The sequence below is a fragment of the Triticum aestivum genome, chromosome 3A (genome assembly GCF_018294505.1).
Source record: "Triticum aestivum cultivar Chinese Spring chromosome 3A, IWGSC CS RefSeq v2.1, whole genome shotgun sequence".
Lineage (NCBI taxonomy): Eukaryota > Viridiplantae > Streptophyta > Magnoliopsida > Poales > Poaceae > Triticum > Triticum aestivum.
The window spans coordinates 161393968-161466056 of record NC_057800.1 but is presented as its reverse complement, the minus strand read 5'-3'; the positions used below and the strand labels follow the sequence as shown (position 1 = coordinate 161466056).

General features: G+C 45.4%; 1 pseudogene; it reads right to left on the bottom strand.

Moving 5' to 3' along the window:
* Positions 1-45070: 45070 nt before the first annotated feature.
* Positions 45071-66489, bottom strand: LOC123056859 (protein PHOSPHATE STARVATION RESPONSE 3-like; annotated as a pseudogene).
* Between the last annotated feature and the right edge of the window lie 5600 nt (positions 66490-72089).

The window sequence follows — 72089 nt, the reverse complement described above, 5'->3', positions numbered from 1 at the left end:
ACGGAAGTAGTCGTAAACGTTCCGTAAATGTTCATGTCATCGGTGTCGTGGTACTTGGGGTCTTCGGACTCTCCGGTCCCGTTCTTGCGACGAAAGTCATTCACATTTGTTCAGAGAGGTACTAGACGCACCCCGGATCTGTAGTCGTACACGCACATAGATGAACTTGGCGGGTCCTCGACGTCCTGGTACTTGGCGTTCGGTGCGGTACTTGATGAATCCCGAAACGGTCTTAGGCGTCTTCGCGCGTAGGGGTACTTGGCGTTTCCGCGTCGTTGGTCTTGCCGGTCCCGGACTCGGCAACGTAGTTGTGCAAGAGCGTCATCGGACTTGTCGAGTTCGAAGTCTTCGAGGGTCTTCGTGTAGCCGTTCATGTCATAGTCGGACTTGGCAAAATGCACACCGATGGTAGTGGAACTTGCGTCGGTCATCGTGGTACTAGGGCCCTGATCTTAGCGTGATCCAAAAATAAGACACGACATTGGGGGAAGACTCGAAAGCACTCCCGGAGGCAAACGCAGGGTCGTGCGCAGCGATCGGGGAATTGCTGCTCGATGTAGGGGGCTGGTGAGAAGGGACCTGCAGGTCATCGGGGCTTGGCGCGCCGGCGACAGAGGACGACGAGGTGGCGAAGGAGCAGCTCTGCTTCGAGGAGCTGGTTCCGGTGGCGCGACGAATGGCAGGGTAGAGCAGGAGCAGGGGCTCGCCGGCAGGATAGGAACGAGGTGAAGTGGGGCCGGCGACGATGTTCAGAGGGACGGCGAGGTTCGACGACGGCGCACGGGGTCGCGCTGGCATGGGGAGGCGCTGGACTTGGGCTCCGGCGGAAGGGAGGATGAGGCACAAGAGGTCGAGGCCATGGCAACTCGACGGTGGCGCACGGCGAACGAGCGGGAGGTTCGCAGGTCTCGGGCGCGGCGTGCAGAGGAGGCAGAGGCGCAGAGGATGCAGGAGGCAACACGCTCGAGGAGAGGGAGAGTGGGGATGGGGAACGAGGTGGTGGTTCTTGCTCCTCTCTGACTGTGGGTGGATATGAGGGAGAGGGAGAGATTGATCGAAAGGAAACGGGCAGGAGGCGGTGGCAGGGAAGAGATGAGTCGGGAGAGAGAGAGGATTGAGCGAGGCGCTGCCGTTCTCTCTCTCTGGCGGCGCTGGAGGGAGAGATCGAACGAGGGGAGATGGAGCGAGGGTTAGGGTTAGAGCCGGTGCGGGCTGGCATGGGTCGGCGCTGGTGTTTGGCCTAGGAAGGCCGGCGGCTGGATGGGCCTATAGGCAACTGGTGGGAGGTGGCTGCTGGAGGCCCTAGTGGCCGGCTAGGCTGGGCCTCTCTCTTCCCTCTCCAACTCTTTTTTTTTCTTTTAACTAAATAAAAGAAAAGAAACTTGGAAGAAAAGCTGAGAGGGATTACAGTGGAGTTTGGACATGAAGTAAATTTTCTCAGAGTCACAAAAATGAACCTGATCCACGAAAAATGGAAATGATCACGTGGGTGAAGTTTGAAACGAAATCATTTGAATTTAATTCAAATGGTTTTGCATAGGAAGTACTCCCTCCGTTCCTAAATAGATGACTCAACTTTGTACTAACTTTAGTATAAAGTTGGATCATCTATTTTAGAACGGAGGGAGTAGGTGATAGGGAGGTCCAAAAATGTTGAGGTTTTTGATGGAGCTCCGGAATATGATGAAAGAAATATATGGCCATGTTGGAGACCAAGAATTAAGATAACAAAGGCATTAGGATATTTTGCAAGTGTGTTTGCGGTAAATCCAAATAATTGGAATATTTACATAGCTCTCTAAATATCGAGAGAATATGTTGTAAAGAGAATCACCATGTGAATTCCCTCGGTTTAAATGGATCGAAGATCCATATGGTTTATCTAGTTGAGATGCAAAAGACTTATGACATGATGACATGATGACATGATGCAACGAACCAAAACGAATCACCCGACAACACTCGGAAACATGGAAGGCATCTGAAGCTCCGGTCTTGGGGCGTCACAACACTCCACCACTACGTACAAGAGGATCTCGTCCCGAGATCTAGGATGGCACCGGAGGGAAAAATGGAAGAGAAAGAGAAGAGGTAAAACTAAGTTGCTTCTTTGACAAACGAGTGAACCAAAAGGACCTTGAGAGGTTGAACAAATTGGAAGAAAGAATGCAACAAAGAAGAACAAAGTTGAAAACCTCTGTTAGAAAAGAGGAACAAGGAAGAACAAATTCAAGCAGCACTCCGGTTGAAAAAGATAGAAACTTGATAAGATGAGAGAACTTGAGCAGAGGGCACAACACTCCGGTTAAATGGATAAGCAAAGAAAAGAACATGATCTTCACAACTTGAGATGGAGAGAGTAGAGCGAAACATCATAATACCTTCGGAACAATTGTAGGAATGGAATCAAAAGAACGGAGGAGAAAACAACATCCTCTACCCCAAATGAGCTTGAAAAGCATATTTAGGAGAAGGGTCAAACGTAGTTGTTGGAAACCCAACAAAGAAAAGGAAAAGCTTGATGTGGGCTTATGGAATACATCTCAAATTATGAGGTGACAACAAGCCACTTACGAGAAAAAGAATTGGATTGATATGAACAAGGAGACGAGAAACTTATTGTTGGGGAACGTTGCAGAAAACAAAGATTTTCCTACGGCTTCACCAAGATCCATCTATGAGTTCATCTAGCAACGAGTAATCGGATGCATCTACATACCTTTGTAGATCGCGAGCGAAAGCGTTCAAAGAACGGGGACGAAGTAGTCGTACACGACGTGATCCAAATCACCGGAGATCCTAGCACCGAACGGACGGCACCTCCGCGTTCAACACACGTATGGTCAGCGTGACGTCTCCTCCTACTTGATCCAGCAAGGGGAGAGGAGAAGTTGATGAAGACCCAGCAGCACGACGGCGTGGTGGTGGATGCAGGCGTCACAGTAGCAGGGCTTCGCCTATACTACGAGAGAGAGATGTAACAGGGGAGAGGGAGGCGCCAAAGGCTGATGTATGATGTCCTCCATCTCCCCCACTATATATAGGGGTGTCTAAGGGGGGGAGCCGGCCCTAGGAGATCCAATCTCCTAGGGGGGCGGCGGCCAAGGGGTGGGGGGCTTGCCCCCCAAGCAAGGGGGCGCCCCCCTTTAGGGTTTCCCCCAAACCCTAGGCGCATGGGCCCTTTTGGGGCTGGTGCCCTTGGCCCATATAGGCCAAGGCGCACCCCCTACAGCCCATGTTGCCCCGGGGCAGGTGGCCCCACCCGGTGGACCCCCGGGACCCTTCCGGTGGTCCCGGTATAATACTGGTGACCCCGAAACTTGTCCCGATGGCCGAAATAGCACTTCCTATATATAATTCTTTACCTCCGGACCATTCCGGAACTCCTCGTGACGTCCGGGATCTCATCCGGGACTCCAAACAACATTCGGGTTACTGCATATACATATCTTAACAACCCTAGCGTCACCGAACCTTAAGTGTGTAGACCCTACGGGTTCGGGAGACAGGCAGACATGACCGAGACGACTCTCCGGTCAATAACCAACAACGGGATCTGGATATCCATGTTGGCTCCCACATGCTCCACGATGATCTCATCATATGAACCACAATGTCGAGGATTCAAGCAATCCCGTATGCAATTCCCTTTGTCAATCGATATGTTACTTGCCCGAGATTCGATCGTCGGTATCCCAATACCTCGTTCAATCTCGTTACCGGCAAGTCACTTTACTCGTACCGTAATGCATGATCCCGTGACCAGACACTTGGTTACTTTGAGCTCATTATGATGATGCATTACTGAGTGGGCCCAGTGATACCTCTCCGTCATACGGAGTGACAAATCCCAGTCTTGATCCATGTCAACCCAACAGACACTTTCGGAGATACCCGTAGTATACCTTTATAGTCACCCAGTTACGTTGTGACGTTTGGCACACCCAAAGCACTCCTACGGTATCCGGGAGTTACACGATCTCATGGTCTAAGGAAAGGATACTTGACATTGGAAAAACTCTAGCAAACGAACTATACGATCTTTAAGCTATGTTTAGGATTGGGTCTTGTCCATCACATCATTCTCCTAATGATGTGATCTCGTTATCAATGACATCCAATGTCCATAGTCAGGAAACCATGACTATCTGTTGATCAACGAGCTAGTCAACTAGAGGCTCACTAGGGACATGTTGGTGTCTATTATTCACACATGTATTACGATTTCCGGATAATACAATTATAGCATGAATAAAGACAATTATCATGAACAAGGAAATATAATAATATTGCTTTTATTATTGCCTCTAGGGCATATTTCCAACACTTATTTCATCGGGAGGGTAGATGAAGAACTTGGACCATATATGAGCATCACAATTAGCGACAATCCTTAGGGAAGGCTTTAGGTGAAATATAACCCAAATATCTCCACTGACGAGATTGATGGATTTAAAATATTTCATTCTTGTGAATGAAGAATGATATATTACCACCTCAAAGATAAGGGAGAACAATTGCGCTCCGGATTGCAAGATGAAGAATGCTTGAGCTCCTCTGAAAAGAATCTCAATGAACACTTCGAGAAGTAATTAAATCCTTGATGAACCATCATGTAGAACATCCATGAAGAACTCTGGTAACACAATGATAACGAGAAGAAAGGGAAGTTGAAAACACAAGGTGAAACCTTGTAATGACTTAGATGGATCTTCGTGATGATATAATTGAGAGATCTTGGAATTCCGGAAAAGAAAGATGAAACAAATGAAACCGAGAATTTGATGAGCCTCCGGAATAGGGAATTGAGTTCACTCGATGAAACAAGAATAAGAATTATGCTATGTGTATCCTTCACCAATTAAATTGATGACAAACAATGGATTTGGCATACTACTTATTCCATTGAAAAGGATTAAGAAGGGATATGGCATAAACTTGAGGAAGTCTTCAACGATCCACCGGAAGGATTGAAAATGAATGAAGGAAAGATAAAGAAACACCGGGTAAAATTAGCAAATGAACGAAGATGCTTGCTAGGATTTAGATACATGAGAGCGAAGAGATCATGAATTGATTACAGGATATTTTATCGATGAACCAGTAAGATTTCGAGAATGAAAGCTGAAAGCTGAGAATGAATAAATCTGAGATAATAGCCTTTGGAGAATCAAACTGAAAAGAATCTTGAATAGCTCCTGATGGGTGAAAAGGATTCTCACAATCGAAAACAAATATGAGAGGATGGCAACAGGCTAGCACCATGAATCTTGAAGAGAATGGAGCAAGATATGGATGAAAAACTCTTCTTCGGTCTTCAAAATCCTAGAAAGAAGACGAGAAACACCACCATGAATCGTTTAGACACTCTGGAAGAATCAAAAGCGAAGAGGTAGAGCCAACAATGAAAAGAATTTGAAAGATCTTGGAGAAATACATGTGACTGATGACAATTCATTCTTACGTCAAGCTTTAGAAGATTTGAGAATATCTCCGGGAGAATAAGAAGAGTCAGGTAAGATCCTGGAAAAAGACCTGTGGGTTAGGGCCCACTCAAGAGAAAACACCGTTGAAATGACTTAAAAGAGAGGTTGCACCGGTTGAATTAAATGACCTGAATGAGATAACATCCTCGAAAGAGCTTGAATGAATGTAGAGTGGAAACACGAATCTTCGAGATATCTTGAGCACTCCGGAACAAATGAATAGCGAGAAATGAATGAATAAGAGGAGCACCGGCAAGAGAAGGCATTTGAAGGAAAGAATATGATCAACACTGAAAGCTTGGATTGGATCCACCGGAGAAGAAAAGAATGCAGAATATTGATCTTGTAGCTTCCTTAGCACCTTCATGAGAATCACCGGATAAGAACATTGGTAGAAAGAATGGATTGGGTTCCCATCAATAAAAGGATACTTGAATAAGAAAACCGAGTCCTTGAAGAAAAAGGGTTGGGAGGGTGGGAAAAACAAAAGCAACTTGGAACAGATGAAGCAAACACCGTTGAGAAGAACTAATACTTGATCTTGCGGATGTTGAAATGATCGGATCCACTTGAAGAGAAGCACACCGGTTGAAAAGGATTGACATGACAATCTCGATTATCAAGAAGGATTAGTATTCGCATAGGAGTATGAGAACACCGCTTAGGAAAGGTATGGAATCAACTCTTGACTTCGAAGCAACTCGAATACCACAACTCAAAACAAAGCAAAGGATTGGCTTGCAGAATAAGCCGGAACAAACATATGATAGAGATTTCGTCCGAAGTTTTCGTGGTGGGGCCTACACGGGCTCGATCGTACAACACCATCATGTACAAGGCAGTGCACATGACATACGAAGCGTCCCCGAGTCAGCATAGCCAAGGACTCTTTAAGACACAATGAAACCACTGTAAAACCAACCGTGGATAGGCGGACCACTAGACGTCGAACCCCAATCTCATATCACACATCTGTCGGAAGGATATCCTAAGAGCTACTAGAATTCCCACTTATAAACTCCCGAAACTTTGCGGTTATGCAATCAAGTGTTGGGGATATAGGGGAAGCATAATATCTCACTCAAAACTAGCAAATCCTACATCCAACTATATCCATCCTTCAACACATAACCAAGAAACCTTCGGAAATCATTTACCTCAACCTTCGAAAAGCATCCGTTATACGAGTTAAGGCAATACTCCCGAACTCCCGCCCCAGTACTGGGTGGCGTCGAGGTTATCTCACCAACAACTGCATAAAAGAGATTTTCGATGTCGGCGAACTCAGGTATTCCAGAACTGCAACGATAAAATTGTGACGACAACACCTCGGAGCTCAACTCCTCGGGACACTGCCACAACCCCTAAATGTCAGGAGGCACCAAGAACAATGTTCTCATCACAAAACCATCGGAACGATTCCAAGATACCCGTGTGATACTAATTTTTTTAGTGAAATTTGAGAAGAGAAGAGTCAAAACTCTACGTCAGGATGCCTCACCAGAGCGACGAAGGGACTAAGGAGTAAAAAGAATCCTACTCTCTGATATATATAATCCTCAATGACTCAAAATATTTTTCTAGACTCAACAACGCCAGCGATTCGATCAAGCAGGGGGCTCCTAAGGTCGGGGAAGGCTCTCATTACCAACTTGTGACGCCCTCGATGCGGCTATATCTCCCACGTGTCGAAGCACGACTTAGAGGCATAACCGCATTGAAAGCAATGTCGCAAGTGAGGTAATCTTCACACAATCCATGTAATGCATAAGAGAAAGAGATACATAGTTGGCTTACAATCGCCACTTCACACAATACATGAATAAAGCATTACATCATCCATATACAATCAAGGTCCGACTACGGAACCAAAATAAAACAAGACTACCCCAAATGCTACACAGATCCCCGATCGTCCCAACTGGGCTCCACTACTGATCAACTGAAACGAAACAACACAATGAACGAGATCTTCATCGAGCTCCTCCTTGCGCTCGGTTGCGTCACCTACACGGTATCATTGTTACCTGCAAACTGGTTTTGGAAGTATCTATGAGTCACGTGGACTCAGCAATATCACACCCTCGCGATCAAGACTATTTAAGCTTATAGGAAGGGTAAAGGTATAAGGTGGAGCTGTAGCAAGCGACTAGAATATTTGGTGGCTAACATACGCAAATGAGAGCGAGAAGAGAAGGCAAAGCATAGTCGAGAATCTATGATCAAGAAGTGATCCTAGAACAACCTACGTCAAGCATAACTCCAACACCATGTTCACTTCCCGGACCCCGCCGAGAAGAGACCATCACGGTTACACATGCGGTTGATGCATTTTATTTATGATAAGTTTCAGGTTTTCTACAACCGGACATTAACAAATTCCCATCTGCCCATAGCCGCGGGCACGATTTTCGAAATTTCAAAACCCTGCAGGGGTGTCCCAACTTAGCCCATCACAAGCTCTCACGGTAAACGAAGGATATTCCTTCTCCCAGGAAGACCCGATCAGGCTCGGAATCCAGGTTACAAGACATCCTCAACAAAGGTAAAACAAGTCCAGCAAGACCGCCCGATGCGCCGACATCCCGATAGGAGCTGCACATATCTCGTTCTCAGGGCACACTAGGTAAGCAATCCGTACAACTAAAACCAACCCTCGAGTTTCCCCGAGGTGGCGCTGCAAGGGGCTTTAGTTTGGACCAACACTTAGACAAGCACTTGCCCGGGGGGTTAAAATAAGATGACCCTCGGGATGCGCGACTCCCAAGGGAAAAGGCTAGGTGGCGAATGGTAAAACCAAGGTTGGCCTTGCTGGAGGAGTTTTATTCAAAGCGAACTGTCAAGGGGTTCCCATTATAACCCAACCGTGTAAGGAACGCAAAATTCGGGAACATAACACTGATATGACGGAAACTAGGGCGGCAAGAGTGGAACAAAACACCAGGCATAAGGCCGAGCCTTCCACCCTTTACCAAGTACATAGGTGCATTAATTAAATAAGAGATATTGTGATATCCCAACAAAATATCCATGTTCCAAACATGGAACAAGCTCCAATCTTCACCTGCAACTAACAACACTATAAGAGGGGCTGAGCAAAGCGGTAACATAGTCAAACAATGGTTTGCTAGGACAAGGTGGGTTAGAGGTTTGGCTTAACAATATGGGAGGCATGATAATCAAGTGGTAGGTATCGCAGCATAGGCATAACAAAAGAGCGAGCAACTAGCAAGCAAAGATAGAAGTGATTTCGAGGGTATGGTCATCTTGCCTGAGATCCCGCAAGGAAGAAGAACGAGTCCATGAAGAAGACAAACGGACGAAGTCGAACGGATCCTCACAAACGCGACGTTATCGGAACTAACCCGAAGAAGCAACACCGGAAAGAAGCAAACAACATAATAAACAACCATCACATAAGCATGGCACGATGCGCAAACAAGTATGATGCATGTCCGGTTTAATGAGGCATGGCATGGCAAAGTGCACAAACAACCCTACAAATTAAGTGGAGCTCAATATGCAACTCCGTTGCATATTGACGAAACACCACATTCAAATTATTTAGTTCGATCTCGTTTATGTACCCAACAATATTAAATATTGTTAAGCATGTCAAGAGGTGAAACATAAAGGGATTATCTATCTAAACAATTTAAATGGGGCCGGATATAGCAAACAACAAATCCGGTAAATCCCCATATGCATTAGTAAATTAATGCAAACAACAATTTAAACCATCTTAATGTTGTTAACATGATGCGGATGACATGTTCAAGTTTTATGCAATTTTAAGAAAATGTTGACAAGAGCATTATGAAGCATTTGTCATCGTGGCGGAAACGAAAAAGGGGTGCCACGGCAACGATAACGAAAACGGTGTCATGGCAGTGTTCCGGTTCCGGTAACTCGATTGAGATACCGATGCAAAGAAGAAGTGTGCGGATGCGTGCAAAAGATGGTGGGGCGCTCTCGGATTCCGGGTGTCCCACGAGTTGGCGACAAGGAAACGAGTGACAATTTGGACACGGTGCAAACACGAGCATCCCAAACATCGCAAGCATTCGTTGACGGACGTCGTCTCGGGGTTATACCTTCGAAGTGTGCAAACGGGACGGCTCTCGTTCGGTGCCAAGTAGAGGAAGTAGATGTTCTCGGGAGAGGGAGCGAGGGTTAGGGTTAGAGCCGGCGCTGGTGTTTGGCCTAGGAAGGCCGGTGGCTGGATGGGCCTATAGGCCACTGGTGGGAGGTGGCTGCTGGAGGCCCTAGTGGCCGGCTAGGCTGGGCCTCTCTCTTCCCTCTCCAACTCTTTTTTTCTTTTAACTAAATAAAAGAAAACAAACTTGGAAGAAAAGCCGAGAGGGATTGCAGTGGAGTTTGGACATGAAGTAAATTTTCTCAGAGTCAAAAAATGAACCTGATCCACGAAAAATGGAAATGATCACGTGGGTGAAGTTTGAAACGAAATCATTTGAATTTAATTCAAATGGTTTTGCATAGGAAGTAGGTGATAGGGAGGTCCAAAAATGTTGAGGTTTTTGGTGGAGCTCCGGAATATGATGAAAGAAATATATGGCCATGTTGGAGACCAAGAATTAAGATAACAAAGGCATTGGGATATTTTGCAAGTGTGTTTGCGGTAAATCCAAATAATTGGAATATTTACTATAGCTCTCTAAATATCGAGAGGATATGTTGTAAAGAGAATCACCATGTGAATTCCCTCGGTTTAAATGGATCGAAGATCCATACGGTTTATCTAGTTGAGATACAAAAGACTTATGACATGATGACATGATGCAACGAACCAAAACGAATCATCCGACAACACTCGGAAACATGAAAGGCATCTGAAGCTCCGGTCTTGGGGCGTCACAGTATGTTGTCAGTTTCATCTTGCTATCGGTCTTTTGTGGTTTAGTCATTTTAAGATCAGACGGGTAACCTCAGCGCCTATCTTTTGTCTTGGCAGTTCACATTTCAGTCTCTGTATTTCACGATCGTAATTTTAAGTTTCATTTCAGCACAGTTGCATTTTTTCTGAGTTAGCCATATCTTAACATGAGTGTTTTTTTTTAACTTTGCTATCCTGTTTTTCAGGCTTTTTTTGGAGTGGGGCAACAATGTCCTGGTGCTACATGCAGAGATTGCATTGTTCCTTTGGTTTATATATATAGTTCTCTACATAATATAATTTTATATAAATTCATGTTGAAGTAATAAAAGATTGGCCTGCAGAGGCATAGATTCTCTGATTATTGCATCATCCATCAAGGCAGACAGTTCTTGCCAGTGAGAGAAAAGGTTTGTTGTGAGTGTGGCTGTGCTTGACTTTGTAGTTTGTACTGATAATATCTTAGCCTAGATGTCTTTGTACGTTGAAAACTTAGAAAGGGGCCACGCCCCTGACAGAAGCACACCAAAACTGCAGACATCAAACTCAAGCAGAAGCACACCAAAACAACGGTTCCAAGTTGACGTGCTTCTGCTTGTTTCACCCAAAGCTCAAGCTCAAGCAGAAGCACACCAAAACTGTAGACATCGAACTTCTCACTTATTTTACCCAAGCCAAATTCTGCAAATTAGAAGACACAATTTGATTTTAGTTCAAATTATAAATTCCTCACAAATTGCAACTAAAAAAAACTGTGCAGAAAGTAACAGGCAGACCTTCTCACCTGGGGGCAGGTACCCGAACTTCCCACCGACAGCTGACACGGACACGGACACACCAGAGTTTGAAAGTATATGCGTGAGCCCGAAGTCTGGCGATCTTGGCCTGTAAGTTGGAGTCAATCTAGACGTTGGTGGACTTGGATGTCCAGGTGCACCTGGTCCTTGTGCATGTAGCTGAGCTCAGTGGCCAGACTTGTCGGCCAGTCCAATGGCACCAAGGCGCCGGCCTCTGAACTTGTTGAAAGCAGGATAAGTAGGAAAGAGAAGAACCAGAACAGTCTGACGTTGGAGGAACAAATGCCTGCACCGGCGTAGAAAGAGAGCGATGCAATCATCAGTTGCCCTAGGTAACTAGTACCACGACTCGACTTTGTAAAGTTTTTTATGCTGCAAAATATCTTCTCATGCAATGCCTTATCAGTTTGCTACATTTTCCTGTCTTTTTGACAGGAAGGCACATGAGGTGATGGTTCTGCTCCCAGAACCAAATTCCTTGCTTAAACTTGAAGCATCATGAATGGTCTGATAGAAAGTTCGGTTATGCCATTCAGTGGATTTGATTCGGGCTGAGATAAGATGCTCGATCAGAACAAGAATGACATTTTCTTTAAAACTTCAGAGCATTATCCTGTAACTCCTGCATGTAAAAGCATGTCAACTTGGAACCGTTGTTCTTCAGATTAACCATGTACTGTTATGGACGAACGTGTCGATCTAGTGGCAATAATTTCAGCATCTTTTTTCTCTGTGATCATTAGCCCTGATACCTGCCTGCCTGAACAATTTTTCGTGCTTTTGGAGACATTCCAATCGCATTCTCTTCGATAAATCAGGGAATTTGTGCGCGCTTATCCTCACCATCAAGGGAAGAACCAGAATAATCTGATGTTGATGGAACAAGTGCCTGCACCCAGCGCACAAAGGAGAGATACCATGTGTTTTGCAGTCACACAAACTGTATATATATGACCCTCCTATCAACTGCAGTCACCATTCCCAACTCACACCGCAGTCACCATTCCGAACTCGTACCACAGTCACCATACCCAACTCGTTTGCCTGTGTCACTCGGAGCTCTCATCCGAGGGTTTCGCTTTGTTCACAGCAACGAAAATGTCCAAAACAATCTTCTTGTTCCTCTGGATCGAGCTCACCGGCGGGACACCTCTGGGCTTCAACAACCTGAACTCCGGTGTGCTGAACCTGTCCTGCAACGACCTCATGGGCGAGGTGCCACTGTCGCTGCAAATTGCATCGTACGAGCACTGCTTCCTCGCCAACAGTGGCCTTTGTGTCAAACAGGGCACGAAGATAAATCTTCTGAGATGTGGGCATGGAACAAGGTCACGGAGGCGGAGCTTGACAAACAGTTCGAGTCGGCGGCCACCGTGCTGGGCGGCATACGGCACAGAAACATCTTCAAGCTGCTCGGCTACATCTCTGAAGTGGACACCAAGCTTCTGGTATACGAATATATGGTGAGGATAAGCCCGCACAAATTCCCCTTCATGCTTTGAAATATCATCAAGAATTCGAGATTGAGAGGCTTGCATCGGCTAGAAGTATCATCGTGCAAGCGGATAATGTAAAGCATCAGAACAGCGGTGATTGATACTTTGATGTCAATCTCGAATTTGTGATGTTCTGATGCTTTACATTATCCGCTTGCACGATGATACTTCTAGCCGATCTCAATCTCGAATTTGTGATGATACTTCAGAGCATGAAGGGGAATTTGTGCCATTGTGCGCGCTTATCCTCACCATATACTCGTATACCAGCAGCTTGGTGTCCACTCCAGAGATGTAGCCGAGCAGCTTGACGATGTTTGTGTGCCGTATGCCGCCCAGCACTGTGGCCTCCGACTCGAATTGTTTGTCAAGCTCCGCCTCCGTGACCTTGTTCCATGCCCACATGTGAGAAGATTTATCTTCGTGCCTTGTTTTGCACTAAGGCCACTGTTGGCAAGGAAAGCTGCGCTCCTACACTGCAATTTTGTTCAGGAGGTGAAGGACGATATGAAAGATCTATCTGCTTATGGGCATCTTGTTCAGGAGGTGAAGGACTTGCTAAAATCTTTCCAGGATTATAGGGTAGTCTGGGTGCGACGATCTGTGAATAAAGCTGCACATGTCCTAACTAGAGAGGGTTGCAATAATAAATTATGTAAAACTATTCGTCCACCCGTGCATCAGCACAGGCAAGTCTATGATTTAATTTCTTATTTTAGAATTACTAAATAATGTATTTTTAATAGAATTTAAATGTCCATGCTTTTTAGCATCAATAAATGTCCATGTCAACATTTTCTTTGTAGTACTTTGCGGTTACTCCAATTCATCCAGGGCATTCATCGAGCCTGAGCATGCACCTTAAGAACAACAATCCAGTTAGAGTGTCTTGTCGAGAAAAACCAAGGAATTGGATGTGGGTTTAAGATCGAGCAGCCCTATTGAGATGTCTTAGATCAGGGAGGAGAAGATGCACAAACGCGTCTTACGAAAAATAGATTGGAAAGATCAAGAACGTTGTCGTCTTTCTATTGACGAAGGGGAAAATAGAGCATCTGGATGATGATAAATAGAAGAGGAGCAAATTGTCTTGCAGGCCATAGGAACCATCTGGAACTTAACACTTGGATGCTGCGAGATGGACATCAATTTTTTTCTCTGGTTAAATTTGGAATTTGTAGGGAGTCTTCAATAATAATAATAATAATAATAATAATAATAATAATAATAGATGTGGTATATAAGAACACAAATGTTTTTCATTAAGTTAAGAAATGAGATGTTACAACATGCCTGCATTGTTTTAGTTTAGTCAAAAGACAATAATGTTGATTCCTGCCTAAGAAGAATGGTGGTGTGGCGATTCGAGACAGGGCGGCGCATAAATGATGCCATGCTCTGCAAATTTATTAGTAAAATTCTTCAAGCATCAGAGGTACCATGTTATCAATGGTTTCAGTTCCGATATCTGAGCAGTGATCTCTCTTGTCATCCTAGGAGACTTGACACACCTTTCTGGCGCCCTCTGGTCAGCTTCATTCCGCTGGTTCAGCAGGCTTCCGAATGCTCTCTTGGCAATGGCAAGCTGGATTCTTTTTTGGTTTGACAAGTGGTGCCCAGAGGGTCGCTTTGTTCTGCTTTTTCCCAACCTGAAAACCTTTGGTTCACTCTCAGTGGGGGGACACATGGAATATTCAGGTGGTGTTTGGTTCTCTAGTCCTAGGACTTTTTTTAGTCCCAACTAAAAAGTCCCTAGTCCCTAAAAAGTCCATCCCTGTTTGTTTCCAGAAACTAAAAAGTCTTTAGTCCCTTCTTAGAGGTTATTAAATGACCATGTTGCCCCTAGTATATAGAAAAATAACAATCAAACAACATCATGGGGTGGCGGGCCAATGGGTGCATGGAGAGGCATTGTTGGAAAAGTCCCAAAAGTCTCAAAAAGACTCTCCTTGTGAGTCTTCTTCATTTAGTCCCAAATGCCTAGTTTAGTCCCTAAAAAGTCCCCCCCCCCCCGTTTGGTAAAAAAGTCTCTAAGAGGGACCTTTTCTAGTCCCTACACAAAAAGTCCCCGGAAACAAACACCCCCTCAGTTGCATCCTAACATATCACGCCCAGCTGAAACTGAGTTACTACATCGGTTGCAGCTTCTTCTGGATGGCATTCAGACACCACTTGGCACTGGTGTGGACTGTCGGACCAATATTTTCTCAGGCAAGCAGGCTACTGTGAGTAGTTCCTATGGGTTACTTGAAGGAAGATATGGAAACGTCTCAACTCTCCAACAGGGAGAGCCCGCAGGTTATATTAATCGAGCGAGGGGTGTCTCGCGAGGGGTACAAAGGGATTCGGTTGGGATTCAACCAACCAGAGATATTACAGAGAGAGATAGGGATAGAAGAGTTAAACAGAAAAAGGACTCTATCTATGGCGCAAGACAAGTCCTTGCCGCCATCTATATCCCTACAATATCTCATGTTTAACACCCTCTCTTAATCTGAGCTTCTCAAGTTTAGATTACGCTTGAACTCTTCAAACGGTCATGTAGCCAGGGCCTTTCTGAAGCCATCTGCAACTTGATCTTTTGAAGTAACAAACCGGATCTCCAACTCCTTGCTTGCAACCTTTTCGCGAACAAAGTGATAATGAATATCAATATGCTTGGTTCTTGCATGGAAGACCGGATTAGCTGAAAGATATGTGGCACCAAGATTGTCACACCAAAGACATGGAGTTTGTATATGATATATTCCAAGCTCCTTAAGCATAGATCTGACCCATATAATTTCGGCTGTTGCATTGGCCAACGCCTTATATTCCGCCTCAATACTTGACCTAGAGACAGTTGCCTGTTTCTTGGCACACCATGAGATGAGATTAGGTCCAAAGAAAACTGCAAACCCACCTGTGGACCTTCTGTCATCCAGACATCCTGCCCAGTCAGAATCAGAAAATGCACTAACAAGTGTTGAGGGTGACTTGCTGAAAGTGAGGCCAACACCCAAGGTGTGCTTTACATATCTCAAGATGCGTTTGGCAGCAGTCCAATGGGCTGAAGTAGGTGCATGAAGAAATTGACACACTTTATTGACTGCAAAAGAAATATCAGGCCTGGTGAGTGTCAAGTACTGGAGTGCACCTACCAAACTCCTGTATTTGGTGCCATCCTCTGGTCTCAGAGGAACCCCTTCGGCAAGAGACAGTCGTTCTGAACTGGAGAGTGGTGTTGGAGCTGGTTTGCAGCCCTGCAACCCAGCCTTGTTCAAAAGATCAGATGCATATTTTTCCTGAGAGAGATGAAGACCACCTTTTGCATTCCTTTTTACCTCAATACCAAGGAAATAATGAAGATCTCCAAGATCCTTAAGAGCAAACTCTGAGTTCAAATCCTTCAAAAGAGCTGTGATTGCCTCATTGGACGAACTAGTGACAATGATATCATCCACATAAATGAGTACAAAGATAGCTATCTGTGACTTATCGTAAATAAACAGGGATGTATCAGACTTAGAGGGAGTAAAGCCAAGGGTGTGCAACTTAGAACTCAATCGAGAATACTAGGCACGTGGAGCTTGCTTGAGTTCATAAAGAGATTTGTCAAGTCTGCAAATGTGAGATGGTTTATGTTTGTCCTCAAACCCAGGAGGTTGCTTCATATACACTTCCTCTTCCAGAACACCATGAAGGAACGCGTTCTGCACATCTAGCTATCGAAGGCTCCATCGTCTGGACACAGCAATAGACAAAAGAAGGCGGATGGTGGCAGCTTTAACAACAGGACTAAATGTGTCCTCGTAGTCTAGTCCATACCTCTGCGTGAACCCCTTGGCAACGAGTCTGGCTTTATACTGATCAATTGTACCATCAGACCTGCGTTTGATTCTGTACACCCATTTGCAATGAATGATATTACGACCTGGACGGGGAGGAACAAGATGCCATGTATGATTTTTCTGAAGAGCATGAAACTCCTCTTCCATTGCCATCCGCCACTTAGGATTAGCTAAAGCCTCATTAACGGTGCGAGGTTCGCCTGTGGGAACAGAAGAAACTAGGCCATACTTAGTTTTGTAGTTGACCTGTTGTATTGTGCCGTCACGAAGACGTGTACAAGGAGGCGTGGAGGCGAGTGGTGGTGTAGCCGCAGAAGATCCAGCAGCATCAACAGCACCAGACCCCGTCGGATCTGCTATGGCAGGACGAGCCGACAGAGGGATAGGCGAGGCCGCAGAAGATCCGGGTGGAGGGACTGGATCATCATCAGATTCAGAAGCGGGCCCGTATGGCTCGCCTGGCGCAGAGGACAAGGTGGCCCGCAGGAGGCGCCGAGAGTACGTTTGTGGGACCGGCGCGTACCGCGCGGTCGGCTGGCTCCCCGTTGCTAATTGGAGAGCGGCGCCCACGGAGCCCAGGGCGGAGGCAGGGCGACACGCGTCGCTTGAGGAGAGGCGCGGGGCGGGAGATGGTGGAGGGCCCTGGGCCGCCTGACTCGACAGCAATCCCGAGGAGGATGCGGTTGGATCGGACGCGTCCAGCCGGGTCGATCCTGAGGCTGATTGCACCGGATCGCCTGCATGCACGCTCGAGCTCCCTGATGCACCATTTTGTACGTCATTTTCTTCACTGATTCTTCCTGGAACAGTAAACTCAGGGATAAACAGGAGATATATTAGTCATATTTTGGTCAGCACAACTATCATTGCCCACACACGAAACACCGGAAAGATGAGATGGGAGAAGAAGGATTTCTTTCCTAAGGAGGGCGCCGGCGTTGGGGTGGAGACGTGCAAAGGGAGACTGACTCTCATAAAAAACGATGTCACGTGAGATGTACACACGGCCTGTAGAAACATCAAGGCACTTAACACCTTTGTGTTGCGCACTATAGCCAAGAAAAACACACTGTTTGGAACGATACATGAGTTTTCGAGTATTGTATGGACGAAGATTTGGCCAGCATGCGCAACCAAAAACACGAAGGGTGGTGTAATCTGGTGTGATATGGAGAAGACGTTCAGTGGGAGTTTCATGAGAAATAGTGCGACTGGGCCACATGTTAATAAGATGAACATCGGTGAGAAAAGCCTCATCCCAAAATTTGAGAGGCATGGAGGCAGAGGCTAATAGGGTCAAGCCTACTTCGACAATATGTCGATGCTTTCGTTCAGCAGAGCCATTCTGTTGATGTGCATGTGGGCATGAAACATGGCGAGACATACCTATCTTTTGAAAAGAAGAGTTGAGTTTCTCATACTCACCACCCCAGTCGGACCGTACAACGATGATTTTGTTGGGGAACGTAGTAATTTCAAAAAAAATAATCCTACGCACACGCAAGATCATGGTGATGATATAGCAACGAGGGGAGAGTGTTGTCTACGTACCCTTGTAGACCGAAGCGGAAGCGTTGACGCAACATAGAGGAAGTAGTCGTACGTCCTCCGGTTCAACCGATCCAAGTACCGTTACTCCGGCACCTCCGAGTTCTTGACACGCGTACAACTCGATGACGCACCCTCGATCTCCGATCCAGCAGAGGCGCCGAGGGGAGTTCCGTCAGCACGACGGCGTGGTGACGATCTTGATGTTCTCCTGTTGCAGGGCTTCGCCTAAGCACCGCTACAATATGACCGAGGTGTAATATCGTGGAGGGGGGCACCGCACACGGCTAAGGAACGATCAATGATCAACTTGTGTGTCTAGGGTGCCCCCCTACCCCCGTATATAAAGGAGGGAGGGAGGAGGTGGCCGGCCCTAGGGGGGCGCGCCATGAGGAGGGGGAAACCTACTCCAAGTAGGTTTCCCTCTCTTTTCCTTATCTTATTTGGAGGGGGAAGGAAAGAGTACTAGTATTAGGAAGTAGTACTAGTAGTAGTAATAGGAAGAGGGGGAAGGAGAAAGGAAAGGGGGGGCCGGCCCCCCTCCCCAATTCGGATTGGGCTTGGGGGGGCGCGCCCCCTTCCCTTGCTCCTTCTCTCTTCCTCCTACATGGGCCCAATAAGGCCCATATACCTCCCGGGGGGTTCCGGTAACCTCCCGGGGCTCCAAACTTCTCCGGAACCTTTCCGGTGTCCAAATATATCCGTCCAATATATCAATCTTTATGTCTCGACCATTTCGAGACTCCTCGTCATGTCCGTAATCATATCCGGGACTCCGAACAACCTTCGGTACATCAAAATACATAAACTCATAATATAACTGTCATCGAAACCTTAAGCGTGCGGACCCTACGGTTCGAGAACGATGTAGACATGACTGAGACACATCTCTGGTCAATAACCAATAGCGGGACCTGGATGCCCATATTGGTTCCTACATATTCTACGAAGATCTTTATCGGTCAAACCGCATAACAACATACGTTGTTCCCTTTGTCATCGGTATGTTACTTGTCCGAGATTCGATCGTCGGTATCCAATACCTAGTTCAATCTCGTTACCGACAAGTCTCTTTACTCGTTCTGTAATACTTCATCTCATAACTAACTCATTAGTTACATGCTTGCAAGGCTTAGGTGATGAGCATTACCGAGAGGGCCCAGAGATACCTCTCCGACAATCGGAGTGACAAAACCTAATCTTAAATTATGCTAACTCAACATGTACCTTTGGAGACACCTGTAGTACTCCTTTATAATCACCCAGTTACGTTGTGACGTTTGGTAGTACCCAAAGTGTTCCTCCGGTAAACGGGAGTTACACAATTCTCATAGTTACAGGAACATGTATAAGTCATGAAGGAAGCAATAGCAGAATACTAAACGATCAAGTGCTAGGCTAACGGAATGGGTCAAGTCAATCACATCATTCTCCTAATGATGTGACCCCGTTAATCAAATGACAACTCTTTTGTCTATGGCTAGGAAACATAACCATCTCTGATAAACGAGCTAGTCAAGTAGAGGCATACTAGTGACACTATGTTTGTCTATGTATTCACACATGTATTATGTTTCCGGTTAATACAATTCTAGCATGAATAATAAACATTTATCATGAAATAAGGAAATAAATAATAACTTTATTATTGCCTCTAGGGCATATTTCCTTCAGTCTCCCACTTGCACTAGAGTCAATAATCTAGTTCACATCACCATGTGATTTAACACCAATATTCATATCTGTATATGATTAACACCCATAGTTCACATCATCATGTGACCAACACCCAAAGGGTTTACTAGAGTCAATAATCTAGTTCACATCGCTATGTGATTATCACCCAAAGAGTACTAAGGTGTGATCATGTTTTGCTCGTGAGAGAAGCTTAGTCAACGGGTCTGTCACATTCAGAGCCGTATGTATTTTGCAAATATTTTATGTCCACAATGCTCTGCACGGAGCTACTCTAGCTAATTGCTCCCACTTTTAATATGTATTCAGGTTGAGACTTAGAGTCATCTGGATCAGTGTAAAAGTTTGCACTGATGTAACTTTTACAATAAACTCTTTTATCACCTCCATAATCGAGAAACATCTCCTTAGTCCTTACTAAGGATATTCTTGACCAATGTCCAGTGATCTACTCCTAGATCACTATTGTACTCCCTTGCCAAATTCAGAGCAAGGTATACAATAGGTCTGGTACATAGCATACTTTATAGAACCTATGACTGAGGCATAGGGAATGACTTTTCATTCTCTTTCTATTTTCTGCTGTGGTCGGGATTTGAGTCTTACTCAATACCTTTGCAACACAGGCAAGAACTCTTTCTTTGACTGTTCCATTTTGAACTATTTCAAAATCTTGCCAAGGTATGTACTCATTGAAAATCTTATCAAGCGTCTTGATCTATCTCAATAGATCTTGATGCTCAATATGTAAGTAGCTTTTACTGAGGTCTTTTCTTTTTAAAGAACTCCTTTAAAATACTCCTTTATGCTTTGCAGAAAAATTCTACATCATTTCTGATCAACAATATGTCACTCACATATACTAATCAGAAAGGCTGTAGTGCTCCCACTCACTTTATTGTAAATACAGGCTTCATCGTAAGTCCATATAAAACTATATGCTTTGATCAATTTATCAAAGCGTATATTCCAACTCCGAGATGCTTGCACCAGTCCATAGATGGATCGCTGGAGCTTGCACATTTTGTTAGCACCTTTAGGATTGACAAAACCTTTTGGTTGTATCATATACAACTCTTCTTTAGTAAATCCATTAAGGAATGCAGTTTTGACATCCATTTGCCAGATTTCATAAAATGTGGCAATTGCTAACATGATTCAGACAGACTTAAGCATCGATACGAGTGAGAAAATCTCATCGTATTCAACCCCTTGAACTTGTTGAAAAACCTTTTGCAACAAGTCGAGCTTAGTGGATAGTAACACTACTATCAGTGTCCGTCTTCCTCTTGAAGATCCATTTATTTAACATGGCTTGCTGATCATCGAGCAAGTCAATCAAAGTCCATACTTTGTTTTCATACATGGATCATATCTCAGATTTTATGGCCTTAAGCCATTTCGCGGAATCTGGGCTCATCATCGCTTCCTCATAGTTCGTAGGTTTATCATGGTCTAGTAACATGACTTTCAGAACAGGATTACCGTACCACACTGGTGCGGACCGTACTTTGGAAGACCTACGAGGTTCTGTAGTAACTTGATCTGAAGTTTCATGATCATCATCATTAGCTTCCTCACTAATTGGTGTAGGAATCACTGGAACTGATTTCAGTGATGAACTATTTTCAATTCGGGAGAAGGTACAAATTACCTTATCAAGCTCTACTTTCCTCCCACTCACTTCTTTCGAGAAAAACTCCTTCTCTAGAAAGGATCTATTATCAGCAACAAATTTGCCTTCGGATCTGTGATAGAAGGTGTACCCAACAATTTCCTTTGGGTATTCTATGAAGACGCACTTCTCCGATTTGGGTTCGAGCTTATCAAGTTGAAAAACCCTTTTTCATATAAGCATCGCAACTCCAAACTTTAAGAAACAACAGCTTAGGTTTACTGCTAAACCATAGTTCATGCGGTGTCGTCTCAACGGATTTAGATGATGCCCTATTTTAAACGTGAATGCAGCTGTCTCTAATGCATAACCCCAAAACGACAATGGTAAATCAGCAAGAAACATCATAGATCGCACCATATCCAATAAAGTACGATTACGACGTTCGGACACACCATAACATTGTGGTGTTCTAGGTGGCATGAGTAGTGAAACTATTTCACATTGTTTTTAACTGAAGGCCAAACTCGTAACTCAAATACTCTTCTCTACGATCAGATCGTAGAAACTTTATTTTCTTGTTACGATGATTTTTCACTTCACTCTGAAATTCGTTGAACTTTTCAAATGTTTCAGACTTATGTTTCATCAAGTAGATATACTCATATCTGCTCAAATCATCTGTGAAGATCAGAAAATAATGATACCTGTCGCGAGCCTTAATATTCATCGGACCACATACATCAGTATGTATGATTTCCAACAAATCTATTGCTCGCTTCATTGTTCTGAAGAACAGAGTCTTAGTCATCTTGCCCATGAGGCATGGTTCGCAAGCATCAACTGATTCATAATCAAGTGATTCCAAAAGCCCATCAGTATGGAGTTTCTTCATGCGCTTTACACCAATATGACCTAAACGGCAGTGCTACAAACAAGTTGCACTTATCATTATTAACTTTGCATCTTTTGGTTTCAATATTATGATTATGTGTATCACTACGATCGAGATCCAACGAACTATTTTCATTGGGTGTGCAACCATATAAGGTTTCATTCATGTAAACAGAACAACAATTTATTCTCTTACTTAAATGAATAACTGTATTACAATAAACATGATCAAATCATATTCATGCTCAACGCAAACACCAAATAACACTTATTCAGGTTCAACACTAATCCCGAAAGTATAGGGAGTGTGCGACGATGATCATATCAATCTTGGAACCACTTCCAACACACATCGTCACTTCACCCTTAACTAGTCTCTGTTTATTCTGCAACTCCCGTTTCGAGTTACTAATCTTAGCAACTGAACTAGTATCAAATACTGAGGGGTTGCTATAAACACTAGTAAAGTACACATCAATAACATGTATATCAAATATACTTATGTTCACTTTGCCATCCTTCTTATCCGCCAATCACTTGGGGTAGTTCCGCTTCCAGTGACCAGTCCCTTTGCAGTAAAAGCATTTAGTCTCAGGCTTAGGATCAGACTTGGGCTTCTTCACTTGAGCAGCAACTTGCTTGCCGTTCTTCTTGAAGTTCCCCTTCTTCCCTTTGCCCTTTTCTTGAAACTAGTGATCTTGTCAACCATCAACACTTGATGTTTTCCTTGATTTCTACCTTCGTCAATTTCCGCATTACGAAGAGCTTGGGAATCGTTTTTGTTATCCCTTGCATATCATAGTTCATCACGAAGTTCTACTAACTTGGTGATGGTGACTAGAGAATTCTGTCAATCACTATCTTATCTGGAAGATTAACTCCCACTTGATTCAAGCGATTGTAGTACCCAGACAATCTGAGCACATGCTCACTAGTTGAGCGATTCTCCTCCATCTTTTAGCTATAGAACTTGTTGGAGATTTCATATCTCTCAACTCGGGTATTTGCTTGAAATATTAACTTCAACTCCTGGAACATCTCATATGGTCCATGACGTTCAAAACGTCTTTGAAGTCCCGATTCTAAGCCGTTAAGCATGGTGCACTTAAACTATCAAGTAGTCATCATATTGAGCTAGCCAAACGTTCATAACGTCTGCATCTGCTCCTGCAATAGGTCCGTCACCTAGCGGTGCATCAAGGACATAATTCTTCTGTGCAGCAATGAGGATAAACCTCAGATTACGGATCCAATCCGCATCTTTGCTACTAACATCTTTCAACATAATTTTCTCTAGGAACATATCAAAATAAAACACAGGGAAGCAACAACGCGAGCTATTGATCTACAACATGATTTGCAAAATACTACCAGGACTAAGTTCATGATAAATTTAGGTTCAGTTTAATCATATTACTTAAGAACTCCCACTTAGATAGACATCCCTCTAATCCTCTAAGTGATCACGTGATCCAAATCAACTAAACCATGTCCGATCATCACGTGAGATGGAGTAGTTTCATCGGTGAACATCATTATGTTGATCATATCTACTATATGATTCACGCTCGACCTTTCGGTCTCCGTGTTCCGAGGCCATATCTGTATATGCTAGGCTCGTCAAGTATAACCTGAGTATTCCGCGTGTGCAACTGTTTTGCACCCGTTGTATTTGAACGTAGAGCCTATCACACCCGATCATCACGTGGTGTCTCAGCACGAAGAACTTTCGCAACGGTGCATACTCAGGGAGAACACTTCTTGATAATTAGTGAGAGATCATCTTAAAATGCTACCGTCAATCAAAGCAAGATAAGATGCATAAAGGATAAACATCACATGCAATCAATATAAGTGATATGATATGGCCATCATCATCTTGTGCCTGTGATCTCCATCTCCGAAGCACCGTCATGATCACTATCGTCACCGGCGCGACACCTTGATCTCCATCGTAGCATCGTTGTCGTCTCGCCAATCTTATGCTTCCACGACTATCGCTACCGTTTAGTGATAAAGTAAAGCATTACATCGCGATTGCATTGCATACAATAAAGCGACAACCATATGGCTCCTGCCAGTTGCCGATAACTTCGGTTACAAAACATGATCATCTCATACAATAAAATATAGCATCATGTCTTGGCCATATCACATCACAACATGCCCTGCAAAAACAAGTTAGACGTCCTCTACTTTGTTGTTGCAAATTTTACGTGGCTGCTACGGGCTTAAGCAAGAACCAATCTCACCTACGCATCAAAACCACAACGATAGTTTGTCAAATAGACTCCGTTTTAACCTTCACAAGGACCGGGCGTAGCCACACTCGGTTCAACTAAAGTGAGAGAGACAGACACCCGCCAGCCACCTTTAAGCACGAGTGCTCGTAACGGTGAAACCAGTCTCGCGTAAGCGTACGCGTAATGTCGGTCCGGGCCGCTTCATCTCACAATACCGCTGAACCAAAGTATGACATGCTGGTAGGCAGTATGACTTATATCGTCCACAACTCACTTGTGTTCTACTCGTGCATATAACATCAACGCATAAAACCTAGGCTCGGATGCCACTGTTGGGGAACGTAGTAATTTCAAAAAATTTCCTACGCACACGCAAGATCATGGTGATGATATAGCAACGAGGGGAGAGTGTTGTCTACGTACCCTCGTAGACCGAAGCGGAAGCGTTGACGCAACGTAGAGGAAGTAGTCGTACGTCCTCCGGTTCAACCGATCCAAGTACCGTTACTCCGGCACCTCCGAGTTCTTGACACGCGTACAGCTCGATGACGCACCCTCGATCTCCGATCCAGCAGAGGCGCCGAGGGGGAGTTCCGTCAGCACGACGGCGTGGTGACGATCTTGATGTTCTCCTGTTGCAGGGCTTCGCCTAAGCACCGCTACAATATGACCGAGGTGTAATATCGTGGAGGGGGGCACCGCACACGGCTAAGGAACGATCAATGATCAACTTGTGTGTCTAGGGTGCCCCCCTACCCCCGTATATAAAGGAGGGAGGGAGGAGGTGGCCGGCCCTAGGGGGGGCGCGCCATGAGGAGGGGGAAACCTACTCCAAGTAGGTTTCCCTCTCTTTTCCTTATCTTATTTGGAGGGGGAAGGAAAGAGTACTAGTATTAGGAAGTAGTACTAGTAGTAGTAATAGGAAGAGGGGGAAGGAGAAAGGAAAGGGGGGGCCGGCCCCCCTCCCCAATTCGGATTGGGCTTGGGGGGGCGCGCCCCCTTCCCTTGCTCCTTCTCTCTTCCTCCTACATGGGCCCAATAAGGCCCATATACCTCCCGGGGGGTTCCGGTAACCTCCCGGGGCTCCAAACTTCTCCGGAACCTTTCCGGTGTCCAAATATATCCGTCCAATATATCAATCTTTATGTCTCGACCATTTCGAGACTCCTCGTCATGTCCGTAATCATATCCGGGACTCCGAACAACCTTCGGTACATCAAAATACATAAACTCATAATATAACTGTCATCGAAACCTTAAGCGTGCGGACCCTACGGTTCGAGAACGATGTAGACATGACTGAGACACATCTCTGGTCAATAACCAATAGCGGGACCTGGATGCCCATATTGGTTCCTACATATTCTACGAAGATCTTTATCGGTCAAACCGCATAACAACATACGTTGTTCCCTTTGTCATCGGTATGTTACTTGTCCGAGATTCGATCGTCGGTATCCAATACCTAGTTCAATCTCGTTACCGACAAGTCTCTTTACTCGTTCTGTAATACTTCATCTCATAACTAACTCATTAGTTACATGCTTGCAAGGCTTAGGTGATGAGCATTACCGAGAGGGCCCAGAGATACCTCTCCGACAATCGGAGTGACAAAACCTAATCTTAAATTATGCTAACTCAACATGTACCTTTGGAGACACCTGTAGTACTCCTTTATAATCACCCAGTTACGTTGTGACGTTTGGTAGTACCCAAAGTGTTCCTCCGGTAAACGGGAGTTACACAATTCTCATAGTTACAGGAACATGTATAAGTCATGAAGGAAGCAATAGCAGAATACTAAACGATCAAGTGCTAGGCTAACGGAATGGGTCAAGTCAATCACATCATTCTCCTAATGATGTGACCCCGTTAATCAAATGACAACTCTTTTGTCTATGGCTAGGAAACATAACCATCTCTGATAAACGAGCTAGTCAAGTAGAGGCATACTAGTGACACTATGTTTGTCTATGTATTCACACATGTATTATGTTTCCGGTTAATACAATTCTAGCATGAATAATAAACATTTATCATGAAATAAGGAAATAAATAATAACTTTATTATTGCCTCTAGGGCATATTTCCTTCAGATTTTACTATCGAATTTTCGCTCTACAAGAGCTTGAAAGTTGTGGAACACTTGAAACACGTCAGAATGTTTCTTAAGAAGATAAATCCACGTATATTTGCTAAAGTCATCAATAAAGCTTACATAGTGTTGGTGTCTACCAACAGAGGTGGGTGCTGGACCCCATACATCAGAAAATATTAGTTGCAAAGGTTTTGTAGAGACACTAATAGACACGGGATATGGTAATTGATGACTTTTAGCACGTTTACAGGAATCACAAATTGTTTCTGAGTTTCTCTCACCAACAACTGGGAGATTATTATTACTAAGAATACAATGAACAGTAGCAAACGAAGGATGTCCTAAGCGATTGTGCCACCGTTCAGCAGAAAGCTTGATGGAATCATAGGCTTGTTTATTGTATCGGCAATACCGCGGAAGAAAAGAGTAGAGGCCTTGCACACAAACACCTCTATGAAGTACTTTCTTCATGACCTGATCCTTGATCAAAAAAAAGAATGGGTGAAACTCTAGAAACACATTGTTGTCAAGAGCAATACGATGAACAGATAACAAGGTTTTGGAAGCATTGGGAACGTGCAAGATTTCAGTGAGCTCAAGATTTTTGTGTGGGGTTTTGATAAATGAGTGACCAATATGACTTATCTCCATACCTGCACCATTTGCGGCGGTGTAGACTTGATCATGGCCACGGTATTTTTCATGCATTGTCAGCTTCTCCAATTCACCAGTGATATGATTTGTGGCACCTGTGTCCATATACCAATTGGTATCGACACCATAGGACACATCAGCTGCAGCTGCAATTTTCTTGCTTTGGGAGTTAGGATCATCGGCATAGCGTCAATCACAGTCCTTTGCAAGATGATCTATTTTCTTACAAATTTGGCAACGTCCCTCATAACCATCATACCCTTGGAAGTGACGCCCTCTGGTGTTGTTGTTGGAAGGGCGCCGAGTGTTGTTGCCGCCACCAGAGGGGTTCTGATGATAGTGGCCGCCACCACCACCACCATAGTGGCCTCCTCCTCCATTGTTCTGATGGTAGCCACCACCAAAGCCGCCGCCCGAGTGGTAGCCGCCAGCGATGCCGTTGTAGCCACCTCCGCCGGCGCTGTAGTTGCCGCCACCGGAAGCACCATAGCCACCGCCGTTTCCGTGGGAGCGACCGCCACCGCTGCCCTTCTGGTTGCGGTAGCCGCCCTTGCCGGCGTTCGGACGGCCCCGAGAAGCAGTGGTTGCCGATGACTTGAAGCCACCAGCACCACCGCCATGGAACATCTCGATCCGCTGATCAAAGTTCGCCACCATGGAGAAGAGCGCGTCGATGGTGACAGGTTCAGTGCGCACGTCGAGGGCGGAGATGATTGGTTGGTAGTCCATGTCCAGGCCCGCGACAATGAAGGAGATGAGCTCCCCCTCCCCGAGTGGTTTGCCCGCCGCCGCGAGCTCATCGGAGGGGGAGCGCATGTGCCCGAAGTATGCCGAGGCCGACTGAGTACCTTTCTGCGCGTTGGTTAGCGTAGATCGGATGTTGTTGACACGGGACAACGAGACGGCAGAGAACATAGTCGCCAGTGCAGCCCATATCGCATGGGAGGATTCAAGCGAGGCAACATGGACAAGAACTTCTTTGGACAGGTTGCGGAGGAGATAAGCAACGATTTGTTGATCCTGGATCAGCCAGGTGGCATAGGCAGGGTTTGGAATCACTTGGTCCTTGCCGTCTTTGTCTTTGGCGGAGATGGTTTTGGGAGGCTCCTCTAGGGTTTGATCTAAATAGCCAAACAAGCCGGCGCCCATTATCTGGGATCGCGCTTGAGCTCTCAAGAGGACATAGTTCGTCCGAGAGAGGGGCTCGGAGGTGTTGTAGTTGAGGCTGGAGGTGACGGGGGTGGTGGAGGACGACATGATGGGAGGAAGGTGATGGGAGATTGATGGAAGCTAGCTAGATGTGATGGAAGGGCCTGCTCTGTATACCATGAAGGAAGATATGGAAGCGTCTCAACTCTCCAACAGGGAGAGCCTGCAGGTTATATTGATCGAGCGAGGGGTGTCTCGAGAGGGGTACAAAGGGATTCGGTTGGGATTCAACCAACCAGAGATATTACAGAGGGAGATAGGGATAGAAGAGTTAAACAGAAAAAGGACTCTATTTATGGCGCAAGACAAGTCCTTGCCGCCATCTATATCCCTACAATATCTCATGTTTAACATTACTCACATAATCCAGGGGTATTATTTCAGTCTGTGCAGAGTTTATTTGGCACCCGATCATTCCAAAGCGGTGGAGAGTGTTCCTATGGCTGGCTTGCCGAGGACGTCTTAATGTGAAAGATTTCATGCTAAGGAAACAGTGGCGAAACATTGACCTCTGTTTTTGTGACCTGTCCTGCAGCCGAAACGGTGGATCATCTAGTCCTACGTTGCGCCCTGGCTCATATGTTTTGGGACAGGCTAGATGTACTGCATAGTGCCACGGAGGCTTTATAGCTGCTGCAGTTCATTGAGAATTTGCTGTCTGAGGATCGTCGGTGGATTACTGTCATCGCCGCTTGTGCTGCCCAGTTCTGGAAGGTCAGGAATGCAAGAGTCTTTGATGGAGTATCTGTCTCTCTCATGCCAGCTCCTGTTATAACATTTGTGAGATGCTAAACCTTTGGATCTCTCGGATGAAGGATCAGAATGTTAAGCTCTTCATTAGGGCTAAAATGGAGCACTTACAGGCCACTGCATAGTCTCACACGAGATGTGGTTTTTCTTGCTTTTGTACTCCTTTTCGTTCTTGTTATGGTTCTGTTGTTTTGGGCTGCCCCTCTGTAACTGAACTATTCTCAGACTTCGGTCTGGTTTGGAATGCAGAAGGTAGACTGCGGCCTACCTTTTTATCCAAAAAATTCAGCAGCATAAACAAAATTTCAGACCAAAGTTCAGGTGGCTTAAACATCTTATGGGACATGTACCCACTCAATGCACGTGCTATGCATCGTCATCAATGCAGTGATCAGGTGCTAGATTAAGATTAAACTTTCCAGGAAAGTGAACTGAATCACGTATCAAAGTCAGGGGAATTTCGAATTAGAAGTCTATATAGTTATCCAAGCAATAGTAAGAAAATAATGGAAAATCAGCCTAAAAATACAGATAAGAGCATGTTCATTTGTGAGTCAAACGATGTTTTTTCGTTTATTGCTCGGAAGAACGTGTTGTTTTGCAGAAACATGAGAGAAGTTTGGAGAGGTTGAAAGCAATGAGGAAGTGAATCAATTCGCTACCTAGAGAAGTGAAGAGTCACGTCTAACCTTCAATAGCAGAAGCAGTTTCAGTGCAATCAACACTAAGACCATACTGGACTTGGTGGTGCTAAAACAATTTATTTATTTAAAATGAAGATTATATGCCCTATTTACTATCTTCATAAACAATTTAGGTTATTTTGTAAGTTTGCTGATAGAGATTTTGTGAGAGATTTTGCAAAGTACTGTTCGATGAAGTATTTTTTTTTCCGAGAATGTCGACGAAGTAGCTTTAGTGGCATGGTATGCATATACGGTTATACACTATTCTTCTTCATACAGTGGAACGCATAAAGCTAGTAATTTGCTGAAATCAGATTTAGCTAGTAGTATTTGGACCATTATCAAAGTACAATACTCATAGCTGTACATATTATAATAACTAAATGGGCTCTCTGATATCCTAATTGAACGCCTAGCTTATCATATTTTCTATAAGTAGCAGCTATACTCAAAATTGGAACTGCAAGTTAAAAATCGTACGTATTATTTAAACAGACCAATGAAATATGAATTCCACAGCTACAGTTGCTGACAAAACATCATATGAATAGGTAATTCAGTAGTTGATAGTCAGTCTGGGCAAGTGGATTCCTTTGAGGAGAGAAATTCTTTGGTTTAGTTTGATGTCCAAGAATCATACATCGCCTTAATTCTGGAAGACAAAATTGTTAGTTGTACCCTGCAGACACGTTCGTCCACCAAGGACAATGGTTCCAAGTTGACATGCTTTTACATGCAGGTGTTCCAGGATAATGCTCTGAACTTTTGAAGAAAATGTCATTCTTGTTCTGATCGATGTGAACTCCGAGCATTTTATCTCAGCTCGAATCATATTTACTGAATGGCACAACCAAACTTTCTATCAGACCATTCATTTTTTTTAGAAAAGGAGGATGACCCCCGGCCTCTACATCTGAGAGATGCATACGGCCACTTTATTGATTGTTCTCGAGGACCTTACAAAGTATTACAAACAATATATCTGAATCCACCATCTTGGCAACATATGCCGCTACTCCTATCCATATGATGAAAGGATGCTAGCTGGGCCACTACCCAAACCACTCACCTAAACCTAACATCAATAGTCGAAAGCCCCAGCCGAGCCACATACCGGGTCTGGGGCACAATCCGGTCAGATGCACTCGTGTGTCGTCGCAACCATCTTCCACAGGTCCGTCTTCAGATTATATTGAGGGTTCTACCTTGTCTGGCCACTCTGCCATCGACGTCACCATGACGCCAGACAGCTACCTCCTCCTGCTCGAGTCCATCTCCGCGCATCGGACGCCGAGCCTCCACAGCGCCATGCCGCCGATCTCCGCCGCCATCAATTTGTGAGATGAAGTACGGCTCCACCACGGCAGGTACAAGGTAAGGAAGGGTGAGGTCCCCATTGGAGACACGGCCGGACGGGCCGCCACCAGGAACCAGACAAGCTCGCCATACACGCCCAGCATCCCCATGCCCAAGTCGGCGCCTTCAAGAAGGTGACGACGCTGTGGCGCCGCCGCCGCTTAGCCATCGGGGCTAGGGTTTTCACCAGGGCGCAGGGGAAGCAGGGAGGCAGGGGAAGTTGAGCCTCGGCGCCGCCACCAAGGAGGGAATGGCGTCCGGTACGCCATCGACGCCATGACCACCACCGGCGGCCAAGGGTTTCCCCCGGCCAAGCACCCTGCCGCCACCTCCGTGTTAAACACAATTACACAGCGTGTTGTAGCGTGACAGGATTGCATTACTTGTGCATATATGTTAGGTAGTTAGGAAGGACATTTATCTTAACTAGAGTCCTTATCTCTACCTCTTTATTTCTTCTCAAGTTTGTAATCTCAACTGCTGTATGCGCTATCCAGGGAGGTGCGCCCCTGGCCTTTATAACACGCAACAGCGCCCCCACGATGGGTAAGATGCTTTCGCCTATTCGCACATGGTATCAGAGCCTCCTCTTCCAAACCCTAGCTGCTCCATAGTCCCAAGCCATGTCTTCCTCCAGCGCCGCCCCAAGCAATCTCGGTCAGGTCACGGAGAAGCTCTCCCGGACGAACTACGTCCTATGGCGAACTCAGGTTACGCCGCAGCTGAGGGAAGCTGGGCTCTTCGGCTACGTCGATGGAACGGTGTCGGAACCCACCCGCCTCCTCGTCACCAAGGACAAGGACGGCAAGGAGTCGTCTGAGCTCAACCCTCTCCATCCCATCTGGGTGAAGGAGGATCAACAAGTGCTCGGCTACCTCCTCAACAACCTCTCCAAGGAAGTGCTGATCGCGGTGACCACGGTCACCACCGCGCATGCCCTCTGGGTGGCGCTTGCATGCATGTTTTCTTCTCAATCTTTGAGCCGTGTAAACAATATTCGCACTGCCTTAATCAATGCACAGAAGGGCACCCAATCGGTTGCTGCATATTACGCTCATATGCGTGGCCTTGCCGATGACCTCGCCGCGGCCGGCAAGCCCATCCAGGACGATGAGCTCATCTCCTACCTGCTGCATGGGCTGGATATGGACTGCCAGCCTCTCGTCTCCGCCCTCGACGCCCGTGTCACGCCGGTCTCCATCGACGAGCTGTACTTCATGCTGAGCAACTTTGATCAGCGTGTGGCATAGTTTCACAACACCGGTGGCGGCTTCAAGTCTTCAGCCAACGCCGCCACTCGCGGGTGCGGCGGGTACTCCTCGCGCTCTCGCGGTCCTCCTCGACACAAGGGCAAGCAAGGTGGTGGCGGCTCCAGCAACTCCTCTCACGGCGGACGTCCCAACTTCACCAACAACAGGGGCCGTCGCGGCGGGGGTGGCAGCGGTGGCGGCTCGGGCAGATCACGCCCTGATGTCGTACGTTGCCAGATCTATGGCAAGCCTGGCCACACGGCCAAGGACTGCTGGTATCGCTTCGATGAAGACGATGCCTCCTCTGATGAAGATGACAAGGTAGTTGCCGCCGCTGATGGGTCATATGGCGTTGATACTAATTGGTATCTTGACAGCAGTGCTACCAACCACCTCACGGGAGAACTTGAGAAGGTATCCCTTCTCGCAAGCTCCTTCATGAGAAATATCATGGCAAAGACCAAATTCACACGGCAAGTGGTGAAGGTATGAGGATAAGTCACATAGGTCATTCGGTTATACGTACCCCTTCTCGCAAGATTCATCTTAGAATTTTTTTTGCATGTTCCTAGTGCCAACAAAAATCTTCTCTCCGTTCATCGCATCATCATTGATAATCATGTATTCATTGAATTCCATCCTTTCTTCTTTTTGATCAAGGATCAGGCCACGAGGAAAATTCTCTATCGAGGTAGATGTGTTCGAGGGCTTTACCCGTTGATTCCGGAGTTTAGAAGATCAAATAAACAAGCTTGTGGTGCTATCAAGCTTTCGTCCACGCGATGGCACGATCGTTTAGGACATGCATATTTTTCTTTGGTTGAACGTTTGCTTAGGAAAAATAAGCTCCCGTTTGTTGGTGAGCGAAATATTGAAACTATTTGTGATTCTTGCCAAAGAGCAAAATGTCATCAATTACCTTACCCTATATCTACTAGTGTTTCCACTCAACCTTTGCAATTGATATTCTCTGATGTTTAGGGTCCTGCCCCACCTCGGTTGGTCGACACACATACTATGTTAGCTTTATTGATGACTATAGCAAAATTTCTTTGTTTTACCTTGTCAAGAAAAGATTCGATGTTTTTCAAGTGTTCAAAATTTTTCAAGCACTTGTAGAACGCAAGTTTGACAACAAAATTATTGTTGTCTAATCCGACTGGGGGGGGGGGGAGTATCAGAAGCTCAACTCCTTTCAAACCCTTCGCATATCCCATCATGTTTCATGTCCTCACGCTCACCAACAAAACGGATCGGCCGAACGCAAACATAGGCACATATTTGAGGTTGGTCTAGATCTTCTTGCCGACGCTTCTATGCCCCTTAAATTTTGGGACGAAGCGTTTCTCACAGCCGTTCACATTATCAACATGCTTCCGAGTCGAGTTATCAACAACGACACACCCACCGAACGACTTCTTCATGTCAAACCCGACTACACATCACTTCGTGTTTTTGGGTGTGCCTGTTGGCCTAATCTTTGACCCTACAACTCTCGCAAGCTTATGTTTCGCTCAAAACAATGTGTTTTTCTCGGGTATAGCTCTCAACACAAGGGGGTCAAATGTCTAGATGTCTCTACTGGTCGAGTTTACATATCCCGTGATGTTGTATTCGATGAAACCAAGTTTCCCTTCGCTGAGTTACACCCAAACGCCGACGCTTTACTTCAGAAAGAAATTCTTCTTTTGCCTCCAAATCTAACCGGCTTTGCTAATGGGGAGTATAACTCTGATGATACTACTATCACTAACCCTCTTACCATGTTGCCTGAGTTATGTGATGACACAGGAAGCTACGCTGAAGAAAACGGAGTCGGAAATAATGAAGAAAATCGCCCAATAGGGCCATATTTCATGTGCCAAGACTTGGGGAGAAAATCTCCCTCGGGATCGACGCCTGCAGGCGTGGCAGACCTGCCAGCGGGATCCGCTCCGGGATCACCGCCCGCAGCTTGGTCAGGCGGATCCCCCTCAGATTCCGTGTCCGAGCCCTCCGCTTCTCCCCCCGTGCCCGACCGCACGTCAGCAGGCGGCCCCGCCTGCGCCACGCGGCAGCCAGCGGCTGGAGGCGCCAGCCCGCACTCGCCAGGGCCCATGGGCGGTCGCTTTCCGGCTGAGCCTGTCTGCTACAAGCGGCGGGATCTGCGTCGGCCAACTGGCCCGGGCCCAACGGGCCTCACACCTAGCGCACGCGGGGGACCAACGTCATCATTGCTGCGGGACGAGCCCTGTCTGGCGGGATCTTCTGTGGCGCGTGTGACTCCACCCATGTCGCCGCCTCGCCTCCGCGCACAGAGGATCCGGCCTCTGTTTCTGGTGCGGCTATTGTGGATCCTACTGAATCCACCCCGGGATCAGCAGCTTCAGCTCCCACGGGATCTTCTGCGCCGGAGCCAACCACGCCACGACGTACTCGTCTCCAACAGGGGGTAATACAACTAGTAAATTACAAACGTATGATAAAATTTGGCATGATCTTCTCTACAGGTGAACCAGGCGAGCCGTATTCACTTGAGGAAGCCCTTGGTGATGAAAATTGGAAACAAGCAATGAAAGAAGAGTACATGGCCTTAAAAAGGAACAACACATGGCACTTGGTTCCTCCACGGCAAGGTAAAAACCTTATTACTGCAAGTGGGTTTTTAGGATTAAGAGAAAATCTGATGGCACTATTGATCGTTATAAAGCAAGACTTGTAGCAAAAGGTTTTAAACAACGGTATGGCATAGACTATGAGGATACCTTTAGCCTAGTTGTAAAAGCTACCACTATCCATCTTGTGTTATCTATTGCTGTTTCCAGGGGATGGAGTCTTAGACAGCTAGACGTTCAGAACGCGTTTTTGCATGGTGTTCTGGAAGAGGAAGTGTACATGAAACAACCTCCTGAGTTTGAAAACAAGAATGCACCTTCTCATGTATGTAAACTTGACAAAGCCTTATATGGATTAAAGCAGGCTCCTCGGGCATGGTACTCACGATTGAGTCACAAAATGCAAGCACTTGGTTTCATCCCTTCAAAGTCTGATACCTCTTTGTTCATTTACAACAAATGCAACACTCATATATTTGTTCTCATCTATGTTGATGATATTATCGTCACAAGTTCGTCTAATGAGGCTATCACAGGCTTATTGAAGGATCTAAGTGCAGAATTTGCTCTCAAAGACCTTGGAGACTTGCATTATTTCTTAGGGATAGAAGTGAAGAAGCATGATAATGGTCTTCACCTCTCTCAGGAAAAGCATGCAACAGATCTGATAAAAAAGGCTGGTTTGCAAGGGTGTAAACCCTCACCTACTCCACTATCAAGTTCAGAAAAATTGTCTCATACAGAAGGGCAGCCTTTGGGTCAAGATGACAGCACAAGATACAGGAGTCTGGTAGGTGCGCTTCAATATTTGACACTTACATGGCCTGATATCTCCTTTGTTGTTAATAAGGTCTGTCAGTTTCTTCATGCACCCACCACAGTTCACTGGACTACTGCAAAGCGTATAGTTCGATATGTCAAGAATACTCTCAATATTGGTCTGAATTTTAGTAAGTCATCATCTACACTTTTGAGTGCTTTCTCAGATTCTGACTGGGCAGGCTGCCTGGATGACAGGCGGTCCACTGGTGGCTTTGCAGTATTTTTTGGTCTCAATTTAATTTCATGGAGTGCAAGAAAACAGACAATTGTCTCTCAATCCAGTACAGAGGCAGAATACAAAGCATTGGCAAATGCAACAGCTGAGATCATATGGGTGCAATCACTGCTGAAGGAACTCGGTGTAAAAAGTACTCAAGCTCCATATTTATGGTGTGATAATCTGGGTGCCACATACCTATCTGCCAATCCAGTCTTTCATGCCAGGACTAAACACATTAAAATTGATTTTCACTTTGTCAGAGAACGAGTGGCTCAAAAGAAACTTGACATACGTTTTGTGCATTCCAAGGACCAGATAGCAGATGGATTCACAAAGCCTCTTCCCACACGAAGCTTTGAAGATTTCAAACATAATCTCAACTTGATGAAGTTGTGATTAAGAGAGGGTGTTAAACACAATTACACAGCGTGTTGTAGCGTGGCAGGATTGCATTACTTGCGCATATATGTTAGGTAGTTAGGAAGGACATTTATCTTAACTAGAGTCCTTATCTCTACCTCTTTCTTACTTCTCAAGTTTGTAATCTCAACTGCTGTATGCGCTATCCAGGGAGGTGCGCCCCTGGCCTTTATAACACGCAACAACGCCCCCACGATGGGTAAGACGCTTTCGCCTATTCGCACACTCCGAACCAGCCACAGCATCAGCAGGCGCGTGCACGCCGGAGATCCAGGCCGGCCGGAGGTCATGCGTCACGAGCAGATCAGAACGCCTCAGATCTGACGAGGGGAACCCGGGGCCTCCCCGCGCCACGACCAACGCCCACCGGGACCTCGCTGCCCGCGCAGCCAAGGGGACATGGCCAACCTCACCGACGAGCACTCCCCGCCGCCGGAGGAGCGCCGTCCGCACCAGCGAGGCTACCGCCTCAGATCCGGGCCCTCACGACCGAAAGGGAGAGGCCAGAGGCCTCGCCGCCGCCCTCACAGGCAGCCGCGCGGGGGCCCCGACGACCGCCTCCGACAGCGGCGAGGAGGGGAAGGGGGAGGTGGCGGCGCGAGGGAACCGTAGGTTGCCCCCGAGTCGCCCTCGGGAGAGCGACGCGGGGAAGGGGGGGGGGAGGGGATGTGATGGTAGAGACCATTCATGATGCTTCAAGTTCAAGGAAGGAATTGGTTATGGCAGCAGAACCATCACCTCATTTGTCCGTCCAACGTCAGACTACTTGAATTGAATTAAAAAAATATTGAACATTTTGAACGGCATTTGGTCGGTATTTCACGGTAATCACGATGTGAACTCTGAGCATCTGATCTTTCGAACTTCCTAATGGCACAACCGAACTTTCTATCAGACCATTTATCATGATTCAAGTTGGAGAGCAAAAAGAGAGCAACTAATTGAGCTATTTTTTTTAAAAAAAATACATTTTTTATTAAATTTCAGAAATATTACACCATAATTATATTTTTTTAAATGATACCCAGTCGGCCTACTGCTGGCCGGATCTACTCGTCCTACTGCTGGCCGGATCTACTCGTCCTACTAGTGGCCTATTGGCCCCCAGCCGGCCCACTGCCGGCCGATTGGATCCAGTTGGCCCACTGCTGGCTAATTGGACCCAGCCGGCTCGCTGCTGGCCGATTGGCGCCCAGTCTGCTTCCTCTAGACCGACAGGTGCATTCGCTCATTTATCTGTTGAATAGGTATCTGAAAAATGTTGAAGAAGTATTTGAAAAAATGTTGATCATGCATATAAAAATGTTAATCAAGCATTTGAAAAAAATGTTGAACAAGTATTTGAAAAATGTTGAACAAATATTTGAAAATTGTTGAATAGGTATTTGAAAAATGTTGAAGAAATATTTTAACAAATGTTGATCGTGTATATAAAAATGTTAATCAACATTTTTTAAATACTTGTTCAACATTTTTTCAAATAGTTGTTCAACATTTTTATATACATGATCAACATTTTTACAAATATTTATTCAACATTTTTATATACATGATCAATATTTTCTCAAATACTTGATCAACATTTTTTAAAATACTTCTTCAACATTTTTCAAATACCTATTCAACAGTTTCAAATATTTGTTCAACATCTTTCAAATACTTGTTCATTTTTTTTTCAAATGCTTGATTAACATTTTTATATGCATGATCAACATTTTTTCAAATACTTCTTCAACATTTTTCAAATACATATTCAATAGATAAATGGGTGCATGCACATGTCGGCATAGAGAAAGTAGACTAGGCGCCAATAGCCAGCAGTGGACCGACTAGGGCCAATCGGCCAACAGTGGGCCGACTGGATCCAATCAGCCGGCAGTGGCCCGACCAAGGGCCAATTGGCCACCGGTAGGATGATTGGATCCAGACTGGGTATTATTTTAAAAAAATATAATTACGGCGTAATATTTCTGAAATTTAATAAATTATTGTATTATTTTAAAAAAATTCACTAATTGAGGAATACTCCTTGGGGTGCCTCCGCAAGGGTCGCTTGGGGTGGGCTGGGAGCGTGTCACTTGGCGCGCTCTCAGCCGCCGCCACGTGTCACGCTCCCTTGGGAATTTGTTTTTTTGATTTTTTTTCTGTATGCATTTTTAGCTTTTAGATTATTAATTTTTTTTGTTTTTTTCGGCTTTTCGCTTTTCCCCTAGTTTTTCTTAGGATTTGGATCCGGGAAAAAAACCGAAAAAGAAAATTTGCATGAAAAAAATGCATTTTTTCCTTCCGCGAGAGACATATATTTACTTCTCGTGGAGCTATGGATTTGCTTTCGCGAGAAGCACAAGCGTGCCTCTTGGAAAGAAAAAAAACATGTTTTTTCTTTCGCGAGATGCACAGATTTACTTTTCGTGGAGGCATGAATTTGCTTCCACAAGAGAGATGGCCATGCCTCTTGGAAAGAAAAAAAAAACAGTTTTTTTAGCGAGAGACATAGATTTACTTCTTGTGGAGATACGGATTTTCTTCCCCGAAAGGCACGGCCATGCCTCTTGGAACCGCGTTTTATTATTTCTTTTACGCGAGAGGCACATATTTACTTCTCGTGAAGGCACGGATTTACTTTCGCGAGAGGCATGGCCGTGCCTCTCGGAAAGAAAAAAACAACGCATTTTTTCCTTATGCGAGAGACATGGTCGTGCCTCTTGAAAAGGGAAAAACATGCTCCCAGTTCGGGTTTTTTTCGTCCGTTTTTTTCATGATTTTTTTAATCAAAATCTATAAACATGGGATCTAGTTGGGAAGATCTCGACGCGAGGAATCCAGCAGTGTAAACAATTCGAGATTTGGACGCACTGTTTAAGAGATAAAATGAATGTATGAAAAAAGGAAACTCCCAAGTTGCAATAAGAGGCGCACTGCATGCGCGGCCATTGTTGTAACCTGGGGAGGTGGGCGTGATCTTTGTAATGGGTACTCCTTAATTAGTGATTTCTGGAGATAACCGAACATAGGCTCAGCGAGTCCACCTTTTCGACTCGCTGAAGGGGCAGGCGAGACGGGTCGGCCCACTCGCGCGGGAGACCACAACCTCTTTTTCTCGTATTTGTTTAGTTTCTGATTTCGTTTTTATAGGAGTTGGCTACTCAACAGTTGTCAAAATAATGCCTCAACCAATTCCGCTACTACCATCTTTCTCTTTTTTTGTGGTAAACCCCGTATTTTAGCAAATGTGAAACCACCGCCATCCTCATTGTTGCTGCCCCGCCCTGCTGGAGCCAACACTCCGACCATACCTATAAACCGGCAAATTTGATAATTTGCCACCCCTTACCTCCCCCTTTCATAATTTGCCCCCCCCCCTAAGAATGACAGGTGGGGCCCGGGCCCGCCCGTCATTGAGACAATGGGTGCCAAATTGTGAAAGGGGGAAGTAAGGGGTGGCAAATTATCAAATCGCCCCTATAAACCCTACCCCTGTGCATGCATCCATACTCGTAAATCCTCCCCCACCCCACCCCACGTTCGGCCCACCACATCATCCTAGTCTCCGGCTCGGTGAGCTTCTTCGTCGGTGAAATTGAAATCAACTAAATTCGATATTTATGCGACTGATGGTAGGAAATACGCACAAAACATGGCAGGTTATCATTGACAGTGGGCCCCACCAGTGTGACAAAGTTTCGAAACAAGCTAAACCTTGAGGGATTTGAGAAAGTTAATTACGAATTATCACAAACATGTGGTTATGTGTTAAAAACATTTCCAAAGTTTGCGATTGTACAAGAGGAGTGTTTAGAGCTTCCAAAATTTCCAAACATGTGGTTATGTGTTTAAAACAGGTTGCGCCCCGCACTCCATGTCGAAATAGCAGTTGCACTAAAATAGATGTCAAAAGAAATAGCGGTGAACTAAAATAAAATACAAATAACCAGCCAGCCAGCCAGCCGTCCAATATACGCAGATGCGGTTGCAGTAAATGAACATGTACCCGATGTCTTGCATGACGACGATCGGCGCTGAGCGCATCAATGGCCCGGCGGAGGTACACCTCAACAGCAGGCAGCAGCTCTAGCTAGGCTTGATCTCGCGAGATCCTCCTGGTCTCCACCCAATCCATCGCCTAGCCGCCCCTTGCATCACCTCACCTAGCTAGGTAGCCGGCGGGCGGGCAGCCGCCGTTGGATGCCGAGGAGGGTCCCCGCAGTAGCCGTCGGATCTTGGAACCCCCCTCCCGGCTCCGGCTATTCGAGTTCAAGCCTTGATGGCGCCAAATGCCAAGCCAAAGCATTCATCGCCGGCGCAAGTACGCGACCACGTGCACGTAATCTTCCTCCCCAAATCTTCCTACGGCCCCCGTACGTACGTAGCCGCCATTTACTAGCTCCTTAACTCCGGCGCGCTCCCTCCCCCGCGTTTATGGTGCCGCGGCCGTGGTACCGGCGCAGGTACTTACGAGCGGGCGCGCCGCGCGCGCGCCTCCATCCACCGATTTTGCATACGCGCGCGGGGATCGCGATCGGGTTTATACGTACGTGCCCATACGCATAAAGGTGGCGAGGCTATGCGTAGCGGTGGCGGTGGTGGGTAGGGCAGCAGCAGCGTCGACGAGGTAGCGCGACGGCATTGCGGTCGATACTACAGCAGGTGCTAGGCTGGTGAGTTCAATTCGACCGTGTCGTGGGGAGTAGAGAGTGGACTTCTTGGGGAGTGGCTTGCTGGAGATAGTGGGTGGTGATGGATTTTGGGCGGCGCAAGAGCTTTAGCTTCTTCGAGGAGGACCGGAAGGCGCGGCCGGCGGCGGCGCAGACGCCCGTGCACCACTATGCGCGCGGGGGAGGAGGAGGAGGAGGAGGAGGGGGGCGGTCCCCGGCGCGCGAGGCGGCGGAGCCGGCGCGGATGAGCATGTCGTCCGTGCCTGTCGCGGAATTGCCGGCGATGATGGGAGTCGGAGGCGTGGGAGGCGGGTGCTCGCCGTGGGTGCAGTCGCCGCTGCACAGCAGGCTGCGCTTTCCGCCGTCGCCCGCCGCGATCTACCACTGCCTCGCGGCGCTGCACCGGCTGGACGGCGACGTGCACGCGCTCGCCGTGGCGAGAGGGGTGCTGTTCACGGCGTCCGACAGCGGCCGCGTCCGCGCGTGGGCGGCGCCCGGGTGCTTCAACCGCGGGTACCTCGACGTGGGCCGCGGCCGTGTCCCTGCTCTAGCGGCGTGCGGCGGGACGCTCGTCACCTCCCACAGCCGCGACCACCACGTCCGGGTGTGGACGGTGTGCGCGGCGGCCGTGTGCGACCACATCCGCGCCAAGAAGGCGGCCACGCTCCCGGCCAAGGGCGGCCTCCTCTCCTTCGCCAAGAAGCGCCCGCACCACCACCGCGACACCGTGTCGTGCCTCGTGCTCCACGCCGTCGCGGGCCTCCTCTACACCGCGTCGCACGACCACACCGTCAAGGCGTGGAAGCTCTCCGACGGCAGCTGCGTCGATTCCTTCGTCGCCCACGATGGGCCTATTAATGCCATGCTCGTCAACGAGGCCGACGGCTGCATCTTCACGGGCTCCGCCGACGGCACCGTCAAGATGTGGCGCCGGGTGTACGGCGGCACCGCGCACGCCCTCATCATCGTGCTCCGCTCCGAGCTGTCCCCAGTCAACGCGCTCACGATCTGCCACGCCGCGAGCGGCACCACCCGACGGTGCTTCCTCTACGCCGGCTCCTCCGACGGCTACGTCAACATCTGGGAGAAGGAGGCCTCGGCGGGCCGGCCGGTGCACGTCGGGTTCCTCAAGGGTCACCGGCTTGCGGTGTTCTGCCTGGCCTCCGGCTGCGGCGGGCGGGTGGTGGTGAGCGGGTCGGAGGACGCGACCATGCGCGTGTGGAGGCGGGAGGGGAAGGGCGGCGAGTCGCACACGTGCCTGGCCGTGATCGAGGGGCACCGCGGGCCCGTGCGGTGCCTGGCGGTGGGCGGCGGCGAGGCAGGGGAGGTGGAGGGAAGCATGGTGGTGTACAGCGCCGGGCTGGACAAGAGCGTGAAGGTGTGGAGGATAAGGGTGGTGGGGAAAGAAGAGGAGGACGACGAAGATGATGAAGACGACGACGGCGAGGAGGAGATGGAGGACATCGTGGCCGCAGGGAAGGGCGATGTGGATGCCGTGAGAGACGAGGTGGAGGCCGAAGAGGAGCAGGTGGTGAGCCTTGGGCCGACGCCGGTGCTGTCGCCGGTGTGGGTGGAGAAGCGGCGGCATACAAGTCGTGGCTGAAATGCTGAGTTGAATTCAGCGCTGATTAGGAGAGTGCGCGTTGCAAACTTGCAATGGGCCAACCTTAGTTTAGTGGTTTAACAGTATTGTTAATTTTTCTGTTAAATCAGTCGATTTTCCATCTTCGCCCACTATCCTCTCCAATCCAAACTTAGCATTACCGTTGACAGCACCGGGCTCAGAGTGTCTTTCATTTTTACGCAGTACAATCGCATACGTTCATATACATTTATCTTCATGAACACACACATACGCATTATCTCTATGACTATCATGAGCATCTCCGAGATACTGAGCAGACGCATATTTTGATGTTGACGAAATCAACACATACACCTTATAGTTGATGGGAAAGTCTTCTCACACTCAATGAACATCGTCGAAAAGTCTGAAATAAATCCAGAAAAATGCGAGTACCAATGCCAAGTCTAAAACTTAAATCCTGATAGGCTAGTTCCATCACAAAACATCAAACCATCCCCTTGGTTCGCTCGCTTAGAGTGTCTTACTTTTGCACACAACCCAACTACTCGCTTCTCAACTAATCAAAACGGTATAACAGTTAATTCCTAAGAAAAATAAAGGTCATTCCAAACGCCGACTCTTAAAACGGACACTACATTTATCTATCCTACTAGTCGAGAATCGTCCGGGGCACATATATGGAAGTCGTACATCCAACCATGCCCGCTAAACGTTTACCTTTGTTTTTTTAAGTCTACAACACCCAAAATAATAACATATCACATCTTCATGAAGTGAAAATACAATAGTTCAAATGTAAATACCAAATTCAACTAAGTTCTAAAATAAAACTGTTCAAACTTGAATTCAACTAGCACATATGTTCCAGGTGTCCTCTTTAAGTGCCCACGACCACAGTTGCTCAATCAAATCTTCTTTAAGCTTTTCATGAGTTGCTCGATGTCAAATTTGTTAATGCATTTGGACAAACTCATCAAACATAGCCGGATTCTAATTTGACAATTGGATAGCATCACCCATGTTCTCAAATTCCAGACCTCTCAGCATCTTCATCCTCATCCTCCACGATCATGTTGTGCATGATCACACAACATGTCATCAACTCCCATAAGGTCTACATATCCGATTGTTAGCAGGTCCATGAACAACTGTAAAACGGGCCTTTAGCACTCCAAATGCCCTCTCCACATCATTTCTATCTTCTTGTTTTGGGGCAAAGTGAGCTCTTTTATGACCAACTGGCTGAGAGATGGTCTTGATAAAGGTCGCTCACGAATGATAGATACCATCAACCAAACAGTAGCCCATGTCGTAGTCATGCCTATTGACAATATAGTTGCACGTATGAGCTTGTCCTTCATTACACATCGTAAACAATAGAGACCGTTGCGGCACATTGTTTCATTGTGAGACCCGGGCATGCTAAAGAAAGTGTGCCAAATCTAGAGGTCTGGTGATGCAACTTCTTCAAAAATGATGGTGAACTTCTTAACATGACTCTGATATTGCCCTTGTAGAACTTTTGGGTAGTTCTTCCATATTCTATGCAAGCAATCAAGAGATCCGAGCATACCTGGCCATCCTCTTGCTTCCGACGGTGCTATGAGCTTTTTGGTGCCTACGACAGTTGGTTCTCTCAAGTACTGAGGTATGCACACCTCAACTACTACAGTGGAAAATCTGACCATGACGTCTCCGCAAGTGCTCTTAGACATCTGAAGATACTTGTCCCATGAATCCGCGGGTGTGCCATATGCAAGCATCCACAATGCAGTCGTGCACTTTTGGTAATAAGATAATCCAATTCTTCCCATGACATCCTTTTTCTACATGAAGTAGTGATCATATGATCGGACGTGCCATTGTAGAGGCGATTGAACACATTTTTTTGCATCTGAAAGCGCTGGCGAAATTGTCTGTATAGGGAATCGAGGGAAAAGTAGTTGTCCATCAGCGTCAAATGCCCCCGTGCCCTATTCCGATTCGGCACTTGATGACCCTTGATCGATTCCTTGAAACTAGAAACATGCACTTCCGCATGCTTCACATCTGCAAGGACCGCCTGCATGATCCTACTCATCGCACGAGTCGTCAGATGCCTCAACGCAGTCCTCGCATATGTACCTCATGTCTAAATCTATTAGTTCACCAAAGAAAACTTCATGAGAATGACAAAATTACAACTCAAAGCAACTTCATGAGAATGACAAGATTATGAATGAGAACGACTGCCACTATGTCAAATATTCAGAAATTATATTACACTTAATCTATATATCCTTCACCTTAGTTGTCTTGCCTTCTTTTTTCTCCGCAATATACTTCTCATGTCGATAGTTCTGCATTTTGAAATAACAAGTGGTGTATAATATCGCAATGTGATGATATGTTTGTGAGTATGCATTTAAAGATATTTGGCCATTTACCTGCAAATGGCTCTTTACGAAAGATTGTCAAGCCTTCTACCTTCATAAGCTTCAGCACACCCTTGGGAGTTGCCTCTGCAAGATATGTACACGGAACAAAGCATCTAAACGATGGTTCTATTTTCAAGAAAAAATGCCCAAAAAATTTAACAGAGTGATCACCCTACTATCCGATCCTCCAAGCTTTTTCAGAGTATCCACAAAATGCTCATGGAGCACTCAAGTGTCCATCTCATTCTCAGTTTGCTACATGTTGTAGCTCGAGATGAAGATGGTGATGAAGTCAACTAGACTTTAACCGAAGAACCCCCATTGCGCGACCCTCATGGTCAGAGGAAGGCGATACTGGAATAGGCGAGCATTGCGGTGGTATGCCATATATGTCCTAAGAAAGAAAGAATTATATGGAAAATGACTATTTAATTTGAATTTAGCCATGATAAAGGCGCATGTGAACTCAAGAAGTTAGTGTTGACGCTCAAAAGTGGCACAATTATAAAATTAGCTTAGGATATGTAAAGACCAATTCAAACTTAGGATTGGGGGTCACTCCGGATGGCTCTCTTAAGTAGATCGAGATGGATATGAAGATGGTCTAAAACGGAGCTCGGATGCAATAATTATGACAAGTTCAGACATGCTCATGTTGACACCAGATTAAAGAATAACATGAAACTCAATTAATATGGACTCTAATCGAAAGCATTTCAACACGAAAGTTGTGCGTCTCGTCGAAACGGTTGATTTTGACATACAAATCGTCTTAATCCGAGGTCGTATGCTACCTGTGGAGGCAAAATAAGGTCAGAAACAAAAGCTGCACAATCATTTCGGACCGACCGAGTTGATTTGATCGGTGAGACCGAGTTGGTCCGGAAAATTACCAGAGAGTTGGCAATGTTCACTCGATGGGACCGAAGAAAACCATTCGGTGAGACCGAGTCGATTTGGGAAATTACAGAAAGTTACAGAGAGTTGGCCACGTTCACTCGGTGGGACTGAAGCAAACCAATCGGTGAGACCGAGTTGATCCGGAAAATTGCCAAAAATTCTTGTTCGAGTTAGGTTAGGGTTTTTGATGTTTTGGACATAATTTTTAGTCCATTTCTTGTACAGAAAGTCCAGCCGCCTCATAAATGATGAGAGGTGACGGCCAATTGAACAACACACAATTGCAAAAAACACATCTACTACTTTTTCATCTACGTTTTGTCCCTCCCCCATTTTTGCTTCTCGATCTTCGTCGTTCTTCGTGTTGGAGAGCTGGTAATCCCGAGGCTCTAGGGGCGGCTTGACCGACTTAGGGCAGCCCATAACCGCCTCACTCCCTGACGGGATCCCTCCCGGAGTGTGGGGTTTCGGGTCCTCAAAAGTTCTCTCTGGTTGTCTTGCGAATCGCGCTTCCGACGAGACTTGTTCGATGTGAGCTATGGTGCATCACCCCCGGCGTCGAGGGTACACGTGACATGTTCATGTGCGAACACACTTTTTGGCGACTCCGCTGGGGACAAAGATCAATCATAATCATCATCCATCATTTCTAGCAACGACAAGATTCCCAAGCCCTTGAAAATCAACGCCGATAACATAATCAAGCCCAATTTTGAGGAGTTATCGGAGGAACATCGCCAAGCTTATGAGGAGTACAAGAAGGCGCATGAAGAGAAGGAGATGCAGGAGTTCCTTGCTAAGTTCAAGAAGGATCGTCAAGGCAACATCACTTCGGTTGGAGAAATCAAGTTTCCTCCTCTTCATGATGAACAGGTTAAACCCTCTATGAGTAATACCTTCTCTCCCAAGGTATGGGCTGAAATTGATAGTCACATTATTGATAGCAATAATTTTTTATACCAAATTTTCTTGGAAAATAGTAATGCTAAAAGTAGTATGCCTCAATCATCTAGTGGTAATGTTGGTGTACCTGTTACCGCGGAAATCTCTAATCGAACTTTACCTATTTCATCGGCACCTCCTGTGCCGATGAATTATTATCCTAGCCCAACAAATTAGATTGTTGCTGCACTCATTAATCCTATCATGAGTATGCCAAGTTTGATGGTAACGCCAAACCAAACCCTACCTACAAGTGCAAATGTTGTTAGATCATTGCCGAATTACAATTCGGCATACTTGCCACAATTCACACCTGTAGCTACTAACCCTACTCCTCCTATACCAATGCCACAAGCTTCATCATCCACTACGGATGATGGTCTAGCTAATCTTAGAGAGGAGATGGTTAAGATGCCCCGAGAGAATTTTGGAGTTGAGTTACCAAGGAACGTATTTACCAAAAGTCATATCCAGAATACCTTGATGCAATTCAATGCCCTTTGGGATATAAAATTCCAGATTTTGTTAAGTTTAATGGAGAGGGCACAAAAACCACATGGGAGCATTTTAGTCAATACTTGGCATAATTGGGTGAAGCAGGCTCACTAAATGAATTGAAAGTGCATTTATTTCCTTTATCTTTAACCGGGACCACATTTTTCATGGTTTGCCTCTTTACCACATGGTTCTATTCGTTTTTGGTTGCAACTAGAACAAAAATTTCATGATCATTTTTATAGTGGCGATAATGAGCTTAAGTAGTCACATCTTACACCTGTTAGACAAAAGCATGATGAATCAGTCTCCGATTACGTCATGAGATTTAGAGATATAAAAAACCGGTGCTATAGTTTGGTGATAACCGAGAGAGATTTGTATGATCTTGTGCTTAGTGGTTTGAGAACTCACATTAGAGAAAGGCTAGAAGGCTATGAGTTTTTAAATATCAACCAAGTCTTACAAAGGGCTTTGGCTCAAGAAAGCCGAAGCAAAGATCTTAAAGAGGTGCATAGGTATAAAATTGATCGTTCTAAGATAAATATGGTTGAGTATGATAGTGAGCACTCAGATGATGAAGGTGATATTTATGCCACTAAATTTGTTTGGCCATCTAATTTCAAACCATTTACTTGCAATGATTTAAAGCCGATTCATAAGAATCGTGATGAAGAGATGAAATGTACTTTCAACATTGCTAAGTGTGATAGAATATTTGATGCTTTATTGCAAGCGAAGATTATTAGAATATCTCATACTTTACCGCCGTTTGAAGAGCTAAAACGGCGTGCTTATTGCAAGTATCATAATTCTTTTTATAATGCTACTAATGATTGCAATGTTTTACAACGACAGATACAATCAGCCATTAATGACGGACGATCGAAATTTTCCAAGATGCAAGTTGATAAGCAGCCTTTCCCAATGAACACCATGGATTGGGAGGGGAAGAAGATATTAATTCGGCCCAGCATAGCCGAATCAGCTAATAAGAATAATATTGTCATTGGTGAGCCCAAGAAAAACAAGGAGATCGACAAGGTCTTGGGGAGACAAGTTGTGCTTGACAAGCAACCCGGTGGCAAGGAGATAATCAAGATCACCATCAAGAATCATACACTCGGGGGGCAACCACAAGTGCAAGAAAACACTCATGTCAAATTTATTAAGCCCAAGAGTCCAGAGGTTGGCAAGTGGAAGACGAATGAAGCTAAAGTGCAGTGCAAGAGAATCAAGCCAACTTTTGATATGTTGCTGTCCAAATATACTAGTCAAGTGGCCGGTTCTAGCTCTAACCGGTCATCAAATTTGAAGTGCTCAAGGTCACCTCCTCGGGAAGAATTTCAGCATCATGCAAGGCCATATGGGTCGTGGTCACCAGGACCCTGAATGGCGCCACCCCTTATGCGCCATACTACATGGGAGACTTCAATGGAGGATGGGGGCAGCCCTAATCCCCCCTTATGCTTTTCATCCGGGTTGGCAGAACCAAGGAGGCCCGTTCATGAGACGCTTTCTTATCCCACACGAGGCCGTTTGAACAATGGTGTCAATCGGCCAATGCAAGATCAAAAAAGGGTCAGTACGCAAGTGTGGCATGCCAAATCATCAAGTGCTGAAATTTCAGAGCCTAGCAAGCAAAAGTAGAAGAATACTAGTGCTGAAACTATTACGATAGGCACTAAAGAATTAATAATCAAAGAGCCGATTATTGTTGATAATCCGACTGATTCTAATAAAGATGTGGCTACGGTCCAGCAAGGCCCCATGGCTAATGATCATGAAGCTAGCACAAGCAAGGCCAAGTCGAGGGATCCAAAATATACTCAGCCTAAGTGGTGTCCTTCCGGTCTAACCAAGGCACAAAAAAGGAGATTGCAGCGCATGAGGAGTCATGAGAAGGAGGAACAAGAAGCAGATAAGCTAAGGGATAAATTATTCAATGAAAGCCTTCCCATGGTACCCCAAAACAAGTGTGGAGGCCAAAGCAAAAGGAAAACATAGCAGCTTTTGCATTGATCATAGCAACACCAACGGAGCACGATGTGGCTACTATTACATTGTCCACTTTGCCTACTACTTCCTCTTCCCTTGGAGATATTTCGGAGTCAGTGGAAATGCTTGTGGAAGGAGATGAAATGCTTGATTATGAGTCTACACCAGTTCATGAAGGTATGGATATTAATATGGTGTATTACTTACCCGCAGAATTTCATGCTATAGATGAAGAAGGGGAAGTCGCTCAGCTAGATTTTGGTCCTAAAAATGCTATATTCGAGAAGCCAAAAGAACCGATGACACACTTTTTTTGAGCAAACACAGTAGGGTAAAAACCCTACTGTAACTCTATTTTTCATTAATAGGGGGGTGTTATACACAAATGGATTACAACAAGGGAGGGGAGCATAAAAAAAAGAAATGTTTACAAATATTCCAACCAGCTTTGCATTCCCTCCTTTAAACTAGGTTTGACTCTTTTCATGATGGTGCCAAAATGTTCCTTGAAGCAGGAAATACAGTAGCTCAAGTCCCTTTCCTTGTTATAAAAAATGATGTTGTTTCTGTGTTTCTAGATTGTCCAACAACTAGCAATTAGGCATTCTTTAAAGGGCTGAATCTAAGTTCTGTTTCTAGTTTCAATAAGCATATCATTGCAGTTTAAATAAGTGTTCCATTCAAAGCCAAGTGATAACCAAAAGTTTTGGCTAAAATCACCGGTGACGCACTTGAGGCCATTGTTCCCTAAAGGTCATATTAATGGATCACCGATGGCTAGAATGCTTGTCGATGGTGGTGCTGTGGTGAATCTTATGCCATATTCGGTCTTCAAAAAATTGGGGCTGCCTGATGAAGAGTTAATAAAGACCAACATGGTGCTTAATGGATTTGAAGGAAAAGAGAAAACTGAAGCCAAAGATGTAATGTATGTGGAGCTTACAGTGGGAAGCAAAACTTTGGCTACCGCATTCTTTGTCGCCAAGGTGCAAGGTAACTACAATGTGATATTAGGCCACGATTGGGTTCATGCAAACCAATGTGTGCCATCTACTACACACTAGTTTTTGATTCAATGGGTTGATGATGAAGTGGAGGTCATTCATGCGGACAATTTGGCTTGTGTTGCTTTGGCCGATGCATCGGTGGATTGACAACATCCCAATGTTATTTGCTTGACAGGGCGCGACTTATCAGAATTTGATTTCCTTAGCGCTACAAAAAGTGGTTTCGTGCCCATTTCTTTAAAGCCAGTTGGTGGTAATCGGCTCCAAGGTATGATGTATTTAAATGGATTCTAATTTAGAATGGTTGCAAAAGCGTCTTGTTGAATATCGGTCCAATGAGAACGATATGTATGAATCTATGGAGGAGTTAGATGATATGGATAAATTAGGACAAGGTTTTACGTTGGCCGATCCATTAGAGGAGATAGATATACGATATGGTTCACTTCCTAGGACGACATTTTTAAACAAAAATTTAAGAGTCGTTCATAAAGTTAAGTTGATCGAGTTATTGAAAGAATATGTTTGTTGCTTTGCATGGGAATATCATGAGATGCCAGGTTTAAATCGAGAGTTAGTGGAGCATCGGTTACCTATAAAGGCTGGTTTTAGACCGTACAAGTAGTCGGCCAGAAAGTTTAATCCAAAAACGTATGACCGAATCAAGGATGAGATCGGTTGTTTGCTTAAAGCTAATTTTATTAGACCTTGCAGGTATGTCGAGTGGATTTCTAACATTGTACCAGTAGAGAAGAAGGGCTCCGGCAAGTTGAGGGTGTGCATTGATTTTAGAGATTTGAATAGAGCTACACCTAAAGATGAGTATCCCATGCCAATAGCCGATATGCTTATTAATGATGCTTCTGGACATAAGGTCATTAGCTTTCTTGATGGTAATGCGGGGTATAATCAAATTTTTATGTCCGAAGAGAACATGTCCAAAACAGCTTTTCGATGTCCCGGTTTCCTTGGTTTATTTGAGTGGACAATGATGAATTTTGGATTAAGAAATGCCGGTGCCACGTATCAAAGGGCTATGAATTTAATTTTTCATGATTTACTTGGTGTTATACTTGAGGTTTATATTGATGATATTGTTGTCAAATCGGATGCTTTTGGGTCTCATCTAGCCGATTTGCGCTTAGCTTTTGAGAGAATGAAAAAAACATGAACTAAAAATGAATCCTTTGAAGTGTGCCTTTGGTGTATCGGCTGGAAAGTTTTTGGGTTTCGTTATTCATCAAGATGGCATAGAAATTGAACCCAAAAAGATAGAGGCTATACAAAAGGTGGGGGCTCCAACATGCAAGAGAGATATGCAAAAAATCCTTGGCAAAGTCAATTATTTGACGAGATTCATAGACAATTTGTCAGGGAAGGTTGATGCATTCACTCCCATCCTTTGGTTAAAGAACGATGCCAATTTTACTTGGGGGAAAATAGCAAGAAGCGTTTGATATGATAAAAAGTTAGTTGTGCACTCATCCGGTGTTGTAAGCTCCCAAATATAAAGAGCCCTTTAGGCTTTATATTGCGGCGGAGGAGGGTGTTATTGGTGTTGTTTTGACTCAAGAGACTGAAGGAAAGGAGCATGCTATTACTTATTTGAGACGACGCTTATTGCATGCCGAGACAAGGTATACATTTATTGAGAAATTATGCTTGCACAAAATTGAGACATTATCTAGTGTCTAGTACTTGCATTATAGCTTGTTAAACTGATGTCATCAAATACATGTTGCATAGGCCAATTCTTAGTGGTAGAATTGGAAAGTGGGCTTATGCTTTAATTGAATTTGATTTGGCTTATGAATCTCTGAAATCCATGAAAGGCCAAATCGTTGCTAATTTTATTGTTGAGCATCGGATTGATGACAAGCATGATACTGATATTAACCTTGTCTCGTTAGTACCATGGAGATTATATTTTGATGGTTCAGTTTGTAGAAATGGCCAAGATGTTGGGATTGTTTATATATCTCCTTATGGTGCTGTTTTCGAAGCCTCGTGCCGCTTAGAGTATTTTTCACAAATAATCAGGCCGAATATGAAGCATTGTTATTCGGCTTAGAGATGTTGCTTGCCATAGGTGCTACACATATTGAGGCTTTTGGTGATTTGTTATTAATAGCACAACAAATATGTAAAGTCTTTCAATGTTTTGACGAATCACTTAATGTTTATCTTGATAAATGTATATATATATATATATATATATTTTCTACTTTGGATTATTTTAGCATTGCTCATATATCTAGACATGACAATTGGAGAGCAAATGAGTTGGCACAACAAGCGTCCGGCTATCATATTGATCTTGGCATGTTTCATATTTCTCAAAGGCCGATGTCTAGTCTTGCCAACATAGGGGAGGATGAACTGGAGCCCACAGTTTCGGCCACTAACGAAAAATTTAATGCAGGAGAGAATCAAGACAGGAGGAAACCCATTATTGATTATTTGTGTGATTATAGTAAAAGTGTGGACAGGGCCGTTCGGCGTATGGCTTTCAAATATACAATGAGAGATGATGATCTTTATCGCCGAACGGTTGATGATGTTCTTTTGAAGTGCTTGGACGAGGACCAAGCGAGAGTTGCTATGGGAGAGGTCCATGAAGGAATTTGTGGCACTCATCAGTCGACCCACAAGATGAAATGGTTATTGAGATGTGTTGGGTTTTATTGGCCAACAATGATTAATGATTGCTTCAGGTATTATAAAGGACATGAAGCTTGTCAAAAATTTGGTGATATTCAATTGTCTCCTGCTGCTATGTTACATCCTATTATCAAGCCGTGGCCTTTTAGGGGTTGGGGATTAGACTTTATTGGAGAGATTCATCCTTCTTCTTCAAAGGGGCATCGGTTCGTGTTGGTGGCAACTGATTATTTTACTAAATGGTCTGAAGCAATACCAATCAAAAATATGACACATACAAAGGTAATTCAATTCATAACTGAGTGCATTATTCATAGATTCAACATTCCTCAAACATTAACTACGGACCAAGGTTCATCCTTTATGTCACATCAAGTTAGAGAATTTGCCGAATCATATAAGATAAAGTTGTTCAATTGCTCTCCATATTATGCCCAAGCCAATGGATAAGATGAGTCTAGCAATAAAATATTAATCAAGCTCATCAAGCGGAAGATTGAGGATAATCCAAGGAGATGGCATGAGCTACTGTCTGAAGCTTTGTGGGCACACAGAATCTCAAGGCATGGTGCTACAAAGGTAACTCCATATGAGCTCGTGTATGGTCAAGAGGCTGTTTTTCCAGTGGAAGTGAATTTGAATGCTTTGAGAATAGCCAAACAAAATGATTTATCGGCGGTGGAATTTTATAACTTGATGATGGATAATATTGATGAAGTCATTGATAAACGTTTGGCTGCTTTGGAGGCCATAGAGGGAGATAAGTCGAGGGTGGCAAGAGAGTCCAATAAGAAGGTCAAGTTGAAGACTTTTCAAGTTGGCGATCTCGTGTGGAAGGTGATTCTACCAATTGGTTCGAAAGATAGAAAATTCGGGAAGTGGTCTCCAAGTTGGGAAGGTCCTTTTAGGAATGCAAGATCAGTTCCTGGAAACTCATATTTAGTGGAATCCATTCAAGGGGCATTGTTACCTCGAGCTCTCAATGGAAAATATTTAAAAAGTACCACCCAAGTGTGTGGCAAGAAGCCTAGATAGGCAACGACCAATAAATAACTATCGCCCTTAGCATAAACATGGCCGATATATATTTATCGTCCTAAGAACATATAAATAGCCGATGGAGTGTTGACATCGTCCTTGGAACAAACTTGGTACAAGTTATTTTTCGACACGCTAGCTATGCCGAAAAACAGGGGGGATGCACTACTAGGGAAAAGCCTAGCAGCAGCACGTGTTTTTGGCCTACTAGTAGCGCGGGCACCAGCGCTACTAATAGGGCGCTACAGCTAACCCATAGCAGTAGCGCGTGCGTGCCCACGCTATTGCTATACAAGTGTAGCAGCAGTGTGCTGCTTGGAAGCTCGCTACTGCTAATAGCTCTAGCGCTCTTTGGACGAACGCGCTATTGCTATTGTCACGCTGCTGCTAACTTTCCTCCACTCGCTACTGCTAATTTTAGTAGCTTTTGTTTTTTTCTGCATATTTGTTTTGTATTTGAACAGGCTTTATACACGAATCTTTAGCACATACAAATGTCATCATCATACACATACAAATCGCTGCGAGACCACAAATGTAATCATAGAATATACATACAAATAGTCTCATCATAATTATCATCCAACACAAAGTGGTATATCGTGATCATCTCAAAAATAGCGATACATGCAAGTCTCGAACACTTGCAACTACAACGTCATCCATCTAAACAATGATATACGCGAGAAGTGCTATCACTATGAGTGATAGTGGAACTATGCAGTACATGAGGCGGCGGTCATGAGTCCTCTCTCGCACTTGCCTGAACCTCAAGTAACTAGCTTGTGCTTCTTGTCTGCTTTTGAAGCCTTTATGGCTGGCACCCGAGACCCCCTGCACTTGCGCCTGACACTCATGCCACTCGTCATACACTCCTGGAACCTTCCCTTCGTACACGACATAACACTTCGCCATCAAGAAACTAGGTACCTGTTAGAGATGCATCTTCATCAAGAGGATGTACAATCATATGCAACAAAATATACTAGAGCAACACAAAAAAGAAAGGGTTAGCAACTAGATGCAACATACAGTACACAAACTAATTATGTAGAGGTACTCAGGTCATCGTAGGCAAACTAACAAAGTAGCGTTACGCAAGTTCGGCAGGGACCGTGGACATCACAAAGTCTCATCGCTACAGAAAGTATACAAGTTCAACCAACACATATCATCATCATCGGCATCGTAAATCACTAGAAGTTCCATCCTTCCGTATCATCGAGGATGGACCCTAGCTTCTTGAACGGCGTGAGGTCTAGACGTTGCATGCCTATGTGAGTTCGGACGTTAGCTCGCGATATAGGGCCGTGGTGGAAGATCCCCTTCTCATCGACGACTTCTTTCATGATGATCGTCGCAATGTCCCTTTGGATGCGAAAGAAGTCATCTCTAAATTTATAATCCGCTTCTCCATGAGATTCTAGCCACTTGTGGATATGATCATCATTTCTGCTTGTCATGCGAAGCTTTTGGTGATCCGTGCTGAACTCAATAATGAGATGGACGATGTAGAATCCATCCTTCTTGCTTGGTTTTGGGACATGGATGCAGGAGAAGTTAGTTTTATGTGCGAAACCCATCTTCTTGTTCCTTTGTTTCCTGATCTGCACATGGCCCACCTCTAATGTTGAAGCCTTGGGGAGCATCATCTAGAATATTCATTATGTGGGTGTAGTCCTTTTTCTCGCAGTCTCTGGAAGGGTCGAAATACACGGCATGGGAGACTCGCGGGTAAAGAACGATAAGGACGGCACGCCCGTTGCTGCGGGGAAAAGACACCTCAAAATTATTATCCATATGAGCGAGAAGGAATGATTGAAATGTACGAAAGGGTTGTCCGGAACTGACTTACTTTGAATGATAAGGCAGGAGGAGAATTTCCTGGTCCTTATTCTGTACCATGAAGTTTTGGAGGTAGTCCCTAGCAGTTTCACGCTCAAGGTCGCCGAGACTCAAGAAAGACTCGTGCATGTAGTACGGATCCGCCACAGAGATTTGTGAGCCTTCTACTCTCTTCATGACGGAGCTCATATGTAGCGCAAAAAGGCAGACGATTGTAAAACCGAGCCGCCTTGTCAGAAACATTTCAAAGATATGGTCAAACCGCAGGAAGAACACCTCCGCGGGCCGTGTGTCGACATAGCACTTCCCCTCAGGCACATGAGCCGCATATGTCGGATATCCTAGATCCTTTGAGGCTAGTAGGCTTTTCTCCGTTGACATCACATGGTTGTGCAGTCTCCTGAGATCCCCTGATAGTGCCTCCAGCGGTTTCGGCGATAGCATAGGCTCGCCCGTGAGATGGAACATGGACGCACCTTTCATGGGTACACGCGCTTCAGAATCCATCGTCTGGCTGTTATGTGCTCTGGCTTGTTTGGAGGCAGCTATCTTCCCCGATCTCTTCCTCTCTTTTTTCTTGGGCACACCTTCCAGACCCTTCCTTAACCCCTGTCCAAGTGTTCCCGGGCTAAGTACTGTACGGCCCTCGCGCCCGGCTAGTTGAGCCTGTGTTGAGGCGGCATCTTCAGGCGTGTCCTGTGAGGATTTCATGAAGAGAGACTTTTTGCAATCCATGCTACGACCTTCCTGCCCGGGCATATCATCCATATCCTCATTAGCATGCTGATAGCCTGATTCGTCATATGGTTGACTCATCATATCTATGTCACAGTCATACACGTTTGTATTGAGGACCCATAGGGTCGACCTCTGTCTCATCATCCATTCTCTGTTCTACAGGACAAATTACATTAGCCAGTACTATTGCACCCCCTTCATCATGTCGTCCGCCGCTCTCACCCAGCACTACCGGAGCTGGTAATTGTGTAGGCGGGGTGGTGGTCTCCGCACATACTTGTTGATGTGTGGTTATTGGTGTGCTCTCGGCCGGCTCCAAACGAATAAGATTCTTTGGCCATAGCAGCACCCAACCCTTGCAGTTTCCAATCCGCAGCGGGGTCTCATCGTCCTCTCTCACATGATGTACTGGAGGAGGCAAATGATCGTGCCCTGATTTCACACTGGACAAGCTAACCCTGAAGTGCCCAGCGGGGATCGGCTGGTTGTGGAACATGGGTTGCAAGGGGTCCATTATCATCCCCTTCCCACATCCACCTTCTGGCCTTTGATCAAGTAGAGTATGGTGCATGGGGTTTCTTTGGCCTGCAAACACATATGTCTGTGGCGTATAACATCCGAAAGGCAACGAAAATGGAATATTATATATATATATATATGTTGGTGCGACATGTAATTACTGTGGCGACGTCGAGCTCAGCCAAAGACGAAGGCCCACCTAGCGCACCAAAGACTGAGGATGGGCTGCTATGAGCGGGAGCGGCTGCGAGAGGAGGCCTGGTTGCGTGAGCAAGTGATGGTGCGATGGTGTTGTTGTTCATGGAGTTGCTCCCGACGAAACTGGGCAATGGGAAATCATGTACCGTCTTGTCTGGATTTTCCTTTGTCCAGTTGATGATAGCTGGAACCAAGTTAGTAGCAAAATCATTTCTGCAGGCAGTTACAGCTGCATTGACTGCTTGCAGTAGCAACTCATTTTTCTCCTCGGCTGTTTTTTTCGCATCCTCAGCTACTTTTTTCTCGACCGCAAGCTTCACCTTCGCGCCGATGTCCGCCTGACTAAACTTCTTTTTCTGCTTCTTGGCCTCCGGGCCCTCATTGTAAAACACCTTCCACGTGGCACCGTCTCCAGCGCCGTGCACACGACCATATTGCGGCCGCTGGCCCAAAGGGAGTCCCTAAGTTCGTTCAAGGCCCGGTTGAGAGGGGTGTCCCACTTGGGCCTCATCGGAGAAGTAGGGCTTTCGGCTACAAGCTGGTATTGCTTCTCCTGTTGAAGGATCGTGAACCGTTTAGGAATGTGTAGTCGACTAGATATGGAGCTAAATGTAAGGTGGTAAAAGAGTAATTACCAGTAGTCTAATCAATTTCCTCATGATCTTGTCCGTGTAAAAAACCTTCTTTTCCTTGTCCCACTTGTAGCGGGTCCTGATGAAGTCACGCTCCAAGGGGTTGGTGAACTTCGTGAAGGGGTCTGGGATACCCATGGCTTCATGTTCTGTGTCCTCCTTATCACATATGGGCCTTTTACCGAGGTAGCCATGACTTCCGAGACGATGCTTCCCCGTGTTCCTTTGATGAAGGCTCTTGAATTTCGCAGCCTTAGCCTTGGCTGCCTCGGTAGCACAAGTGTCCTTGCACTTTTCGAACTCCTCTTCCATAAGTGTCGGATTTTCCTCCAGAATCTTGGACAGGGGTTCCTCAGCCTCAATAGCTCATTTCACCTTCCCTTTCCAGGAGGCCAAATCATTGCTGAACATGCCCATGGCGTGATTGTTAATCTTTTTCATCTTCGGATCATCCCACGGTTGTTCTATGTTATCATCCCGGTTGGGGAACTTGAATCTCTTGTGCAACTTCATCAGGAGCAACTGCATCAAATATTCTTTACTCCTTAAGTCATCATTGTTGATGCTCGCGCATTCCCGTAGGATGCATCCTACTTGGTTCCCATAGCACTTGCGAGGTTCTTCCGGCTCTAATGTCTCAAACTTGCCAGGTGCCATCTTTGTGATCACTAGTCGTCCAATCCCTAGTTTGTTAGGTTTTCGTATCCTCTGCTTCTTCGGCTTGTTCTTTTCGGTAGCGGCATCGGCGTCGGTACCTTCCCCACCTGTATCTTCCCCGTAGGTACCTCCCCCACCGGTCTCGGCACGGCCATCGGTCTCGGCACCGCCATCGGTGCCGGCGCCGTCGGTGTCGATGTCGGCATCAGTACCATCATTGAGGCCGACCTGCAAACCTTGCTTAGCAGTCAAATAGTCGAGGTACTCTTGTTCACCCTCATAATCCATCTTGTCTACATCTTGGTCAGAAGGCCCAGTTTCTTCGTTGCTCGACATGTTTCCTATGATTAAGTCTCCTCGTTTAATTCAAAAAGTATGAAAAAAATGAAAAATGACATAAGAAAGAAATCTATGTTTGCCAAAAAGAAATCTATCATGCCAAAATTCATGGAAAATTTCGGCATGACCTTTGCTAAAAAAGGACATATCGAGCGCCTGAAATTCACCGAAACGGAAATGGATCAACATTCCGGCGTAACATAGGCCACTCGGATCATTTACCCTGCACATAATCATCATTTTCCAAATATGACATGTCCAAAACTAAATAAACCTAGCTAAATTCATAACTAAATAGATAACCTAATTAACCTACTGCCATAACTAAAACCTAAGTAAATTAACTGAAGTACCCTAGCTAGCAGAGAGAGGAGGAGCGCTGGGGGGGGGTACAGAGGGTGCAGGGGCGAGGAGGCAGGCCCGACGACGTCCGAGGTTGCGAGGACAGGAAGCAGAGGAGGGAGGCGTCGCGCGACGGGGTCGGGGACGAGCGCCGGGGTCGGAGCCGAGGCCGGGGTCGGGGTGGGGCCAAGCGCCGGGGTCGGGAGCGAGCGCCGGGGTCGGAGCCGAGGCCGGGGTCGGGGTCGGGGGCGAGTGCCGGGGCGCGGCGAGGGAAGAGAGAGTGGGGATTTGGGGGGGGGGGAAGAGGCGGGATGAAGCAGAGAGAGTGAGGATTTTGGGTTAAGTGGACGTAGCAGTAGCGCGTTTAGAGCAAACACGCTACTACTATTAAAGGCAGCTATAGCGGTTTTATACAGAAACCGCTACTGCTACCTTGACTAGCTGTACCTCTTTTTTAGTAATGCGCTACTGCTATAACCAATTTCCCTATTTCTTTTCCTTTATTTTCTCTCACTTTTTTCCGAGAGCAGTGAACGAAGGGAAGGCGATATATATATTGCATCATTTGACGGTTAAATATGTATAAAAAATAGGAACATATATATATATATATTACATCATTGGACACATGCATAATAATGGCTAAGTGTGTATAGAAAATAGGAATATATATATATATATATATATATATATATATATGTATGTATGTATGTATTACATCATTTGACCGATAGCATACAGTTCCTCAGCGTTGACGTTTTCATTTTTGAGTCAGCTTCTTTCCCTTCTTGTTCGTTGAAGAATAATTGAGTCCCTCACTGTGACTTTGCCTTTTCCATGGAGTACGATTTTTCTTAGGTAATGTAGTATTGATTCTTCTTTTGACATATACTTCATCATCATCGTCATCTTCCCTCATTGGGTTGTCGTACTGATCGTAGTCTTCCTCGTTGGCGACTCCATCCATTCCAATGATGTTCCTTTTGCCTCTCCTCACGACAACACGGCTGGGATTGCACAGGTCGGTTATGAAGAAGCATTGTGTCACGTGCTTAGCGTGTACCCATGGCTCGTTTTTTGCGATAGCGTTCACGGTAGCGCTCTTGGCGTCGGGTATAGTCATGGTAGTGAAATACCGGTTTTCTCTTTCGACATTCTTAGCCCATCTGACACGGAACATCATCGTGTTGTGCAGTGTAGAGTAGTCAAGCTCCCAGATCTCCTCGACCCTTTCGTAAAATCTTTCAGTTGCGTTGTTGTCGCTGCTGGTCATGCATTCCATCGTCACCCCTGAGTTCTGATCATCACTATCCATATCTTTGGCCTCCTGTAGAATGTGTATCCGTTGATATCGTATGCCTGATAGGTTATGAGGTTGGGCGAGGGGCCATGTGCTAAGGCGTATATGAGCAATCCGTCCTTAGAGCCCTCCTCCGGGGGATTAGCAATAATATGCTTTTTGAACCAATGCAGGAAAGTGGAGTTGTGCTCTCTAGTAACTTCGGCGTTCATCCTGCATACCCCCCCGTCACGATACTTCTTTGTGATAATTTCTTTGTGCAGTGCCATGAAAGGATCTACCTCGTCTAGGTGTTGTGGCACTACCAAGTTTGCTCTGTCAAAGTCGCTGCATCGATCTAAGTATGCCATGTGCAGTTCCCTGTGACCGTTGGAGTGACCTTCTCCTTCGAGCCTCCCGTCATGCTTGTTAACGGGCAAACCAACACTAACACCAGGAGGCTGCAGGTCTGCGCCATATAGAAAATTCTCGCAGAAAGATATGCACTCTTGTGTCAGATAGCCCTGGACGATGCTTCCATCCGGACGGGACATGTTACGAACGAATCCTTTGATGATCCCATTCATCCTCTCAAACTGCATCATGTTGTGCAGAAATGACGGCCCCATGTATATTATGTCGTCCACAATATGGACACATAGATGCACCATCACGTCAAAGAACGCGGGCGACAAGTACATCTCCAGCTCATTCAGTATCACAACAATCTCTTCCTGTAGCCTTTGGAGCTGCTTCAGACTGATTGACTTTCGAGAGATGATGTCGAAAAAGTTGCAGAGACCAATAAGCGTGTCACGGACGTGCTTGTCCATTATCCCTCTAAGGGCAACATGTAGTATCTGCGTCATCATCACATGACAGTCATGGGACTTCATCCCGCTGAACCTTTTCTTGTCCGTGTCTAGATATCTGCTTATCTTGCCACAGTAACCGAAACTAACTTTGACTCCAGTAAGGCACTTAAAGAATTGACCGATCTCAGCCTGACTTAAGGTGAAGGGGGGCAATAATCCTCTTTCTTTATTTTTTTGCCCTTCTTCTCCCGTGCCTATGTCTCTGTCTCTGTCTCGTCTAACATTTTACGGGACGACATGTGCAGATCTTCCCTGATTTTGAAATCTTGCAAGTCTTTTCTTGCCTTCGGCCCATCCTTGGTCTTATCCGGCATGTTCATTAGTGTCGCGAGCAAGCTCTCAAGGACATTCTTGAAGATATGCATTTGATCAAGGCAATGAGGTGTATCGAGTTTGTGCCAGTACTCCAAGTCCCAGAACACAGACCTCGTCTTCCATACCTTCAGCAGCGGCTCCGGCGCCTTTTTCATCGTCTTTCCCAGCGCGGGGCACTCCTTCCAGTTTTTCAACAGCTCATCGATTTTGGCACCTCCCCGCTTACGTGGAGGTCCTCGATGCTCAGCGTGACCATTGAATAGAGCTCCACGGTTTCTCCATGGGTCGTCCTGTTCGAGCCATCTTCGATGCCCCATGTACACGATTTTTCCAGACCCGCCATCTTTCCTTGATGTTAGTTGCTGAGACGTCATATCATCCATGCACCACGTGCATCCGCAATATCCATGGCACACCTAGCCCGCGACATATCCTTAACCGAGATAGTCATGCACCGTCGTGATCAGCGCGGCTCTCATGTAGAAATACTCGCCTTTGCTGGCATCCCATGTCTTGGCCGGTGTTATCCATAACGTGTCTAACTCCTCTTGAAGTATCCCCAGATACAAATTAATATTATTTCCTGGTTGTTTCGTCCCTTGAATAAGCATGCTCATGTGAATGTACTTTAACTTCATGCACAACCAGGGGGGAGGTTGTACATCCATACAAACACGGGCCATGTGCTATGGTTGGTGTTCTGGTTGCCAAACGGATTCATGCCATCGGTACATGCGCCGAGCACGATGTTCCTTGCATCACATCCGAAATACCGATAGAAGATGTTCAACGCTCTCCACTGGCTTCCATCCTTCACATGTCTCAGCTTCGGATCATCTCCATCGTCAGGCTTCTTCCTCTCCGCGTGCCAGCACATTAGCTTTGGTTCCTTGGGATCTACAAAATACTGCTAGAGACGGGGAGTGATCGATAAGTACCATACAACTTTCTGGGGACATTTCTTCCCGGCCTTCTTCTATCGAGAAGCATTGCACACCGGACAACTTGTTTTTTCCGCATGCTCCTTCCGATAAATTATGCAATCTTTGATGCATGCATGGTATCTAACATGCGGCAGATCAAGAGGGCACACGATCTTCTTGGCCACATCAACACTAGTAGGACATAGATTCCCCGCGGGAAGAACATCCTTTAGGTACTTGAGATGCTCATCGAGGCTAGTGTCGGTCCATTTGTTTTTAGCCTTCGTCTTTAGGAGTTGGAGCGTGAAACTCAAGCGGGTCACCTCAGGATTGCAACCATCATACAATGGAGTGTTCGAGTCTACCACCAGTTGCTCCATCTTAGCCCCCTCTCTAGAAGCAGCTCTCTCAGTACTCGTCTCCTTGCGAAGCAGTGCTTGAACATGAGGGTCCCGCATGATTGAACTTAGTACCGACAAACTCTGCTGTGTGGAGTCCATGTCGTTCTCTCCGCCGCCATGGTCGGCCCCTTCTCCTACGCCATGTCCGGCCCCTTCGCCGCTGCCATGTTCGGCCTCTTCTCCGCCGCCATTATTGATCATCTCTTTGTCTTGCCCCGTGTCGTCATTGCCTGCCCTGTCGGCGTCCTCAACATCGTCATCCTCATCTTTAATTATCCACTGACTATAGCCATCCATGAAACCAGTCATGAGCAGGTGCGCTTCGACATGACCATCGTCATAGGGGTCGAGCCCAACTATTCCTTTGCATTTTCGACACGGACATAAAACCTCTATCTGGTTATTTTCTTTCATGTCCCGCACCGCCGACCGCAACCACCTGTCCACCATCATTCCACTAACCATCATGAACGTCTGCACGGTAATAATAAACAAATTGATTATAAAAATGCGTGCATGCATCAAAGTGATACAAAAATTCGGCATGACCTTCCCTAAAAATAGGACATATATAGATCTAGAGTTTGCCCGGAATTCGCTGAAACAGAATAAATCAACATTTCGGCAAAACATAGGCAACTCAAAAGCACAATTTGGCGTCAACTCATGCCACACACACAATTTCCATCATATTGCCCAATTATCATATCACACACACATACACATATTTCCATTTTTTAAAAGCATGAAATTTTAATCACCTAGCTATCTCGAGATCGAGCACATGCACGGTGGAGATGATGATGTAGCTAGGGAGATCAAAATTGCACAAAGCTCTTCTTGACAAAGATAGATCTAATTAGGAGGCAAATAGGTCACTTGACTAAATGCCACATCTACCTAGCTAGCTAATTTGGGAGGAGACAACTTCAACTAGTGGAGGGGGAAGGAAAAAGATAAAGGAAATGCATTAATGGAGGTGGGTAGTTAGCTAGGAGTAATGAAGAGAGAGAAAGGTAGGTAGAAGAGGGAGAGTAATGGGGGGAGAAGTCTTGAGGCAGAAGAAGAGTGAGAGAGGGAGGATGTGTGAGGTAGGGGAAAGGGAAGAGAGGAGATGGGGGAGGGGAGGATGGGTGGGGAAAGGTGGTGGGGTATAGTGCACCTTAGCAGTAGCGCGGGTGGCAAAGCGCGCTACTGCTAAGGATGTAGCAGCAGCGCGCTTTCCGAACACACGCTACTGCTAAACGGGCCAACCGTGTGGACAATTTCAAAATTAGCAGCATCGACGTGACTAAAAAGCGCGCTACTACTATTTCATTAGCAGTAGCGTGCATCATGACACCGCGCTGCTGGTAAACTTAGGTTGGTGGGTACTGTCGGTGGATTTTTGTAGCAGCGCGGTTTCGACAACACGCGCTATTGCTAAATTTACGCTAGTAGCGTGGTTTCCTTATCCTCGCTACTGCTAATTAGCAGTAGCGCCTCTTTTTGTGCCGCGCTGCTGCTAAGATTCTGTGTATAAGGTTTTCCCTAGTAGTGATGTGTTGACGCTTAAAAGTGGCACATTCATAAAATTAGCTTAGGCTATATAAATACTAATTCAAACTTAGGATTGGAGGTCACTCTAGATGGCCCTCTTTAAGAAGATCGAGATGGATATGAAGATGGTCCAAAGCGGAGCTCGGATGCAATAGTTACGACAAGTTCAGAGATGCTCATGTTGACACCAGATTAAAGAATGGCATGAAACTCAATTAATATGGCCTCTAATGGAAAATGTTTCAACACGGAAGTTGTGCATATCGTCGAAGTGGTTGATTTTGATATAAAAATCATCTTAATACAAGGTGGTATGCAACCTGTGGAGGCAAAATAAACTCAAAACAAAAGTTGCAGAGTCATTTCGGACCGACTGAGTTGATTTGATCGGTGAGACCGAGTTGGTCCGGAAAATTACCAGAGAGTTGGCAATGTTCACTCGGTGGGACCGAAGCAAACCAATCAGTGAGACAGAGTTGATCCGGGAAATTACAGAAAGTTACAGAGAGTTGGCCACGTTCACTCGGTGGGACCGAAGCAAACCAATCGGTGAGAGCGAGTTGATCCAGAAAATTGCCAAAGATTCCTGTCCCAGTTAGGTTAGGGTTTTTGATGTTTTGGACGGAATTTTTAGTCCTTTTCTTGTACAGAAAGTCTAGCCGCCTCGTAAATAGATGAGAGGTGATGGCCGATTGAACATCACACAATCGCAAAAAACACATCTACTACTTTTTCATCTACACTTTGTCCCTCCCCCATTTTTGCTTCTCGACCTTCGTCATTCTTCGTGTTGGAGAGCTGCGAATCCCAAAGCTCTAGGGGTGGCTTGACCGACTTAGGGCAGCCCATAGCCACCGCACTCCCCGACGGGGTCCCTCCCAGGAGTGTGGGGTTTCGGGTCCTCAAAAGTTCTCTCCGGTTGTCTTGCAAATCGCACTTCCGGTGAGACTCCTTCGACATGAGCTGTGGTGCATCACCCCTGGCCTCGGGGTACACTTGACGTGTTCATGTGTGAAAAAATAGTTGAAGAAATACTCGGATAATGTTGTTAATTGAAGGATCAACCATGGAACTAAAGGTACTCACATCTAACCGAAGGCTCTCCTTGTTGTTTGTGATAGTAATGCCAAGTTGTTCAGATAAGAACTAAAACTCTAGCTGCTCACTAAAAGCCAGGGCATTGCCTCCTCGGTGGAAGCTAGTGTTAGAAGCATTTCCACATAGGTTAAGGAAGTCCTTGAGATCACATGAATGTTCATCATCACCTTGACCACCATTGCTGGGATGAGCAGCAAATAACAGAGCAGAGAATGATGATTGCGCTGCTAAAAATTGTTGCTGCTCACATTTAGGAGGATGAGTCAAGAAAGGCAAACCGCTGGTTTGCCGGCATAATTTGGAGTTCGTCGACGATGATGAGTACATGCTTGCACAGAATGTGGAAGAGCTCGATGAGATTTGGTCTGGTAAGTCAGCATACGAGACGCGAGAAACCTCATCTGCCGAACTGTAATTATCATATTTAGAATTGAATATTTGACGAACTAAAGGTCGTGGAGCATTGCAGGTGTGAGCCATGCTGTCAGGAGCAATGATATATTTCACAGGAAGTACACTCTATGTGCTCATTGTGCCTTAGAAAATGAGAAGTGAGATGGAAAGCTTTGCTCCAATCCAATCCTGCAGAGTAAATATTCATTCAAGCACTATACAAATTCCAAGGCATGTCAAACTATGTATTTCAATATGTAAATGAAAAATTGTTCATAAATATGGGTGCAAGAAAACAAAGCATTGGTTGACTTGGGAGTAATCTGTCAATAGAATGATCTAGATTGACCTCAGAAATATGCTGAAAGAGTGTACATAAGGGAGAAAAGAATATTCCGAGATGATTTTGACCCTTCAACAAGAGCCACTCATATTTCAGAGGTAATGATGGTTTGCTTCGTATGATTGTTACGGTCATTTATGGAACTTCTTTTCACAAATCATGAAATCAAACTCACGTGTAAGGAGAAAAGATAGACACTCCTAAGTTTTCATTTACTCTGGATATTAGTTGTGTTCCAAGTCAAACTTATAAACCTTGGCCAAGTTTATTTATATAAAAAATAACATCTACAATACCACAATACCATTCCTTGAATATATTTACACATCAGAATTTTGTCGTAGATGTCCAGATTGTAACTTGGTCAAACTTTATAAATTTTGTATAAACCCAGTTCCAAACTTGACTAGTCTCCTTTGGCTAGGGAAGAGTTGAGTTATGTTTCGAGGGAAGAGTTGAGCTATCAAAACTCGATGATAATTATTTCGCATAAGCAGGACAAAAAATGGGTAGAAAGAAAGGAGCAAACTGAAACAAGACATGAAATGGGAAAAAATAACGAGGAGAGAGCGCATGTGAGTGATACGTCCATTTTGCATCATGCTTTTATATTGATATTTATTGCTTTATGGGCTGTTATTACACATTATGTCACAATACTTATGCCTTTTCTCTCTTATTTTACAAGGTTCACATGAAGAGGGGGAATGCCGGCAGCTGGAATTCTAGGCAGAAAAAGGAGCAAATATTAGAGACCTATTCTGCACAGCTCCAAAAGTCCTGAAACTTCATGGAGGTTATTTTTGGAATTAATAAAAAATACTGGAGAAAGAATCCACCAAAGGGGGCCCACACCCTGGCCATGAGGGTGGGGGGGTGCGCCCCTGCCTCGTGGGCCCCCTGGTGGCCCTCTGATGCCCATCTTTGGCTATATGGAGTCTTTCATCGAGGGAAAAAAATCATAAGCAAGCTTTTGGGAAGAAACTCCGCCGCCACGAGGCGGAACCTTGGCGGAACGAATCTAGGGCTCCAGTAGAGCTGTTCTGCCGGGGAAACTTCCCTCTGGGAGGGGGAAATTATCACCATCGTCATCACCAATGATCCTCTCATCGAGAGGGGGTCAATCTCCATCAACAACTTCACCATCACCATCTCATCTCAAACCCTAGTTCATCTCTTGTATCCAATCTTTGCATACAAACCTCAGATTGGTACCTGTGGGTTGCTAGTAGTGTTGATTACTCCTTGTAGTTGATGCAAGTTGGTTTACTTGGTGGAAGATCATATGTTCAGATCCATTATGCATATTAATACCCCTCTGATTATGAACATGAATATGCTTTGTGAGTAGTTACGTATGTTCCTGAGGACATGGGAGAAGTCTTGCTATAAGTAATCATGTGAATTTGGTATTCGTTTGATATTTTGATGAGATGTATGTTGTCATCCCTCTAGTGGTGTCATGTGAACGTCGACTACATGACACTTCACCATTGTTTGGGCCTAGAGGGAGGCATTGGGAAGTAATAAGTAGATGATGGGTTGCTAGAGTGACAGAAGCTTAAACCCTAGTTTATGCGTTGCTTTGTAAGGGGCTGATTTGGATCCATATGTTTCATGCTATGGTTAGGTTTACCTTAATACTTTTGTTGTAGTTGTGGATGCTTGCAATAGGGGTTAATCATAAGTGGGATGCTTGTCCAAGTAAGGGCAGTACCCAAGCACCAGTCCACCCACATATCAAATTATCAAAGTACCAAACATGAATCATATGAACGTGATGAAAACTAGCTTGACGATAATTCCCATGTGTCCTCGGGAGCGCTTTCCTTCATATAAGAGTTTGTCCAGGCCTGTCCTTTACTACAAAAAGGATTGGGCCATCTTGCTGCACCTTATTTACTTTTATTACTTGCTACTCGTTACAAATTACCTTATCACAAAACTATCTGTTACCGATAATTTCAGAGCTTGCAGAGAATACCTTACTGAATACTACTTATCATTTCCTTCCACTCCTCGTTGGGTTCGACACTCTTACTTATCGACAAGGCTACTATAGATCCCCTAAACTTGTGGGTCATCAAGACTCTTTTATGGCGCCATTGCTGGGGGGTTAAGCGCCTTTAGTAGGTGGAATTTGGTCAGGAATAATTTATATAGTGTGCTAAAATTTACTGTCACTTGTTACTATGGAACATAATCCTATAGGGGCTTGTTCGGGATACCTTCACATCGACCAGTAGAGAAAAGAGTTGATTGCTACCTCTTGAGCACTTGCATTGGTTTTCCCTTGAAGAGGAAAGGGTGATGCAGCAAAGTAGCGTAAGTATTTCCCTCAGTTTTTGAGAACCAAGGTATCAATCCAGTAGGAGGCCACGCACGAGTCCCTCACACCTACAAAAACAAATGAATCCTCGCAACCAACACGGTAAGGGGTTGTCAATCCCTACATGGTCACTTACGAGAGTGAGATTTGATAGATATGATAAGATAATATTTTTGGTATTTTTATGCAAAGATGCAAAGTAAAATAAAAGGCAACAAAAATAACTAAGTATTCGAAGATTAATATGATGGAAGATAGACCCGGGGGCCATAGGTTTCACTAGAGGCTTCTCTCGAGAGAATAAGTATTCACGGTGGGTAAACAAATTACTGTTGAGCCATTGACAGAATTGAGCATAGTTATGAGAATATCTAGGTTTGATCATGTATATATGCATCACGTCCGAGACAAGTAGACCAACTCCTGCCTGCATCTACTACTATTACTCCACACATCGACCACTATCCAGCATGCGTCTAGAGTATTAAGTTCATAAGAACAGAGTAACGCTTTAAGCAAGATGACATGATGTAGAGGGATAAACTCATGCAATATGAAATAAACCCCATCTTGTTATCCTTGATGGCAACAATACAATACGTGCCTTGCTGCCCCTACTCTCACTGGGAAAGGACATCGCAAGATTGAACCCAAAGCTAAGCACTTCTCCCATTGAAAGAAAGATCAATCTAGTAGGCCAAACCAAACTGATAATTCGAACAGACTTGCAAAGATAACCAATCATACATAAAAGAATTCAGAGAAGATTCAAATATTTTTCATAGATAAACTTGATCATAAACCCACAATTCATCGGTCTCAACAAACACAGCGCAAAAGAAGATTACATTGAATAGATCTTCACAAGAGAGGGGGAGAACTTTGTATTGAGATCCAAAAAGAGAGAAGAAGCCATCTAGCTAATAACTATGGACCCGTAGGTCTGAGGTAAACTACTCACACTTCATCGGAGGGGCTATGGTGTTGATGTAGAAGCCCTCCGTGATCGATGCCCCCTCCGTTGGAGCTCCGGAAAAGGCCCCAAGATGGGATCTCATGGATACAGAAAGTTATGACGGTGGAATTAGTTTTGGCTCCGTATCTGGTAGTTTGGGGGTATGTAGGTATATATAGGAGGAAGGAGTACGTCGGTGGAGCAACAGGGGCCCCATGAGGGTGGAGGGCACGCCCAGGGGGTAGGCGCGCCCCCTACCTCGTGGCCTCCTGGTTGATTTCTTGACGTAGGGTCCAAGTCCTCTGGATCATGTTCGTTCCAAAAATCACGTTCCCGAAGGTTTCATTCCGTTTGGACTTCGTTTGATATTCTTTTTCTGCAAAACCCTAAAATAGGCAAAAACAGCAATTCTGGGCTGGGCCTCCGGTTAATAGGTTAGTCTCAAAAATAATATAAAAGTGCATAATAAAGCCCAATAATGTCCAAAAAAGAATATAATATAGCATGGAACAATAAAAATTATAGATACGTTGGAGACGTATCAAGCATCCCCAAGCTTAATTCCTGCTTGTCCTCGAGTAGGTAAATGATAAATACAAATTTTTTGATGTGGAATGCTACTTGGCATAATTTCAATTTAATTCTTCTTAATTGTGGTATGAATATTCAGATCTGAAAGATTCAAGAGAAAAGTTCAATATTGACATAGAAATCATAATACTTCAAGTATACTAACTAAGCAATTATGTCTCTTCAAAATAACATGGCCAAAGAAAGTTATCCCTACAAAATCATATAGTCTGGCTAAGCTCTATCTTCACCACACAAAGTATTTAAATCATGCACAACCCCAATGACAAACCAAGCAATTGTTTCACACTTTTGGTGTTCTCAAACTTTTTCAATCTTCACGCAATACATGAGCGTGAGCCATGGATATAGCACTTTAGGTGGAATAGAATGGTGGTTGTGGAGGAGACAAAAAAGGGAAGATAGTCTCACATCAACTAGGCGTATCAACGGGCTATGGAGATGCCCATTAATAGATATCAATGTGAGTGAGTAGGGATTGCCATGCAACGGATGCACTAGAGCTATAAGTATATGAAAGCTCAACAAAAGGAACTAAGTGAGTGTGCAACCAACTCGCTTGCTCAGGAAGACCTAGGGCATTTTGAGGAAGCCCATCATTGGAATATACAAGCCAAGTTCTATAATGAAAAATTCCCACTAGTATATGATAGTGATAACATAGGAGACTCTCTATTATGAAGATCATGGTGCTACTTTGAAGCACAAGTGTGGTAAAAGGATAGTAGCATTGTCCCTTCTCTCTTTTTCATTTTTTGGACTAAACCCTCCGGTTTATATAGACACCGGAGGGGGCTAGGGTTACACAAGGTCGGTTACAAAGGAGGAGATATACATATCCGTATTGCCTAGCTTGCCTTCCACGCCAAGTAGAGTCCCATCCAGACACGGGACGAAGTCTTCAATCTTGTATCTTCATAATCCGACAGTCCGGCCAAAGGATATAGTCCGGCTGTCCGGAGACCCCCTAATCCAGGACTCCCTCAGTAGCCCCCGAACCAGGCTTCAATGACGATGAGTCCGACGCGCAGTATTGTCTTCGGCATTGCAAGGCGGGTTCTTCTCCAAATCTTGAATATTTGTAAAGTTGTGTCCGGCTCCTATAAATGTTCGACTTCTAGGCTTCTGTGCCCAATAAGTGCCACCCTCCACGCGTCGAGCGAATGCGAGGAGCCAGGGCGTTTTTACATTCACCCCCTAGCCAGGTAAATAAATTGTCTATTAAAGGGATGTGGATTCTTAGATCCAATCCACACCCTCCTCCCCCAGCGAAAATCCATCGGAGCGTGCTCGGAAAAAATCCATCCCTTCATGACTGACCACCGCAGCTCCTCCTCTCGCCGCCGTAGCCCTAAGCCCAGTGATTGGTAGAGGTGTTCCATCCCGCATAGTCGTTTGGTAGAGCTGCAGACCCAGGGATTTCTCCTTTGGGCGTATTTGGTCCTTGTCCGAGTCGGGCTCGCCACCTATAATGGCGGGGAGCAATCAGAGAGCTTCCCCAGCCCCTCCAAGGGGGAGCG